The sequence below is a fragment of the Pinus tabuliformis genome, chromosome 3_1 (assembly GCF_031772625.1).
Source record: "Pinus tabuliformis cultivar Carrire ecotype Pingquan chromosome 3_1, CPIR1, whole genome shotgun sequence".
Classification (NCBI taxonomy): Eukaryota; Viridiplantae; Streptophyta; class Pinopsida; order Pinales; family Pinaceae; genus Pinus; species Pinus tabuliformis.
The window spans coordinates 362515975-362588063 of record NC_142301.1 but is presented as its reverse complement, the minus strand read 5'-3'; the positions used below and the strand labels follow the sequence as shown (position 1 = coordinate 362588063).

Below are 72089 nucleotides of genomic sequence, written 5' to 3'. Positions count from 1 at the left end.
CAGACTTAGGCCTGCTAAATTATTTGTTTAGCATAGCTTGGATATCTGTGATCCCCGCATACGGATTGTCATTGGAATGCTTAATGTACCAGGTTAGCGCATGATCTTGCAGAGTGATGACCAACGTTGCCTTCTTTATATTATCATCCGTGACACCCTGTGCTTCCCATACAACTTTTATTATGAAAAAAAACTGGTCCGGATCTTCATTCCCTACTCCCTTGAACACTCGTAGCTTTATCACACTTGCCATACTGCTTCACAGTGGTGGCAGAGGTGGTATGGGTGAAGATGGGGGTGAAGATGGTGAAACAAGTGGTGGTGTGGGCGGGGGTGGTATGTGTGGAATTCTCTGCCTTATTAGATTGATCACACTTCTTGGTGAGACCTTCACAAGCTCTTCTTCACCCCCTTGTGGAGGTGAAATCAAGGGGCTAGTCTCTAGTTCTGTGCTACCTTTGTTTCTGTATATTCTCCCACTTCACGTAGCCCAAAACATCAATTTTAGATTATTCGCATAACCCTCTTTTCACATAGTAGAATTTTAATCCAAGTCTTCAAATATTTAATGTACTTACCTCGCGGTCCCTTGAGGAAGCATCGTTGTGTTTCGCTATAGCTGATTGAAGTATTTACCACGAATTTGGTGATGAATCTTCCTATGATTCTATCAAACTAGTGATCGACAGTGCGCGCGATCTGATCTTTTGATGCTTCCAGTTTGCGCACCCATTCTGGAGTCCACACAATAGGTTTGTTGAGTTTACACCTTCATTGGCTATCTGCTAGCTTCGCGATCCACTCACACAACTCAGTGGGGAATGATGCAAAGAAAATTTTGTGGATCTCCGTGTACAAGTAGCAGCGTAACCACTCTTCCTTTGATAGTCGCGGATTCCTATTTTCCTGTGCCACGAACTTGTGAATCTTTCTATCCAACCAACCTTCAATTCCTTTCTTTGTCAGATTGCAATGATATGACATCAGACATCTCTATGCAGATCCAGGTCCTAGCAACGGAACCATTTGTTGACTTGTTGGGGCCTGACCCAAGTTCAGAGTTAATTAGCCAAACATCTCCTTGTACTACTGGCCCTTTCAGCAAGAGTCCGCGGAGTGCGAACTGAGGTCTCACCCGAAGTAGTATGGGAGGGTGCTAGAACCAGGTTTTCGTACCCTTGAGATGTTTGAGAGGTAAGACTGGTCCTTTGTTTGTTCCTATGCGCAGGTTGCTTCGTGCACTTCCCGTTCCTCGCAGCTTGATACACTGCCTTCGCGCAACCCTAATTGGGGATTGTGCCGCGCTTTGCGCTATTACCTGAAATATTACTTATCTTCCAGTGTTAATTAATTACCTTCACCTACTTGAATGTCTTAAGTTATAATTAGCAATACAAAACATTCATACACTATCGCGTAGTAAATAAACAATATACTTGCAAATTATATCCAATCATATATTAAACCAGGAAAATATACATAGAATTATAGCAAAACTTCTCTTTATTGATTCTCCCAATGGTTACAGACTCAACCTGCCTTGCGCACTTAGCTGTGGAATACTAGGCCTCTGTGCACTCAGCTGTGGACTACAAGGCCTCTGTGCACTCAGCTGCAGAGCCTTCTCCTACTCTATGACCCACAGACACACTTTACAATTCGACTCAATCACTTAGAATTCTCATGCCTTTCTTCTATTCGTTTATTAGTTATCTTTTACACTTAGAGCCTCGCTCTATTTATAAAATCCCATGGTCTGCAGACCATGGGTAGGTCTATCCAGTTGACATTACATTACAAAAACTAGGTTGGACAACCCTGTGACTCTAATATACTTTCGCGCTCCACGCCCACAATTCGCGGAGCTTTTACAAAAGGATTTGGTCAAAACTTGGGATTTAAGCCCCAAAACATGCCTTGGGGGGATTCCATGCCCAACATATTGTAAATTCATCTTGAAAGTAAATTACACTAGATTTTTGTAATAGTTTGATTATATTTTGTTGATCAAGGTGTTAGCGCTTGAAATTTCACCTCAGGCTGAGAAAGGTAAACCTCAAGGCTACATCAAACCGTTTAGCCTCGTAGCTAGCCCTATGGGGCAGGGGAAGGCTCTCTTCGATCTATCTTGGTAAAATCTTCAATAGATGAGATGACCAATAAGGTAACACTGATATTAGGCTAGTAAACTGATCAAAAGGGTTGATTTGGGGTTTTTTGGGTTTTTGGTGGCAATTTGAGGAGAGGGCAATTTTGGGTGTGGGGATTGGACACAGTTTCTGCAGGGGGTTCCTTGGGGCGAGGTAGGAGACAATGTTGATGCCTTTAACTGAAGTGGATGGTCAGGAAAGAAAGAAGGAGAGCTAAAGAGAGCAAACATTGACTTTGAATTCTCTTTAGATAGTAGAAAACATTGAAATTAAACAAATTTAAAAGCAGAGCATGGCAAGCATGAATTCTTACTTTAACACTTCATTTGTTTAATGTGCAGAAATAAAGAAAGGAAATGCATCACATAACAAAGCTTACAAGAACATTGAGAAACACACCATCAACACATGAGTCCACAAGAATCCCAAAGAGGACTGCAAAACCCTGGTCTTCCTTAGCCAAAAATTGCAGAGATATAGTGAATAATACAATGATAGCTTCTCCCTCAAGAGTCCAACCATGAAAATGAGCAAGAAAGTACATAATATAGATGATCTAACCTCTTTCCCTGCCTCCATGGGTCGAGCTCACTATCCTAGGAGCTGTTTCAACAACTTCTAAACTAGACACTAGAAAATAGGCAGTCAAAACAACTTGCCTCTATAAACTTGGAAACCAGTTCATACATTCAATTTTTACCCTTTACATGAATGAATCTTCTAGAAGTGTTAAACAAGAGTAAAAGTATCTAAAAAGTGTCACAATTAAATCCAAGAGGACCATCATTAACCTCAAAAAGTCAAAAAGAGTCAAATCTGCGTTTTCTGGGTTGAACAAGTCAATTCTGGCAAAATCTGCTCAACAGGTCACGCCCCCCTGCTCAACGGGTCGCGCCCCTTTGGAGCACTGTTTGAGGTACTTGCAGGTGGCCAAATTGAGCAAACGTGGGCTTGTTGGAAAGGTCTGTGAGTCTACTTTCCAACCCAACTAGAATTTTTGAATTTGGAGGTCATTTGCCTGGTCAAAACTTAATTCTCCCAAGACTGGTTTCTGCAACTCAAAAAAGGGGCAGAAAATCAAATTTTGCATGTATTTTGACCTTTTGGAGGCCCAAAACTCCATAAGAAACTCAAGTCCATCCATGGGCATATGTAAGTTTGCATAACAAATTAGGAAATGTTGATTTTTTGTGAAAAGGAGTTGCCATGATGAAGGGTCTCACTGGGGGTGAGACCCGTTGAGGAGCCAAAACCTGTAAATTTCCAAAAATTGCCAAAATTACCCAAAATTTTCAGAATTTTTTGGGATTTGAGCTATGGCTAGGCTAATGAGTGCCATGATCCTTGAGTGAAGCCTCAGCCAAGATACAGAGGGGATTTGGCCTCTTTCTCCGTTTTAGAGCCTCGGTCAACCGCCTTTGAAACATCTTCATCTTGGCCTTGCACACATGCATTCTTGCCCAGTAATGGTTTTTCATGTTCCTCAGAAATATCTTCTCTTGGTTGGTCGTAGCCAAAAGCCTCTCCAAGTGTGCGTTCTCCTGGATGAGCATAGACTCTCGGTCAGCAGGCAATGGGTCACCGGGTCTTCTACGGTTCAAGGTTCGGTCACTACGAATCCTCCATAGCTCATCAAGTGCTTTCTCCTCCTCCAACTGTTTGTTGCGCTACTCCAGGTAGGTGATGGTCCATTGGGCACCCTCAAATCTCCTCTGCAAAGCATCATTTTCAGCTCTGAGATGCTGAATGATCTCCTTTGCCTCTCGGCTAGGAGAACTGGCCTCAAGATCAATCACCTCAGTGTCTGGAACTCCTGATGGACCCTCATGAATCATGGGCTGTTTGCCCCTCTGTGGTACCTGTGCTGGTGAAGAAAGCGAGGCCCCTTCCACCTGATGTGGAGATAACACTCGCTGTGCTGATGATGAAGGCGAGACCCCTTCCACCTGCTGTGGAGATAGTACTCGCCTGGCTGCTGCAAATAAGGCCCTCTGGCCTCTCTGATAAGTGAGCTGAGGTGAAGAACTAACATGTCGAGTGACTGGAATATCAGGCTGCTGAGATGGTCCTCCCTCCTCCTGAATGACCTCTGGATGTGGTTGGGGTGGTGCTGTGAAAAACTCGCGGGAAATGAACTCCTCCCATGAGATGCCCTGCTGAGTCAACTGATGCAAGATTATGAGCTGAATCAAACCATAATGACATAAGCTCCTGTAGTGCTGGGCCGGGGTCTTCTTCTACAACATGGGCACCATCCTCTGAATGTTATGAAAGAAGAAGACCGGGATGTTCATCATCCTCACTCGAGTGAAATGCATCAAAAGGCGAATGTGATATGAGTACACCTGTGAAAATCTGCCCTCACAGGTAAAATAGTGCATAATAAGCCTCATGATGGGAGCATACTCGCTCCGGAGAAATCTGAATGGAAAAACACCCGCCAAATGTCTCATGAATGGTGGCCAGACATAGGGCTCAAAGTGAACAAAATCTAGCAACCTGCGCTTAGGCCACACCTCACCCACATTCGGTATCCCTGTAGCATGTGAGATCACCTCGGGTGTCAATGTAAAATCTACCCCTGCTAGGTTGACATGTCCATCATGCAAATGTAAAACAAAGAGGCGAGCCAACTCTCTGTGATGTTGAATCCGAGAGATCCTCTCACAAAACTGATAACAAGACATGTACTGAAAACAAGTGACTGCCATAGGACAGGCCTGTAATTCTGCCAAAGAGGTGGGCTCCTCTCGCTTATGATGTCCACCCTTACCCCCTTTTCGAGGCCTCCTCTGTACCTCAACCTCTGTAGATGATGAATGGTCATCACTTTGCTCATAAGTTTCGGTTTCTGACATGGTTTAGGAGCAAAGTGGACAAACTGAACTACTGTCTCTGCCTGCAAAAAGTGCTGAACTCTCGAACAAATTAGATGATTTGGAGGGCGATTGGGAAATTTCTTTGAAGTTTGCAGCAAGCCGGTTCAACGGGTCGCGCAGGCCGTCCAACGGGTCGCGCGGCTCCCAACGGGTCGCGTACGTTGTTTTTCTGAACTGCGGAAGAGCTTCTGACGGGTCGCGCACCACCCAACAGGTCGAGCACGTCTCTCGACGGGTCGCGCCCCTCTCTGCTGCCCGAAATCGCTGTGCCTTTGCTCCTTTCTCTCAATCAATCTCTCAAACCTCTCTTGCAAGTGTTAGGATGCACAATGAGAGTGAAAGGAGGGAATTTAAACTTTTATAAACTCCATTTGAAAAAATTTCATTCATAAACCCACTTTCTAAAGTTTATTTTTGACACTTTTATAACACTGATTTTTGGTTTCCTTTATCCTGAATTTGACTCATTGAGTGCTTTGACTTGGTTCTTTTTGCAGGTAGATCATCTGAGGGACCTTGGCAAGGGGACCAGGGTTGCATTTTGTCCGCTGAAGATTTTTGAAATTTCATCACTTATTTACAAAAACTGAGAAAATGACCTTGGCTTTAAAAACAGAGTTTTTAAATCCAAGGTGAAAGTTCACTGTACAAGATAAAAAATATCGAAGAAACATGTTTACAATCCTCCCTTTGGCTTGCTGAGTACTCATGGATTTTCAAAGACATGACCTTGCAGAGATAAATGACCAAAACCCTAGACCTAGGACTTTGACCTCAAGACCAAACAAGATAATCTTGAAAAAGCTTAATGACTGATATGAACTAATCCAGTAAAGCCAAGAGGGGTATAAATAGACCAGCTCCTCCATCAGGGTTATGGCATGCCTAACGGGATGCAAAATTTGACACTGATGAGACACCTACGAATGCAAATGCAAAGAGCTTTGATCGCTGATGGAGGGCTTTCAAGACCGACACTAACATTGGCTCCAATGGGGATGGTAGCTCCTTGGAGGTACCAAGAACCTTAGACCTCTGGGAGAGCAGACCAGTGCTTTATTCATTGGGCAATGGAGTCAACTTATTCACATCTTTGACACAAAACTTTGACACATTTATTGAATGAAAACTTGACTGAAAACTGACTGAAACTTAACTGAAGCTTGACTCAAACCGACTCGATGGCAAACTGAAATAACTTGAAAAAACTCACTCAATGGACCAAACACAAATGACTCATGACTGACTTAACTAAAACAAGAGAAGGGCAGCAGTCCATCAAGATGTGAAATCATGATGACAACCACCTGTGTTTCGTACAAGACAATATACATCAAACTATATCAAAATGCCAATGCAACCAATCAAGCAGATGCCTTCTTGATTGATTCTCCCAATCAGATCTCATGATCAACAATAGATACTAGTAACTGGGCATCCAAAAACATAGCTGACCATGATCTCCTTCATCACTGAACACAACAATAATCACTTTCACTGCTGACTGTAAGAGATCTGCCATTGGATCCTGGAAAACATGAAGACTTGACATTGCCACCTCCTGCTGAAAGAACAAGGTGTCTTTTGCTTCAAATTCTGATCTGCCTTCATCATGTGCTTCGGTGAAAGTATGCTCATGGGCTTCAAATAACTCCGAACAAATGGATGAGCAGATCTCTTCTTGGAAAAACATTTCAGCACATGAAACATATGAAGAATCTGAAAGGTAATCCTGTATGCTTTGATCTTCTGTAGTTTGACAATATGGTAGGTCATCTTCATATGGTATGACAGCCGGATTATCATCTTTGTGAAGGAAAACATTATCTGTTTGCTGATCTACAAGACAATCATCTTCTTCAACAGAGGAAGGAGTTTCCCCAACACTTTCCTGACTATGTGTGCATTGCAAATCTGCTGTAGCTTGGGCTGTAACAAGACCTTTCAAAAGCTGATCTATCTCCTCTTCAGACAAAGGAGACAATGCCTTTTGTTTTCTTCTGCTTAAACAATAATTTTCTTCATACGATAAGGCACTCAAACTATCATTTGTTACTGAGCTATTGAAAGGAGATTCATCACTTACCTGCACAAAGATCTCACCTTGCTGTTCATGAACATCTGAATCCAAAACTCTGTCTATGATCTCAACAGTAGAGCTCTCTTTGATGGGCTTCAGCACAAGGTATGCTTGGTCATCACAATCTGAATCTAGTTCTAAAGTAGCTGACTGGGCATTATCACAATCTACAATCAGCACTGGACTTACTTGCATACTGCTGTCTTCTGTGGGCAGATCTGAAATGTCATTCTCCCTTTCATCATTTTCAGCCATATGACCATCTTCAGCTTGCTGATCTTGATTCTGCTGCAAAATGTCCTGATCATCTTGATGGGAATTCTCTAAGTTTTCTTTATGCTGCTGAAATGGATTCTCATATAGAGCCTCCGTGATCTCTTCATCCATGAAATTATCATCTTCATAAAACTTCTCAAGGCTTTCAATAAAACTATAGGCATGCTTGCAACAGTCTTGAACTAAATTCAATGATGGATAAGAGTCCTTATATCTTTCAATGAACATAGCATGAAAATCCTTTAAACAATAAATACAAGCAGGCGGCAAACTTTCATACCATGATTGGGCTTCACCTTCCAGAGTGGCCAAGAATATCTTCATCAAGCAATCTTCAGGAAAATCGACCTTGAATTTGCGAATATGCATGTGAAATCTAACCAGATGTAGAGCAGCGTCCTTCCTACCGTCATCGTTAAATATAGGAAAATTCCTTGACCAATCTACCTTCGGAATTTTATTTGGAAATCCAGGGATGTGTTCTCGGCTCAAGGGAGCATATCTTCTTGCGATCCGATCCATCTTGAAAAGCTCAAAGCTACTGATCTCTCTGCAGTGAAGTCACCATGAAGCATTGATCTCTGGAGTTTTCAGTGAAGGAGTTGCCAGTGAATGATTTCAGCCTTGTCAGTGTCTGATCGTTGTCCACTATCAACAATCAGATCTGAACTTGATACATGTACTGGGGTGAAATGCAATTGAAGTGCTGTATTCACAAGCTCACAGAGATTGACTGAAGCAACGTTTATCTACTTTCGCTTATGCAAAGCAAAAGCGTTTCGAAGGCTACCTGGCGTAACTTCAGGCTCCGTCTAAGACTTATGAAACAAACACCTCAATCCACAAACAAATTTGTTCTCCCCAGTATGGTCGCCAGTATGTTAGCGCTTGAAATTTCACCTCAGGCTGAGAAAGGTAAACCTCAAGGCTACATCAAACCATTTAGCCTCGTAGCTAGCCCTACGGGGCAGGAGAAGGCTCTCTCTGATCTATCTTGGTAAAATCTTCAATAGATGAGATGACCAATAAGGTAACACTGATATTAGGCTAGTAAACTAATCAAAAGGGTTGATTTGGGGTTTTTTGGGTTTTTGGTGGCAATTTGAGGAGAGGGCAATTTTGGGTGCGGGGATTGGACACAGTTTCTGCAGGGGGTTCCTTGGGGTGAGGTAGGAGACAGTGTTGATGCCTTTAACTGAAGTGGATGGTCAGGAAAGAAAGAAGGAGAGCTAAAGAGAGCAAACAATGACTTTGAATTCTTTTCAGACAGTAGAAAACATTGAAATTAAACAAATTTAAAAGCAGAGCATGGCAAGCATGAATTCTTACTTTAACACTTCATTTGTTTAATGTGCAGAAATAAAGAAAGGAAATGCATCACATAACAAAGCTTACAAGAACATTGAGAAACACACCATCAACACATGAGTCCACAAGAATCCCAAAGAGGACTGCAAAACCCTGGTCTTCCTTAGCCAAAAATTGCAGAGATACAGTGAATAATACAATGATAGCTTCTCCCTCAAGAGTCCAACCATGAAAATGAGCAAGAAAGTAAATAATATAGATGATCTAACCTCTTTCCCTGCCTCCATGGGTCGAGCTCACTATCCTAGGAGCTGTTTCAACAACTTCTAAACTAGACACTAGAAAATAGGCAGTCAAAACAACTTGCCTCTATAAACTTGGAAACCAGTTCATACATTCAATTTTTACCCTTTACATGAATGAATCTTCTAGAAGTGTTAAACAAGAGTAAAAGTATCTAAAAAGTGTCACAATTACATCCAAGAGGACCATCATTAACCTCAAAAAGTCAAATCTGCGTTTTCTGGGTTGAACAAGTCAATTCTGGCAAAATCTGCTCAACAGGTCGCGCCCCCCTGCTCAACGGGTCGCGCCCCTCTGGAGCTCTATTTGAGGTACTTTTAGGTGGCCAAATTGAGCAAAAGTGTGCTTGTTGGAAAGGTCTGTGAGTCTACTTTCCAACCCAACTAGAATTTTTGAATTTGGAGGTCATTTTCCCTGTCTAAACTTAATTCTCCCAAGACTGGTTTCTGCAACTCAAAAAAGGGGCAGAAAATCAAATTTTGCATGTATTTTGACCTTTTGGAGGCCCAAAACTCCATAAGAAACTCAAGTCCATCCATGGGCATATGTAACTTTGCATAACAAATCAGGAAATGCTGAGTTTTTGTGAAAAGGAGTTGCCATGATGAAGGGTCTCACCGGGGGTGAGACCCGTTGAGGAGCCAAAACCTGTAAATTTCCAAAAATTGCCAAAATTACCCAAAATTTTCAGAATTTTTTGGGATTTGAGCTGTGGCTAGGCTAATGAGTGCCATGATCCTTGAGTGAAGCCTCAGCCAAGATACGGAGGGGATTTGGCCTCTTTCTCCGTTTTAGAGCCTCGGTCAACCGCCTTTGAAACATCTTCATTTTGGCCTTGCACACATGCATTCTTGCCCAGTAATGGTTTTTCATGTTCCTCAGCAATATCTTCTCTTGGCTGGCCGTAGCCAACAGCCTCTCCAAGTGTGCATTCTCCTGGATGAGCATAGACTCTCGGTCAGCAGGCAATGGGTCACCGGGTCTTCTACGGTTCAAGGTTCGGTCACTACGAATCCTCCATAGATCATCAAGTGCTTTCTCCTCCTCCAACTATTTGTTGCGTTGCTCCAGGTAGGTGATGGTCCATTGGGCACCCTCAAATCTCCTCTGCAAAGCATCATTTTCAGCTCTGAGATGCTGAATGATCTCCTTTGCCTCTCGGCTAGGAGAACTGGCCTCAAGATCAATCACCTCAGTGTCTGGAACTCCTGATGGACCCTCATGAATCATGGGCTGTTTGCCCCTCTGTGGTACCTTTGTTGGTGAAGAAAGAGAGGTCCCTTCCACCTGATGTGGAGATAACACTCGCTGTGCTGATGATGAAGGCGAGACCCCTTCCACCTGCTGTGGAGATAGTACTCACCTGGCTGCTGCAAATAAGGCCCTCTGGCCTCTCTGATAAGTGAGCTGAGGTGAAGAACTAACATGTCAAGTGATCAGAATATCAGGCTGCTGAGATGGTCCTCCCTCCTCCTGAATGACCTCTGGATGTGGTTGGGGTGGTGCTGTGAAAAACTCGAGGGAAATGAACTCCTCCCATGAGATGCCCTGCTGAGTCAACTGATGCAAGACTATGAGCTGAATCAAACCATAATGACATAAGCTCCTGTAGTGTTGGGCCGGGGTCTTCTTCTGCAACATGGGCACCATCCTCTGAATGTTATGAAAGAAGAAGACCGGGATGTTCATCATCCTCACTCGGGTGAAATGCATCAAAAGGCGAATGTGATATGAGTACACCTGTGAAAATCTGCCCTCACAGGTAAAATAATGCATAATAAGCCTCATTATGGGAGCATACTCGCTCCGGAGAAATCTGAATGGAAAAACACCCACCAAATGTCTCATGAATGGTGGCTGGACATAGGGCTCACAGTGAACAAAATCTAGCAACCTGTGCTTAGGCCACACCTCACCCACATTCGGTATCCCTGTAGCATGTGAGATCACCTCGGGTGTCAATGTAAAATCTACCCCTGCTAGGTTGACATGTCCATCATGCAAATGTAAAACAAAGAGGCGAGCCAATTCTCTGTGATGTTGAATCCGAGAGATCCTCTCACAAAATTGATAACAAGACAAGTACTGAAAACAAGTGACTGCCATAGGACAGGCCTATAATTTTGCCAAAGAGGTGGGCTCCTCTCGCTTATGATGTCCACCCTTACCCCCTTTTCGAGGCCTCCTCTGTACCTCAACCTCTGTAGATGATGAATGGTCATCACTTTTCTCATAAGTTTCGGTTTCTGACATGGTTTAGGAGCAAAGTGGACAAACTGAACTGCTGTCTCTGCCTGCAAAAAGTGTTGAACTCTCGAACAAATTAGATGATTTGGAGGGAGATTGGGAAATTTCTTTGAAGTTTGCAGCAAGCCGGTTCAACAGGTCGCGCAGGCTGCCCAACGGGTCGCGCACGTTGTTTTTCTGAACTGCGGAAGAGCTTCTGACGGGTCGCGCACCACCCAACAGGTCGCGCACATCTCTCGACGGGTCGCACCCCTCTCTGCTGCCCGAAATCGCTGTGCCTTTGCTCCTTTCTCTCAATCACTCTCTCAAACCTCTCTTGCAAGCGTTAGGGTGCACAATGAGAGTGAAAGGAGGGAATTTAAACTTTTATAAACTCCATTTGAAAAAATTTCATTCATAAACCCACTTTCTAAAGTTTATTTTTGACACTTTTATAACACTGATTTTTGGTTTCCTTTATCCTGAATTTGACTCATTGAGTGCTTTGACTTGGTTCTTTTTGCAGGTAGATCATCTGAGGGACCTTGGTAAGGGGACCAGGGTTGCATTTTGTCCGCTGAAGATTTTTGAAATTTCATCACTTATTTACAAAAACTGAGAAAATGACCTTGGCTTTAAAAACAGAGTTTTTAAATCCAAGGTGAAAGTTCACTGTACAAGATAAAAAATATCGAAGAAACATGTTTACAATCCTCCCTCTGGCTTGCTGAGTACTCATGGATTTTCAGAGACATGACCTTGCAGAGATAAATGACCAAAACCCTAGACCTAGGACTTTGACCTCAAGACCAAACAAGACAATCTTGAAAAAGCTTAATGACTGATATGACCTGATCCAGCAAAGCCAAGAGGGGTATAAATAGACCAGCTCCTCCATCAGGGTTATGGCATGCCTAACGGGATGCAAAATTTGACACTGATGAGACACCTACGAATGCAAATGCAAAGAGCTTTGATCGCTGATGGAGGGCTTTCAAGACCGACACTAACACAAGGAAACATTGTTTTCTTGATTTATGCTTATAAATGATTAAATACCCAGTTTTAATATCAAATCAGTTATATCTCTACACATTCTTCTTATCCATCCACCTAAAATCAAAACAACCATGTGTATGTAAAGAACAACCTTTTATTTTATTAATAATATTTCTAAGTTTAAAGCACCTATTTATAAACAATTCATTAGTCATCCAAATCATTAAAATCAACAAAAATTATAGATTCTTTGGCATGACCAATTGACCTTTGGTTATCTCAAAGGACAACATAATATTGGCGCTGTTGCCGAGGATCAAAGAATTGAAAGCTAAATTTTCCCTGGGCAATGATTCTCCCTTTCCTTTAAGGTGAATAAAGGATAAGGATATAGGTCAAAATATTTCACATGGCAATTCCACTGGTCAAAGCTGGATCCTTTTAAGCACACCAGATCACGTTTTTCTTCTAAGATTGTTAGACCTCTACCAGACTTAGAAAGACTTATTAGGGGAGCCTCTTCAAGGAGAAGACGTAGAACACCTTCTTCTTCTTTAGCTTTACACCCTGAAGACATCTCATATGTAGATCCTTTTTCATCTGTACCATCCCATCCTGATTGGACTGAACTACCTCCTAGGGTTTCTAAACTCCATTCTAGAGGAGTAGATATTCAATCAACCTTTTTAATACAGTCACTTGAGTCATATCAAGTCCCATCCATTCTTATCAAATCACCTTCATCTGAGGAAGAATTGGGTTTAAATTTACCTGAATTCAAGCCTCAAGATTTCATTACTCCAACTCCTTATTCTATACCATCAACCTCTACTAATCTTGAAGAGACATTTTCTATCTATTCAAATCCTTTGTTTGATAATAAGGAAGACTTTCCACTAGGAGTTCAGAAGTTGGTTATTAAAATCCCTTTGAGATCCTTAAAGAGGTCTCCTCCCTCTTTCTCTCCTCCACATACTAATATCTGTTGGGTCCCTATAATACTAGTGATTACCCCATTACTATTGTAGTTATACCCCTTATTTATATTGTTGTGCCCCCATTTCCCCCATATTGTTATTAATGTGCCCATAGAATCCCTCTATTGTTATTTTTGTGGCTTTATATTATTATTGTTAGGTCGGCTGGATTATATTGTGACTCCTTAGACTCCTATATATAGAAAGGAGGTTTTGTCATTTGAATCATCCAAGAACTATTCATTTATGTAATGCAAAGGAGGTTGACCCCTCGAAGAGGCTGAATTCTAAGGCGTTGATCTATCTTTTCTATCTTTTCTTGAGCTGGTTTCATAACATTTGGTATCAGAGCTTTGGATTCTAGGGTTTCGCTGCTCCAAACAAGTCATCGTGGCATTTTCACTATAAATTTTTTTCTGTGACGTTTCAGAAGTCGCAAAAAAAAACCCATTTGAGAAGAAATCTCGCTGAACCTTGGGTCCAAATTTCAGAGCTTTTCGCGCGATATTTTCGGAGATATGATCTGAGGAAGTTGGTCTTTTTCCAGACTCCTGAATTACACTCAAAACAGGTGACCTGGGGAAAATCGTCATAACTTTCTTTCTGAGCATCGGATTGAAATTTCGTAAGAAGGTACAGAAAGAGGACGGACTTTAGTTTTCTTTTATATATTTTTCAGAGTCAAAGGTTGAAACAGTGACACGTGGCACTTCATACAAGTTCGCTCTACTGAACTAGTCTATAATCAGGTCACTGCGGGAGATTGTGCATAACTCTTTCTTGGAGAATCCAATTTGGATCAGACTAGTGGCATTGGAAAGAGGACATAGAAGGCTACTACAGATCACAATTTCAGAATTGGATGATTCAAAATTACAGAGATACATCAGATTCAATATCAGGCTTCTACAAAGTAAAAAAAGGTGTGTAGTTTTTTTTTAAATTTTTGCATAAGCTTGGTTTGAAGGAATTCAAAGGGCATAGTAAAGCATTATTATCGGTAACTGATGCCCCGAGGAAAGAAAATGCAAACACCTAGTAAGGAACCTGAAAGCTCTAGCATGACTCATGAAGAAGAGGAAGAAATGCTACATGATATATCAAAATTACAAGAACAAGTGCAACAAATGTCACGCTCACAAAAGCTAACAGATGCTAAGATAAATGGCGTGGAATCTAAGATAAAGGGCATGGAAGCTAAGATGGATGATCTGAAGGCAGATTTGAGGACAGATTTGAAGACAGACATGGCAGATTTGAAGACAGATTTGACAAATTTTCTACAAGAAATACTTACTAATGGTGAAAAGGTTGTAAAGGAAACTCATGATGTGAACAAAAGAAATGTTAATCATGATTCCATAGACTCTAATGTTGGATCGAAGACCCACCATATTCCAAAAATCGATATGAGGAAGTTTGATGGCAAGGATCCCGCCACATGGATATTACAGATGGAGCAATTCTTCGATCTCAATAATGTGCAAAACACACAAAAGGTACGTATGGCAACTTTATATTTGGAACCAAATCAGTTTGTATGGTATCAATGGCTTTGCTCTCGTAAACAATTTATCACTTGGGCAATTTTTACGGAAGAATTGATAGCACATTATGAGGATACAAAAAGCAACACTTTTTTTAGCCAATTGATAAGTCTCAAACAAAAGGGTTCAATAATGGAGCACATTGAGGAGTTCCAAAAATTGAACATAAGGGTAAAAGATATTCCAGAGGAGCATAGGATTGATGTGTTCATAGGGTCTTTAAAGGATAATATCCAACATGATGTTCGCCTTTGGGAACCTGATTCATTAGAGAAGGCATTCAGGTTAGCAAGAAAAATGGAAAGCAAAATTATGGCAACCAGGAAGCATACCACTCACAACTATAAAGACGGAAGTGTTGTTGCCCCTAGTCTTCCACAACCTATAAGGTTGACACCACAACAATTGGAAGAAAAAAGAGCAAAAGGGCTTTGTTACAGTTGTGATAGCAAATACACTAAAGGTCATAAGTGTGCTGAGAAGAAATTATTCTACATAGATTGTGAAGAGGAAGAAGAAAAGGAGCAAGAAAGGTCAAAAGAAGAGGATATACTCCAGGAACAAAGCCTAGATGAAGAACAAATAAATCCGACCATATCTTGTAATGCATTGGCGGGAATTACCACTCCTCAAACCATCAAGATAGAAGGACAAATCAAGAAGAAAAAGGTAATAGTGTTGATTGATTCAGGAAGCACCCACAATTTTATTCATTGTAGGGTAGCAAAAGAATTGAATTGCTTCCTATATCCAGCACCAGAGTGTCAAGTGATGATTGCAAATGGAGGAACAATAAATTGCTCTGGAAAGTGCCATAATATCAAGCTATCCATGGGAGAATATGTATTGACTAGCCCAATGCTTTCCATTCCAATGGGAGGTGCTGATGTTGTACTAGGAGTCCAATGGCTACAATCCTTGGGTACAATAGCTTTTAATTTTCAAGAACTTTTCATCAAATTTTCTACGGAAGGAAAGGAAGTTGAATTAAGGGGTATTGCAGGGAAACCAGGAAAGATAATCAGCTCTAATGGTATGACAAAGCTTCTAAAAAAGGAGCAAAGAGGTGTAATTGCACAATTATGTTCGCTAGATGTTTCCACATTGGAATCATCTATTTCTCCAGATCTCCAAAAAGTCCTGGACAATCATTCCAAGGTATTTGAGACTCCCAAAGGTCTCCCACCTATGCGTGATCATGATCATGCTATTCATCTGATTCCAGGAAGTGTTCCTCCAAACATCAGGCCGTACAGATATCCCTATGTCCAAAAAAGTGAAATTGAACGTATGGTTGCAGAAATGCTAGAGGCTGGTATAATTCAACCGAGTCAAAGTTCTTTCTCTGCTCCAGTAGTATTGGTGCACAAGAAGGATGGATCATGGCGCATGTGTCCGGATTATAGGGAGCTCAACAAGCTCACTATTAAAGATAAGTTCCCCATTCCTGTCATTGATGAATTACTGGATGAATTGCATGGATCAATTTACTTCACCAAGTTGGATCTTCGTTCAGGATATCATCAAATCAGAATGAAGATTGAAGACATTCCGAAAACGGCATTTAGAACTCATGAGGGTCATTATGAATTTTTGGTCATGCCTTTTGGCCTTACCAATGCACCTTCAACATTTCAAGGTTTGATGAATTCAATTTTCAAACCATTCCTTAGAAAATTTGTGTTAGTATTTTTTGATGATATACTAATCTACAACAAGTCTTGGAAGGATCATGTTGAACATGTTGACAGGGTGCTACAACTATTGGAGGAGAAACAATTATATGCAAAAAGATCCAAATGTTTCTTTGGAGTCCAGGAGGTGGAATATTTGGGTCATATTGTATCTCATGAAGGAGTTAAGGTAGACCCTAGCAAAATTAAAGCCATTAAGGAATGGAAAATCCCCACATCCATAAAGCATCTGCGAGGATTTCTTGGGTTGACAGGGTATTATCGCAAGTTTGTTAAGAATTATGGGAGAATAGCAGCACCTCTAACAACATTATTGAAGAAAGATGCATTTTCATGGACTCCGGAAGCAACAAAGGCCTTTGAACATCTTAAAGAGGCAATGTGCCAAGCACCGGTCTTAGCTACACCGGACTTCACAAAAACCTTTATTGTGGAATGTGATGCTTCAGGAAATGGAATTGGTGCTGTTCTAATGCAAGATGAAAGACCCATTGCTTTTGAAAGTCGTCCAATCAAGGGAAAGTTTTTAAGCAAAGCTATTTATGAGAAGGAAATGTTGGCAATACTCCATGCACTTAAGAAATGGCGACCCTACCTAATGGGAAGACACTTCAAGGTAAAAACGGATCATGATAGCCTTAAATACTTTTTAGAACAAAGATTATCCTCTGAAGAGCAACAAAAGTGGGTCACAAAGATGTTGGGTTATGACTTTGAAATCATCTACAAAAAAGGGAAGCAAAATGTGGTGGCAGATGCACTCTCAAGAAAGGATGAGGATGTGGAAGCATTGTTGTGCGCCATTTCTATTATCCAACCAGATTGGATAAACGAAGCAAGGGAGGAATGGAAGAATGACGAAGAAGTGTGGGCACTTATTCGAAAGCTACAACAAGATTCCAGTACGTCTGATACATTTAGCTGGAAAAATGATTCGTTATGGTACAAAGATCGCTTATACCTCTGTAAGAATTCCCAGCTAAAACAAAAGATTCTTATGGAATTGCACACTTCTCCCTTAGGAGGGCACTCAGGATTTTTAAAAACTTACCACAGGGTTAAGAAGGAATTTTTTTGGGATGGCCTTAAATCAGATATTCAAAAGTTTGTGGCGGAATGTTTGGTTTGCCAACAAAATAAAGTTGAAACAATTAAGACACCGGGTCTATTACAACCTTTATCCATTCCAAGCCAACGTTGGGAGGAGGTTTCAATGGATTTTATCACAGGTTTACCCAAGTCTGAGGGAAAGAGTGTCATCATGGTGGTAGTTGACAGACTTACCAAGTATGCACACTTTTGTGCATTATCACATCCATTTAAAGCCAGTACAGTTTCTACTGCATTTATGGAAACAATTCAAAAGCTACATGGAAACCCAAAGATTATTGTAAGTGACAGAGATCCCATTTTCACTGGAAATTTTTGGACAGAATTATTTTCTTGTCTTGGTACTCAGTTAGCTCATAGCTCATCTTATCATCCTCAATCTGATGGGCAAACTGAGATAGTAAACAAATGTTTGGAAGGATATCTTCGTTGCTTTGTATCTGATAAACAGACACAATGGGTCAAATGGTTGCCTCTGGCTGAATGGTGGTATAACACTTCCTTCCATACAGCAACAAAAATGACCCCATTTATGGCACTTTATGGGTATCAACCACCATCCATCACATCATATTTAAGAGAAAATTCTAAGGTTCAGGCAGTGGAACATCACATCGAACATCAACAACAAGTCCTCCAACTCTTAAAGGATAACCTCGTGTTGGCACAGAATAGAATGAAACAACAGGCAGATCAACATCGCAGTGAAAGAAGTTTTGATGTAGGTGATTGGGTATTCCTACGGCTACAACCATATAAGCAAATGTCCCTCAAGCAAGCTAAGAAGGATAATAAATTATCACCAAAGTATTATGGTCCGTACAAGGTGTTGCAAAAGATTGGTACTATGGCATACAAATTGGAGCTTCCTGCAGCTTCTCGATTGCACCCAGTTTTCCATGTTTCATGTTTAAAGAAGGTTATAGGCGACAAGCTCCCAGTTCAAACAATATTGCCAGAACTTGACGAGGAAGGAAAAATTATATTGGAACCGGAAGCAGTCACAGAAACAAGAACTCGACAGCTACGAAATCGATCAATTTCAGAGTATCTTATCAAGTGGAAGAACTTATCCGCTGAAGATTCCACATGGGAGGATGAGAATTTTATGCAGAAGTATCCAGAACTACTCAAGCGTTGAGGACAACACTTTTTTGAAGGAGAGGGGCATGTTGGGTCCCTATAATACTAGTGATTACCCCATTACTATTGTAGTTATACCCCTTATTTATATTGTTGTGCCCCCATTGCCCCCATATTGTTATTAATGTGCCCATAGAATCCCTCTATTGTTATTTTTGTGGCTTTATATTATTATTGTTAGGTCGGCTGGATTATATTGTGACTCCTTAGACTCCTATATATAGAAAGGAGGTTTTGTCATTTGAATCATCCAAGAATTGTTCATTTATGTAATGTAAAGGAGGTTGCCCCCTCGAAGAGGCTGAATTCTAAGGCATTGATCTATCTTTTCTATCTTTTCTTGAGCTGGTTTCATAACAATATCCCTATGGATTCATCTTCATATCCTTCATCTTCATCTTCATCATCCTCTTCTTCCTCATCATAATCCACTTAGTCACCCCATACTCCACTTGTTGTTATGGATTTTCGACCCATTGTGCAAGAAAGGCATGCTACTCTAGTTCTCCCTGCAAACTTAGGAAATTTTCCTGATGGATATATAAAACATCTGCCTAGATTTAATGGAGAAACATGTCCCTCAACAGAAGATCATGTATCAACTTTCCTAGATTTTGTTGACAATATGAACATAGAAGAGGAAAATGTTTATATGAGATTATTTGTACAATCTTTAGAAGGAAATGTTAGGATCTGGTTTAGGCAACTTAGAGCTAACTCTATCAGGACATGGAATGAGCTCATAACTATATTTAAAAACCAATGGGGAGTAAAGAAAGTTCCTGTCTACTTTCTCACTGAATTTGAAGAATTGAAGAGAAACCCGTTGAACTAGTTGCTAAATTCATCAAAAGATTTAACAAACTCTATCATAAAATGCCTGCTGATTATAAACCACCAATAGCAGCTGCAAAGGTCAGATTTTCCAAAGAATTTGATGATGAATTTGCAGTCATGCTAAGGGAAAAGGTTTCTAATACACTAGAGGACATGCATACAAATGCTATAGAGGTAGAAGCCAATAGGTCAGCTTCTAGCAAACTCAAAGCTAAAGCAGGGAAAGAAGAAAGAAAACTAAAAGCTAGGGTTGATGACTCATCCTCTTCCAAATCTAAACTTGAATATCAGAAAATTGATGAAATTACATCTTTACTCAGAAACCTTTCTAATAGGATTTCTTAAATTGAAACACAACCTCGAACTGTTCAGCAAACTTGATGGTGAGGGTGCAAGCGTTAGAGACAATCTCCCTAATCTGCCAGCAAGCTCTTCAATGTCTTGATCAACTTCCCTTTCTTCTACTCTGGTCGCATCAGTCATTGAACTAATGTTTCCTTTCTTAAAGAACCCATTATCATGCTTATTTAGCAAACAGTGACTCTTCAGGGAATTCTTAAAAGAAACATACAATTGGTGGACTTACGCACACAATATATATATATCCATGTTATATACGCCCACGGTATGTTCTCCCTTCTTCTTTCACATTGGCGAAGGTTATAGGTTGGCCGTTATCATGTACAAAGGCTCAGATCTTACAGACTGATGGCTATATATATCCGCCTCTATGTTGGTTTCAATTGATATATATATATAAGTCGACAATTGCACAACCAACGAGCTTCTTACGGACCTGCAATATGTATAACCCACAGTTTATATCGTTCGGCTTCTAAGTTCAGACCTCGGCCCCTGTTACGCTATGGCTCCCTTTAAACCGAAAGACCTTGGATGCCTATCACACAACTAACCGTTCCAAGGTTCTCCGACGCTGATATGGTCCCCAACCGATATGGGTAAAACTTCCAGGTATAAAAGTTCAAATCGTTACAGCCAATTAATGAAAAAAATTCAAGAGTTCTTAGGAAAGCAGAGGCATAAGCGTGACTGTAAATCAAGCCTGTATAAAGGAAAACAGAGACATGTGCGTAGCCTGTATAAACATCAAACGAAAGGGAAATTGATTCAATCATTAATACACAGTCATTGCGCATGAGGAAATAAGAGCCATTTAACACCGTCCGCCCTGTTCCCTCATCTATGCATGTACATTACAAAGGCATTAATAAAAGGATGCCGAGAGAATAGTTTCTTGCTTTAAAGTAATGCTAAGGCGCTCGCTCTCTCCTCTCTCCCCTTGAGAGCTTTTCCGCCTTTTTATTTTTATCTAAGGATAGGCCCTCTCAGTCCTTATCCGATACAAAGAAAAGAATGCTTTACAAAATGATTTAAAGCTTGAAGGCTTTATTACAATAGCATGATTTATTGCTAGAATTTATTCTATTTTAAACTAAGAAAACATAGAAATTGCAGGCTAAAGGATCCCACTCCCTTGCCTGTAGATATTTTTTTATTATTTTTGGAATAATTTGGAATATTTTTCCCTCTGAGTCACATGCTCCCGCATCAGACTCCTAAGGACAAAATTCTTCATGGGCTCCTGTCCATGAGCTCATCTACAAATTTGCCCAATTTCTGTAGAATGTCTTCTGTAACCCAAGTAGCTTCAGCGATCGACTGTCCCTTCCATTTCATTAGATATTGGAAATATTCTCGTCCCCTTGTCTTTTTATACACTTTCTTATCCAGAATTCTTTCTGGCTGTAAATCCTTGGCTGTGGGTAACTGTTTTACCCAGTCAATCTCTGGAGTCTTTTGATCCTGTGCTGTATCATCTACAGCTTCATTCTCATACTTGTACAAGTCTGCAACATTAAAAATTGGTGATATTCCCACACCAAGTGGTAATTCAATCTCATAAGCATTTGCAGAGAATTTCCTTAGCACCCTGCATGGTCCAATTTTCTTGGATTTTAACTTATTATACTTTCCCTTTGGAAATCTCTCCTTTCTGAGGTGTGCTAAAACCAAGTCTCCAACTTCAAAGTTCATTTCTCTTCTCCTCATGTCTGCTATGGTTTTATATTGAATGTTGTTGTCTTGTAGTTGTTGTTTCACCTGTTCATGTATCGCCTGCATTCTTGAAGCAAAGTCTTCACCTTCTGCACTTCTCATTTATTCCTTTCCCAAATTCCTTAATTCAGAGATTCCCCTTGGGTGCATTCCATACACAATATGGAATGGGCTCTGTCCTGTGCTCCTGTTTGGTGAGTCATTATATGCATATTCAACTTGTGGTAACACTTGATCCCATTGCTTTGGATGTTCTGCAATAAAGCTCCTCAAAAGATTGCCTAAACTTCTGTTCACAACTTCAGTCTGTTCATCAGTTTGTGGATGATAGGCAGAACTGAAACTTAATTTAGTTCCCAGCTTCTTCCATAGTGTTCTCCAAAAATGTCCAACGAACTTTGAATCCCTGTCTGAAACAATGCTTTTGGGCAATCCATGTAATCTTACAATTTCTTTAAAAAACAAGTTAGCAATATGAGAAGCATCACTAGTTTTATAACATGGAATAAAGTGTGCCATTTTTGAAAATCTGTCCACTACAACAAAAATTGAATCATAGCCTCTTTGAGTCTTTGGCAATCCTAGCACAAAAATCTATACTTACCATATCCCAAGGCCTGTCTGGAATTGACAATGGAATATACAACCCTGTGTTCTGGCTCCTTCCTTTTGCATACTGGCAGACTTTACGATTTCTTACATACTTCTCTACTTCAGATTTCATTTTCGGCCAGAAGTAAAATCTGTTGAGCTGTTCAAAGGTCTTCTCTCTACCAAAATGTCCTGCAAGTCCTCCACTATGCTTCTCTTTGATTAAATTTTCTCTCATTGAACAGTTTGGTATGCACAATTGTTTTTTCTTAAATAACAGTCCATCTTGTATAAAATAATCCAGCCACTTACTCCTGTCCATCAAAACAGGATTTTTACAAGCCTCAAATGCCTCCTTAAAATCTGAATCGGTCTCATATAATTCCTTAAGAAAATCAAACCCCAGCACGTGGATTTGACTTTCTTGCAGCAATACACTTCTCCTACTTAAGGCATCTACGACTTTGTTTGATTGTCTAGTTATATGCTTTAACACAAAATGAAAGCCTTGAAGATATTCTACCCATTTAGCATGTCTCTGGCTGAGTTTTGGCTGCTACATTATAAACTGAAATGCATGGTTATCTGAATAAAGAATAAATCCTTTCGACATTAAATAATGCCTCCACTTCTTTAGTGCCTGCACAATTGCGTAAAACTCCTTATCATAAGAAGAATACTTCCTTTTTGCATCATTTAGCTTTTCATTGAAATAAGCTATTGGTCTATCTTCTTGGCTTAAAACTCCTCCAATTGTTTCTGCGCTGGCATCATACTTAGCTTGAAAAGTTTTGTTAAAATCAGGAAGAACCAAAACAGGCTTTTCAGTTATTTTCCTCTTTAACAGCTGAAAATTTCTCTCTGCTTCAACAGTCCACTTAAATGGCTATTTATCTTTCTTTATGGTCTCAAGAATAGGTGCATTAATCTTACTAAAATTCTTAATGAATTTTCTGTAAAAACTAGCAAGACCATGAAAACTCCTTACCTCAAAAAGACTTTTGGGTGAAGGCCACTCCACAATTGCTTTGATCTTGTCTGGATCCATCTTCAATCCTTCAGCTGAGATAACAAATCCCAAGTACACCAGCTCCTCTTTCATAAATAAACACTTCTTTAGATTCAACAATAATTTTTCTTGCTACAGCTTCTGTAAAACATAATTTAAATGACTCAAGTGTTCCTCCTTGGATCTGCTATAGACTAATATGTCGTCCAGATATACTATTACAAATTTACCAATGAATTCTTTAAGAACTTCATTCATCAGCCTCATGAATGTACTTGGTGCATTGGACAACCCAAAAGGCATCACTCTTGTTGTTGGGAAAAGTATCCAATACGGAATGACCCTATCCCACTCTAAGGGTGATAGTACCTCAGCAACAACCGAATGCAAAGCTATTCAAGATTACTTCTTTATGAGATGTAAGAGAGGGGAGAAAGAGATCCACTAACCGTTGTCTTCCGCTAATGTTTGACCCAATCTTCTCTCCTTGCTGCTTGCTCCCAGCTCCTTGCTCTTTCACTGGCCCAGCTACACAAAGATCCTGCAAAAGCACAAGAAAGGGAAACTACAAGAAGCATACATCCATAATTGATTCAAGGATTAGAATAAATCAAATATACAAGCATCAATACGCCACAAAGAGACATGCATATAGAAGAACCTCAAATGCTTTATTAATGGAAGAAGTAAAGTTCTGAGAGTGTTACAACCATAATAGGCCCAATCCAGCAACACCTCCCAGCAGAAAGAAATCTCCTCTTCACCTCCTTCAAAGCAATCACCCAATAGTTCTATACTCAAACCAACATCACTTCCTTACATTCAAAAGATTCCAGCCTCCTTAGACCTCATGAGAGAGCTCTATATATAGGAGATTTGGAGAAAGGATGAGTCAGCTTGAGTTTGGCATGAAGCTGACTAGTGTCCTCTCCCACTTCAGTTATACTTCAGTTCTTGAGTCCACTTGGAGTTTCTTGCTTCCACTTGGAGATCTAGATCCTCTTACTCATCACAAGGCGAATTCCCTGATCCAAGTGTCATTTTGGAAGCTTCCTGGGCATTTGACACCTTGCAGAATGACTGTGCCACTTGGCCAATCTCGCCCAGCGCAGGTAGCCTTCATTAGAGTTGACATTCAGCGCAGGTACAGAGTGGAGCAGTTGACATTCAGCACAGATGCTCAGTGGAGCAGTTGACATGATCCAGAATTAGCTTGTTTTTGAGTGTTTTCAGGTGGAGAACTGATTTTCAGTGCTGTGGTTTGCTGACCTTGTTCCTCTAGGGGTAGGAACAACATGTTTAGGGACTTTGGATCCCTTAGATTATCGACATTTCATGCTTCATGCTGTAAGGCACAAAAATGTCTATAACAACTCTCCACTCATATAATCCTTCATTGGTCTTAAAAGCGGTTTTCCATTCATCCCCCTCTCTTATTCTTATTTGATGATAGCCACTTTTAAGATCTAACTTTGAAAAATATTTTGTGCCAGACAAGCAATCATTAAATCTTCAATTCTGGGTAATGGAAATTTGTACCTGATTGTAATCTTATTGATGGCTCTTGAATCTGTACACATCCTCCAACCTCCATCTTTCTTCGGGCTCAACACTGTTGGCACTGCACAAGGACTCAAGCTTTCTTTGATCAACCCCTTGTCAAGCAATTCTTGCACCTGTTTCTTAACTTCTTCATTTTCTGTAGAAGTCATTCTATATGCTTCTTTGTTAGGTAGGCTTGCTCTAGGAATCAAGTCTATATGATGACTGATTTTTCAAATTGGCAGTAATTCATTAGGCAAGTCATCAACAATAATATCATAATAATTCTCCAGCATTTCTTGAATTTCAATGGGTAATTCAGAAATTTTAGTAGAAGTCAATATTACCTTGGGCTTGCAAATCACAGCAAAATTTACCTCATTTTCTTCAATCTGCTTCAAGTATTCCTTCCCTCCAAGTAACAGAGTTTTTGGACCAGTCTTCTGTCCCGATACATCTTCTTCTTGCAGAGGCAACAATGTATGATTAACACCATATTTTCCAAACTTGTAGGTGTTTCTCTTCCCGTCATGTATGGCTCCTCTGTCATATTGCCAAGGCCTTCCAAGCAATATGTGACACACGTCCATAGGCATCACATCGCAAACAATTTTATCTTTGTACTTGCCCACTTGAAATTCCACCTCACACTGTTCACTTACCAACAGTTGATGTCCCTTTTGTAACCATGAAACGTTATAAGGTGTTGGATGCTTCATTGTCTTCAGCTTCAATTTCTCCACTACTTCTGTAGAGACCAAATTATCAGTGCTGCCACTATCAATGATCATCTGGCAACATTTCCTTTGGACTTTGCACACTGTCCTGAATAAAGTTTTCCTTTGTGGCGGTTCAGCCACCTCTTTTACTGGTTTAAGTAAGACTTTATTAACCACCAGAGATTCTCCTCTTTCTGGTGTATTTTCTTCTTCTGCTACTGCTGCCGTTGGTGCTTCTTCTTCAGCTGGAGCAACAATTGCATTCCTCTGCTTTATGTCTACATTCTCTAGGAACTCAAAAGCTCTGTGTCCCGGCTTGTTACATCTGTAACATCTTATTTCTCTGCCTCTTCCTCTGCCTCCTCTTCCTCTGGAAAAACTCCCTTTGCCTCTTGCATCACATTCTCTGGTTGCATGCTGGGTTGAGCTATTGCTAGCTCCATCTCTAGGTGCTGTAGTTCTTCCTCTATCACCTTGACTTCCTTTTCCTCTGAAAGTCCCTCTCCCTTTGGCAGACTGCTTCCTTATGAGTTTTTCCTCAGCTTTCAGCGCTATCTGATAAGCTTCCTCTATTGTTTTTGGAGACAACAGACTTATCTCATCCTGAATGTCCATCCTGAGGCCATTCATATATCTAGCCACCTTCTCATCTGTGTCTTGAGCTTCTCCTACTCTTATGCTTACTTTATAAAACTCTTATGTATATTCTTTTACTGTTAAAGCTCTCTGTCTAAGATTTTGCATTTGTCTAAACAATGTTTGCTGATAATTACTTGGCAAGAAGTTACCTCTTAACTTTGCTACCATTCGGCTCCAGTTCTTGATTGGCTGCTTACCAAGTCTCTTCCTTTCCGCCTGCACACCATCCCACGAGAGTGCTGCGTGGCCTTTTAACTTGGTGACAACAAACTTTACTTTCTTCTCATCTTCTGTTTCTTCGTAATCGAAGAATTTCTCCATGCTGTTAATCCAGTTGATCAATTCTTCTGGATTCAGTCCTCCTTGATATACCGGTACTATTTGGTTCCATGGCCTGGCTGTAGATTTTAACACTGACTGAAAGAAACTCATCTCAGGAGTAACCTGTACAGCTTCCTCCTCTTCAGCAGCTTCAATTTCGGGCTCACTGACATCTCCATCATCTATATTTCTATCCGAAGTTAATGCATCCACTCTAGCTCACAGCTCTTCTACGGTTGCCATTAGTTCAGCATTTGCAGTAGGTCGTCCTCTTCCACCACGTCCTCGTCCTCTTCCAACTCTGAAAGCCATCCTTCTTCTGCTCCTGAGATTCAATTCAATGTCAGTTGATGGCTCTGATACCACTAATGATGGTGAGGGTGCAAGCGTTAGAGATAATCTCCCTAATCTGCCAACAAGCTCTTCAATGTCTTGATCAACTTCCCTTTCTTCTACTCTGGTCGCATCAGTCATTGCACTGATATTTCCTTTCTTAAGGAACCCATTATCATGCTTATTAACAAACAATGACTCTTCAGGGAATTCTTAAAAGAAACATACAATTGGTGGACTTACGCACACAATATATATATATCCATGTTATATATGCCCACGATATGTTCTCCCTTCTTCTTTCACATCGGCGACGGTTATAGGTTGGCCGTTATCATGTACAAAGGCTCAGATCTTACGGACTGATGGCTATATATATCCGCCTCTATGCTGGTTTCAATTGATATATATATAAGTCGGCAATTGCACAACCAACAAGCTTCTTACAGACCTGCAATATGTATAAACCACAGTTTATATCGTTCGGCTTCTAAGTTCAGACGTCGACCCCTGTTACACTATGGCTCCCTTTAAACCAAAAGACCTTGGACGCCTATCACACAACTAACCGCTCCAAGGTTCTCCGACACTGATATGGTCCCCAACCGATATGGGTAAAACTTCCAGGTATAAAAGTTCAAATCGTTACAGCCAATTAATGAAAAAAATTCAAGAGTTCTTAGGAAAGCAAAGACATAAGCGTGACTATAAAATCAAGCCTGTATAAAGGAAAACATAGACATGTGCGTAGCTGTAAAATCAAGCCTGTATAAACATCAAATGGAAGGGAAATTGATTCAATGATTAATACACAGTAATTGTGCATGAGGAAATAAGAGCCATTTAACACCGTCCACCCTATTCCATCATCTATGCATGTACATTACAAAGGCATTAATAAAAGGACGCTGAGAGAATAGTTTCTTGCTTTAAAGTAATGCTAAGGCGCTCGCTCTCTCCTCTCTCCCCTTGAGAGCTTTTCCGCCTTTTTATTTTTATCTAAGGATAGGCCCTCTCGATCCTTATCCGATACAAAGAAAAGCATGCTTTACAGAATGATTTAAAGCTTGAAGGCTTTATTACAATAGCATGATTTATTGCTAGAATTTATTCTATTTTAAACTAAGAAAGCATAGAAATTGCAGGCTAAAGGATCCCACTCCCTTGCCTGTAGATTTTTTTTTTGATTTTTGGAATAATTTGGAAGATTTTTCCCTCTAAGTCACATGCTCCCGCATCAAAACTGCTATCAGACCTCAAGCTCAAACTCAATTTCGAAGAACTCCTCAAATGCAGATTCTTCAGAGACCAGGTTTTGATCAAAACATTCAACCACCTTTGTTGATTGATGATCAACAGCCACAGGATACAGGCCCTTTAATCATTGAAGATATCAATAATATTGATTCTTCATTAGTACAAATGGAAATAGTTCCTTCACCTCAGTCTTTTGAACAAGAACCAAGAGATGCTCAACTTTCAAAATACTTAGCATTATCTGAATTTTTAATTGCAGAACTAAATAAAGGGCATGATCTAAGGCCTAGATTAGGCTCTGGTAGACCTCCACAATCTACCACCATAATTGAACCTGCAATGAAAACCATTCAAGCACAAACTCCATCACCTCAGACTACAGAGCCATCCACTGAAACCCTTTCATCTGACAAGACTATTTTGACAACTTTTAATATTGAAAAGGAATTGGAAAGGGTCAAGATTCCTATACCTTTAGTTGAACTTTCCAAAAACCCTGGTTATAAAAATCAAGTGTCTAAATGGATATAGTATTCTAGTGTAGACGCTGAGGGATATGTTATTAGTTTGCAGGATGAAAAACCCTCGGTTGTATTTGGCCCTATTTCTAATATGATTGATGAAATTGTTCCACAATTTTATGTAACTTTAAAGGCTCATGACTTTCTTTTGTATAACTGCATGCTGGATTCCAAAGCTTCTCATAACCTTATGCCAAGCTACCTGTTCTTATCATGACCTTTACACCTTTGATTTAAATAAAGTACCATGCCTAGGATTGATCAAATACCTAGTTGTCACCTTAGCTCAAATACCTATCAAGAGTATAGTTTTAGACATAGTTGCAACTGATATTCCTGCCAAGTTTGGCATGCTTTTATCTAGATCATGCTCTACTAAACTTGGAGGATCACTTCAGATGGACATGTATTTTGCTACTATTCTAGTCTATGGAGGTGAACATTTAAGGTTATATAGGGAAGTCATATTCCTTCATACTGTTTGTAGGTCTAATCAAGCAAAAAACCACCCTATCTATGCAGTAGATCAAGATTTTGGTTGCTTTTAGTTATTAAATAATGAATCCATACAGGTGAGGATAGTTTTAAATAGAGGAGGAATGACCTGTTATAGAGTTTTATGAACCCTCACAAAATGCATCAAACACTCAACTTTCCATTGAGAATATAGTTTCCAAGCCTAAAGTTGTAGAATCAGATATCTAGAAACTTTATTTTGATGGATCTTGCTCAAAAGAAGGAGCAAGAGCAGGAGCAAGAATTGTTTTAATCTCACCAAATAAAGAAAACATAACTCAATCATGTAAACTTGAATTTGAGGTCACCAATAATGTGGCTGAGTATGAGGCTTTTATTCTTGGTCTTGAGCTAGCTAGGAGTTTAAATGTTCAAAACTTGAGTGTCTTTTTGGATTCTGAGCTTATATTGAACCAGGCTAGAAATCTTTTCCGAACGAAACACCCAAGGCTTAGGTCCTATAGAAATGAAGCTTGGGACATGATTGAAAATTTATTTCAAGGATTTAACATAACTTCTATTCCCAGAGATGAAAATATGCATGTTGACTCACTAGCTGTATCAGCAAGCTCTTTCAAAATCCCTTAGCTAGTATTGTTAGAATACCAAATTCAAGTCAAGTATAGACCATCAATTCCTAATAACCTTAAACACTGGTAGATTTTTGAAGATGATGAACAATTAAAATCTTTTCTTCAAGTCATTGATGAATTCTCAAATATGCAAATTGAAGGAGATCAAAATGATATTCAAGAATTAAATCAACAAAATCCAGAAACTTCATTCAGTCCTAAAATTCTTGATCATGATATCATCCAATTATCTAATAATTTTATTCCTAAAGGATTGGTTCCGTTGGAAAAACTATTTGATAATAATGATGTCTCTAAAAATCCCTTGTTTAACCCACCTAAAGAAGAAATCGAAGAATGCAATATTGGGACTTTGGATGATGTGAGAAATATTAAATTGTCATCAACCTTACCTTCAAATGTAAAAATCAAATACTTGAATCTTCTTAAAAATTATAAAGATGTTTTTTCCTGGTCTTATAATGAGTTAAAAACTTATGATACATATTTGATTGAGCATAAGATTCCTTTGAAACTAGAAGCAAAACCCTTTCAGCAAAAACTAAGAAGAATCAATCCCATACTACTTCCAACCATTGAGAAAGAACTTAAAAATCTACTTGATGCTCATATCATTGTTCCTTTAAGGTATTCTAATTGGGTAGCCAACCTAGTTCCCGTCAGAAAGAAAAATGGTGAGATTAGTCTATGTGTAGACTTCCGAAATCTGAACAAATAATCTTTAAAGGATAATTATCCATTGCCTAAAATGGATCATCTACTTCAGAAAGTTTTAGGTGCAAATAGGATTTCTATGCTAGATGGATTTTCTGGTTACAACCAGATCATGGTAAGTCAAGCTGACCAAGACAAAATTGTTTTAACCACACCTTGGGGTACATTTATGTATGCTAGAATGCCATTTGGGTTAACTAATTCTGGAAACACTTTCCAGAGAGTCACGGATCTAGAATTTGTAGGTAAAAAATCTGAATTTACTATCATTTATTTAGATGATTTAACTATTTTCTCTGATTCTGATGAAAATCATTTAAAACACTTGAGCAAGGTTTTTGATAGGTGCAGGAAATTTGGCATATCCATCAATCCGAAGAAATCTTTATTTGCTGTAAAGGAGGGAAAATTACTAGGGAATATAATCTCCAAGGAGGGACTTACAATTGACCCAAAGAGAGTTTCAACTATTCAGATCCTATCTCTACCAAGGAATAATAAAGAGATACAAACCTTCCTTGGAAAGATCAATTTTCTCAGAAGGTTCATCCCAAATTATGGTTAGACAGTTAAAGATATAACGGATATGCTGAAGAAAAAACAATGAAGTGAAATGTACAGTTCCTGCTAGATATGATTTTGATCAGATAAAAAAGGCTATATCTGAGGCCCCTACATTAGCTAGCCCTGATTATTCTTCACCTTTTAGCATATTTTATTTTGCATTTGAGACAACCTTAGATGTTGTACTTTTACAAAAGAACACAAATGGCGATGACCAGCCTATAGCCTTCTTTTCCAAAGTTATGAGGGATGCTAAACTTAGGTATGATATCATTGAAAAACAAGCTTATGCCTTAATTCAAGCCCTGAAAGCCTTTAGAAACTATGTCCTACGTTCACACATTACAACTTACATCCCTAATCATGCTGTTAAAACTCTTTTGACCCAGCCCGATACTGATGGAAGAAGAGGGAGGTGGATTGCTAAAATCCTTGAATTCGACCTTGAAATTAAGACCACAAAACTAGTAAAAGGCTAAGGCTTGGCCAAATTTTCGGCTAAATCCAATTGTAAAGTATTGGGAATAAATATGGTTCCTGAAATTTCATCAGGGGAGAATCCACAAGAACCTTCCTTGATATCAAGGGAGAATCCACAAGAACCTTCCTTAACATTAGGGGAGAATCCACAAGAACCTTCCTTGATATCTGAGGAGAATCCACAAGAACCTCCTCCTCTTAGAGAAGGGGAGAATCCACAAGAACCTCTTTCTTCAGATCCAGCTATTCTTGTTCACATAGATCAGAAGTATCTACTCTTTGATTGGTACTCTGATATTGTGTAGTTTCTTAAGGATTTTCAATGTCCAGCTGATCTTAAATTGAATTAGTGCAAAGCCCTAAAGCTTAAAGCAATGAAATATTGCATTATCAATGCTAATCTATACTGGAAAGACCCTCTTAATACCCTTCTTATTTGTTTAACTGAAAATGAAACAAAGGGAATTATAGATTAGTTCCATGTAGGGTTTTGTGGTGGACACTATGCCTAGAGAGAAACAACCTACAAAATTTTAAAAAAGGGTTTCTATTGGCCCACACTTTTCAAAGAAGTTGGAGCAAGAGTAAGAAGTTGCAAACCATGCCAATTATTTGTAGGAAAATAGAAACTATCAGCACTTCCTTTGGTCCTAGTATCCATCCATGCTCCTTTTCTACAATGGGGATTGGACTTTATAGGGGAAATTCATCCATAATCAAGTAATCAACACAGATGGATTTTAACTACTACAGACTATTTCACCAAGTGGGTAGAAGCCATACCTGTTAAAAATGAAATTGATACTCTTGTGATTAAATTTATTGAAGAAAACATCCTATCAATATTTGGATGTCCTCAACAAATTGTTACAGATAATGTAGCAACTTTCAGCAGTGTTAAAATGATTGAGTTCTGTCAAAAATATTCAATCCTATTACACCATTCTACACCATACTATCCATAGGGTAATGGCCTATCAAAGTCTTCCAACAAGAGCTTAGTTAAGGTCATTAAGAAGAACCTTGAAGACCATAAAAAGAGTTGGGACAACCATCTAAACCATGCAATTTGGGAAAACATAGTTTCTCCTAAGAGATCAACAAGCAAGTCTCCTTTCCAGTTAGTTTATGGCAAGGACACAATTTTTCCTGCTCATTTAGATTTACATGTTATGATATTCCTTCAGGAATCCTATGAAGAAAAAGATGATTTCTCAAGAAGGATTAATCAAATTATTGAGTTGAATGAAGACAGGGATGAAATTTAGTATAAGTTAAGGAAATACCAAAACAAGATGATAGAATTGTTTGACAAAAAATCTAGAGAAAGAAATTTCAAGAAAGGTGACCTAGTGATTAGATGGGATAGGAAAGCATGCAAAATTTGACAAACTTTGGTTTGGTTCATTCAGTATTTCAGAAGTCAAAGGGAACAATACATTCTTCCTACAGAATCTGGAAGGAGAGTATTCCTCATTGCCAATCAACGGGAGATACTTGAAACCCTACATTCAGTATTGTTTTTTCATTCATTCATCATCTGTAAATATTCAGAGAACTTATTTTACCTTTGAAAAATTTGCAAGTGAGTATCTGTCTCAGCAAAGACTCCATAGCCCGAGGAGAAGGCACTTGGATCTGCTTGTTCTCTGCATCCCACAGGGGGCGCAGTGCCCAACTAGAGCTGATGTTGTAACATTATTTGGTTTTGATAAGTTAGTATATTAGTAAAAATAATTTTAAAATTTTAAGTTAGGATATGGATGAAAAAGAAAGAAAAGTTAAAATTTTAGGCCATTTAATGTTTTATAGGCATCCATATCAAAAAAATCTTAGGTGTTAGCTGCCCTAAATAAAGAAGGCAAAAGGAAAATAAAATGCTAAGGAAGCAAAAAGAAAAGAAAGGCTTCATTTCATGTTTTCATAAATGCACAGGCTACTAGTCAAAATGCGCCACAAATCAATTATCAAATAATGTTTTCAAGTGCAAAAGAAAAAGACAGAGGAGTAAAGGTTTTCTCTAAGGTTTATATATGAATTATTTTGGTATTAATCCTATCCCTAAGTTTTAAATCCGAGTATTACCCCTCCACTCACATTTCCCTCCACCCACTTATCCCTAAGTTTTAGCACCCCTCATATATTGCACATATTCCTTACACATTAAGTATTTAACTCCCTCTGGTCCCCCCCGGCAAACCATCATGTCATGAGTTAACCCTTCGCTACCTCTCACTTCATATTTGCCCATCTCCCAAGATCCGACGACCCATATGAATTTTCGGCCCTCCCTCACCATCCCAACTTTATTGTTGTGGGGAGGGGGTGGTCCGAAATGGGTGGTATACGAAATCATGCCCTAACCTGCGTGTCAACACCAGAGCTTTTCGGACCCCCCTCGGGTGAAACCACTATCCACTCTCCCCCCCTCCAAAAATTTATTTTCTTTCACTTCTGATACGCCTTTCCTATCCATTGCACTCCTGCCATTCACCTTCCACCACGTCATTCGCCCGTTAACTCCATCAAATCATCTCCGTTCCCTCTAGAATTAACCCATTAAACAATTAATTGTTTATCCGTTAATTCAATGGACACATGCCATCTTCAACGGAAAAACTAAATCTGCTATATAAACCTCCCTTTCACAGGTTAATAGGTTACTGAATTCATGCACTATTACTATTATTGATTTGACTACAGGTTGCTAGATTAAAACTTCGACTGTTTCTACCTACCAGTGATATTGTTCCCTCATTCATTTCAGCTTATTGCCTCCGTTCTTGCCTCCAAAACATGAATCCTCTCTTCGTATTCAAACTCCCAATCTAGTTTTCTTTCATGTTCTTAGCCTTAGCCAAGATGCCTTCAAAGGACAAAGGTCCAGAGGAACCTATCAATCCTCTGATCTATCCTCCCAATCTAGTTTTCATTCATGTTCTTAGCCTTAGCCAAGATGCCTCCAAAGGACAAAGGACCAGAGGAACCTATCAATCCTTTGATCTATCCTCCCATAGATCTTCATCATGTCCCTTTCGCTGATAGAGACTATAAAATCCATGAGACTCTCTGTGAATTCGACCTTTTTGAGATGTATTTTTGGCTTGAGGACAAGTATATAGACAAGTCAGATGATATCCAACTATGGGAGTCTAATTTACCTCACTACATTTTCAATCGCAACCACAACACTCCAGATTTTATTAGAAAGTGTCATGCATCATATTTTCCAAGACAAAGGGCCATCATTACCCCCACTGGATAAATTCTATTTACCATTACTCCTCAAGCCATAGACTAGATGATGCAGGCCCCCATAGTAGAGAATGCTACTCCATTTTCCTACGAAACACTAATTGAACTATACCAGAAATTGAACTTTGCCAAGAGGGCCAAAACCTTGGAACTTTTCTTGATAGAAGATGCTTCACTGCCAAAGAAAAATCCTCCCTACCCCTCCTCTATTTTTCCTAAGAGAGCCAGGAAGATTATCACAGTTGTTTCCTAACTCCTTGGCTACTACTATGATCAGTTGGTAGATGAGGCCATCATAGGATTTATGTCCATTTTCTCTCCTAATTCTAAGCCCTCCATTGTGTTTAACTTTAGCCAATTTCTTGCAGAGTCAATTCATCAGTAGCTTATCAAATTTCGAATTGAGGAGGTATTCAAGGATGCCTCTATGTTAGTTTACATGTTCTTATACTTTCAGGGGGACAACATTAAACTTTCCTTGCAAAAGATGGACGAAAAAGGAAACCCGTATTCAGTCATCTTTTGGACTACTCTAGTCATGAAGGAACAAAAGGAGTACACATATAAGTAGTTTACAAAGATGTTTGTTCATCCAACAATCCTTCTTCTAAGTAGTAGGGTAGAACCAAGGATTAGTGAGGAAATAAGAAAGGTGTTGCAGCTATCAAACCAAGTTCAGATAGGGGATTGGTACCTCTACGAGAACTATACATAATTAAGAATATTTGGATGTGAGCTTGCACCTTACAAGCTACCCAAATTCCTCCCAATGAGAACTTTGCTATGGAGTACATAAGGCAGATGATCAAGATGGATGAAATCCACTTTGTTACTGCCAAGAAGAGGTCCCAGTTTAAAATCAAAACACATATTGGCCCTTTCATTTTCAACAAAAGGGAAGCAGGGGAAGAAGCAGATAAGCTCTTAAAGGAAATGTAGTTCAGCCTTAGCTTTACCTGGTCATATGATCCATTAGGGATCATTTCTAAATTAAGAGTAGAAACCAAGTCTACTCCTTACTTTCACACATCCAGGCCAGAGATAGAGAAATACAAAAATTAGCTAGAATGGGTTGAGAATACCCTACAAGAGGCAGAAGAACAACATGTATCATCATCTACAGTGCAAACTCCTACCATGCAGGAGAAAACAACCAAGAGAAGAAGAGAGGAAGAGTCCCCTTTAGGGACTGACATTTTCAGTGAAGGATTTAAGATAATGTATAGAAAGAAGACCAAGCTTAGTTCCAAACTAAGCCTCAACAAGGATTCAAAGCAACAGACCATTATCACTACTAATGAGCCACTTGTTTCCTCATTAGTGGGTGACTAAACCACACAGTCTCCTACCACCTCTACGACTTCACAAGAGCAACCACAAATTATGCAGACCAAAACATCTACTTCATGGGAAACAAAGAAGAGTATAATGGACATCTTTAAAGAGAAAAAAGTCAGGAATGAAGCCTTGAAGATTAACACCTACAACCAGTTCTAGAAGTAGAATTCTGGTGCTCAAAGCAGGCTGATATCAACCTTTGATTAAGAAAAAGGAAGAATGCAAATGGAATTCCTCCAAGCACAAGTTCCCCAGCCCAAGGCAGCATCAGACTACAAGAAGACCACCTTTGTGTTTGATGCAAAATATATACATCCCATTGACCAAATGGAGATGCATAAGCAGACTAGGGAAATGATATTTTCAACTGTCACTAACACTGCTATGACTTTATCAAAACTACAGGTTACCTTAGCAAATGTCCAATCACAACTGAAGATGGAGAAGGTCTTTGCGCTTGCCAAAGACACTAGGATTAAAACCCTAGAGGACTTGGTAATCAAATTGGGTTATGACCCTTCAAACATCAATGTTGTAGAGGAACTTGTGAAGAAAAATAATTTAGACATAGCAACATTAAGGAAATAGTTAAAACTGCCAGCTACAGAAGATCCTCTAACCAAGCATATTGAAGAGACAGAGACACAAAAGGCAGATATGATGAAGCTCATCATGGAGCAAAGTGCACAGATGAAGCAAATGGAGACAAAGATGGAGAAATTGATTAAAGAAAAGGAGAAAGTTTCTAAAAAGATTGTTGTCCATTTGGAAGCACTTCCTATCACAACCATTCCTACAACCATATCTGCTACAACAAGTACAGGAGATGTTGCATATCAGTTGGCCAATGCAGTACAAAACATGTCTCTCCAGACTGAAGAGATTAAAAAACTGCAAGATCAAGTGAAACTTCTAGAGGATCATCAAAAGAAAATTGAGATTTTTCATGCATCAAAGCTTCAGAGAGCTCAAAATCAGATAGAGGCATGGAAGAAGTCAGCAGCTGAGTCTTCTATTGGCTCTACACTGGGTCATGTTAAAGAAATCATTTGGAATAATATCATTGAAGAAATAGATGAAATCTGGCCATGTATCTAGATTATTTTTGAGCAAAAGGAACTCATGGAGAAAGAAAAGCAGACCATTACCACTATCAATGCTCAACTGGGAGAAATGCTTGCTACAACCAACAACATCATAAATTTCCTTAATTCAAAAAACAGATATGAGCTGGATGATATAGGAGTGGATGACAGAACAGAAACCATCCTAGAGGTGAAGAAAGTTCTAACAAAGAAGAACTTGGTTGTACAGCTGACAAAGAAGTGTCACACTCTAGAGGTAGCAATCAATAGGTTTTTCACAAGGATTGATGCATTGAACAAGAAGTGTTTGCCTTCACTGTTTGTAATCAATGAAAAAATAATGACCAGGGAATTCTACATGAGGAAGCTTCAAGACATTGCCAAGGATACAACTAAGTCCTCCAACATCAAAGGTTCTATGACAGGCAGAGCATTTTATGAAGCCATCAACAACATTTGTTTTATTCAACATGAGATAAAATATATTTTTACTGTAAAACCCACTTTTGCTTGGTATACTGAGGTAGATGAAATCTACCGCAAGGTAACCAAGATAGCTATTCCAGATGAAGAATGGTGGGAAAAGTTGTGTGAATTTCAGGACTAAAGGACAGGTCAACTTCACTAGTGCAACACCCGAATAGTGGCCACTCAACAACTGCTCTCCTTCATAATAGGGCTAGATGTTTACATTCATTCCTTTTGATCGAATTACTTCTTTTTCTATTAATTCTAAGTTAATAATAGAATTTCATGTCACTCAGGAATTTATTGTAATATTTTTGTAATTTTGTTTAAATACTTCATTCTGTCAAAGTATTCAGGGTTGAACCCTTGAACCAATTATCACACAGATTTGTACTAAGCTGGAGCATTTTTGAGATAATAAAAGATTCTGGATTTTCCTCATATGGTTTGTCTCTCAGTGAGTTGTTTTCATCTTAGTTTTTCATTATGTCTTCTTCATATAAATTAATTCTTTTACAGTTATCTGATTTAAAATTTAATTGAATATCAGTTTCATTTTGAATCTGCTGTGAAGTTGTAATTTAAATAAGAGATTAATTTGCAGAACTATCTGTTATTGTAAATTCCTCTTTGAAAATAAATTACACTAGATTTCTGTAATAGTTTGATTATTTTCTGTTGATCAAGGAAACACTTGTTTCTTGATTTCTTCTTATAAATGATTAAATACTCAGTTTGAATATTAAATCAGTTATATCTCTACACATTCTTCTTGTCCATCCACCTAAAATCAAAATAACCATGTGTATGTAAAGAACAACATTTTATTTTATTAAGAATCTTTCTAATTTTAAAGCACCTGTTTATAAATAGTTCACTGGTCATCCAAATCATTAAAATCAACAAAAAATTATAGATGCTCTGGCATAACCAATTGACCTTTGGTTATCTGAAACGACAACATCAGTCACCTACATCCGAAAGCAAAAAACAATGCATCATGGTAGACTAGGAGATTTATGGATTTGATGTCGTCTCATCATGAGTGATTGCAGATATAGGTACATGGATGAGACATGGCATGATGACGAACAAGATGAAAAAGGAGCGCATGCAAGGAGACTTGTTCACGAATGGACGAACACATGGAGCATACTAAAGTACAAGCGAAGGAGAGACATGCACGTGAAACATCAAGCGAACACCAAAACCATCAAAGACTCCACACACCTTGTGATGTGGAGGTGAAGCAATGATACACCAAGAGCACATCGATCACTCAACAACACTACAACTCGACATGTACACTAGCAGTAGCATGAACATACCATATTTGTCATGTCTAGTAATGTCATGAGTCATCTCGGCCACATCACTACTGTGGGCCAAACTGTTGTAATAAATGTATGTAATGTGGAACTCTAAGAGACCCACATGTAAATATGAAGAGTCATGTAAGTCAAACAGTCATGAGGGAAGTCGAACAGTCACAAGGGCTAGTTTTACCCTTGGCTATAAATACCCCTCATTTGTACATGCAAAAGACTTTTCACCTTGGCTCCTCCCACATAGCCTTGAGAGTCTGTAATATTTTCTTTGAGGAGTGAGCAGTGGCTCCAATGCCCCACTATCGAGGTTAGTTACGTAATGGTGTATGGATGTCTTGGAACTTTTGCTTAATTTAGAATCCTTTTAATAGGTCATCACATTTTCACACATGTATTGTATTAATTTGTAAGACTATTCTTTGGATGCTTGTAATGCATGTTGCTTTGGCCTGTATTAAGACAATTAAACTATTTCAGTTGTTTTAGTACATATGCTATTGGAAATGTGTTGTATCAGTTGTTAATGTTGTCTCACCCATGTGGGCTATCCTATTGGACACTCTATAGATTCATTCTTGTAAACTTGTTATAACACCTATCGCACTCATGTGGACTATTCTGTTGGGTGTTGTCCATGCTCTTTGTTCAAATTATGTTTGAGACTTCCGCATCTGTGTGGACTAATTCATTGGAAGTTGCACATGTCTTGTTATGTTGTGTGTCTCTAGTAGAGTTGGGAATATTCCCTTTCAACTTGAGACTCACTTCCACCCTCTCTCTCTACAATGAAAGAACTTCGAGACAAGCGACACTAAGCACTCACCAGGCATGCGGATGTTGTTGTTCCAAGACAAAGAAATCCACTCTCATGTGCTAACAAGTAATAGCTAAGGCATATCTTTAAGATAATGGAAACCAGGCCATCGTAACAGATGGGACTCCTACACCATGGTAAATTTTTGGGGCGAATTTGAGCACAAGGGATAAATTTAAGGGGTTTTACATTTTAGAGGGGAATTTTTTTTATAAAACACCCATTTTATATAGTTAGCCCAACATTTATTTAAAAAATATATTTTTTTTCATTTTACCCAAAAAAAAAGGGGCGATAAACCATGCAAAGAATGATTTGGCTTGATTTTCCTGGTTTGGGAGGTTATATTAGCTTGCAATCACCTAATTTTCTGCTTTGTAAGGTTAGATGCATTTGCAATCACCCATTTTCTAGTTTTTCTGGTTTGGGAGGTTGAATTTGATCCCAATCACCCTAATTTATTGGTTTTCAAATTGAGGGCAAGGGTGATTCGGTGAACGAATCCCTGATTTCTTGGTTTTCAAATCGATGGAAAGGGTGAATGAATTGGTGACTCGTTGCAAGTAGCGACATGGTATATGAATCATAATCCTCCATTTCTGAATTGGTGACTCGTTGCAAGCAGCGGGAGGGTTTAAATTTTGTGGATCCTTCAATTTTGAGTTGGTGACTCATTGCAAGCTGCGCCAGGGTATAAATTTTATAGTTGGCAGGATGGAGCCAGTGAAGGAAAAGCCCACATCCCTTTCTATTCCTTATAAAGTTTCATCTCCCTAGCCATATCTAATCAGAGATCGAGTCTAACCTTGAATAACATCAGAATAAAAGCCAGCATTCGAACCATTTCCAGCCCATGGAAAACCAATAGCCTCAACAACAGATCGGGGTGGAAAACTTGTGAATGAATTGCAAGCAGATGACTGTATAAATTTTATAGTCACAACTCATTCCTCAGTTTGTGAATCTCCATTCCCGAATCCTCAGTTGGTGACTCGTTGCAGTTGACTGTTGATGTAGTCATAGAGGCAGAGGCTCAGTGGGTGACTCGTTGCAATCAATTCATGACTCATTGCAGTTGATTGTTGATGTAGTTGCAGAGGCAAAGGCATTGTCAGTAGTCGTAGAGGTAGAGGCTTCACCAATAGTGGGGCTATTACCATTTGTGTAGGTCGTGATTTATTTATGAGTCTTTGTTGTAGCACCAATAGATATTATCTACGATTCATTAATTAATATATTGTAGTCGCAGAGGCAGAGGCTTCACCAATAGCACCACGGTATTGCGTTAGGTGGGATCGATCATTGGGGCTGGTGCATTGCAGTTAGTTGTCACTCTTCTTTGCTTACTGAATAACTAATTGAAATGGCTTCATAGAAGATAAGCTTACTACTTTGAGCAAACAAGCTTTAGTCTTTTGATTTATAGATAAAGGTGGACCTTAAGAAATATATATGTGATTTTACCATTTTCCATACTGTTAGTTCAGCAACCTAGTTATATAACCCAGGTCTTCAACAAATCCTAGCACACATCATTTATCTGAGCAGGTATGCTCAAATCAGATTAACCTGTCATCAAATATAGACCCTGAGATATATTGGTTGCTCAACAGATTCTGAATCTCAATAGTATATTTTATTCAAGGTTCAATATTCTAGGTGAAGGTATTGTACTCCTGGAAAACTGAAGCCCATACATCATCAAGATGTACCCTGACTATCATACATAATCATACTAATAGTAACAGATTCTGACTTCCCAGAATATCAAAGAAACTGCTTTAATATTCTATACAGATGTAGACATATGGAAAATACTTTGAAAACCTTGGTATCTTTTCTTAAGCTATCAAGAAAGCCTTTGAACTTCTGATCAACAAGTCTTCCATCTTTCATCTTTTTCCACATGCATCTTTCCATATGAGTTATCAACACTTTAAATCAACTATACAGAATTTTGACAAATCTTGCTCAAAGTCAAATCCTAGGCAGCACCAAGAACATTGACTCTCAACCTTGATGTGCATTATACTACCCTGCAATCATTATTTCAGAACTATGTATTCAGTGGTATTGACTCATGTATAGTGATTCTGATATATCTCAAATGATTTTGGCTCTTTTTCCTTATGAAACACAAATGTTATTTAGTCTAGTAAAGAAAAGAAAAATGCAAAACAAACCAGGAAATTGAAGTTTTAGAGTTCTATGATATTGGTAGAGATATTCACAAGCACACTTTAATGTTTATAATCGAGGAAAAGACCCAAAACTTCACAAAAGATATAGTAGTGTAATGCAATAATTTCAATTTAGAGTATGAAACAAAAGGAAAGGCCCTATAACTCACAACTAGATCTAAAGACACTTGCCATAGGTACTACCTAGGTCATTATTCACTAGGTACCAAGCTCAAACAAGCTTGAATCACAAAAATACACTCAAAGAATGAAAACCTCATATTCACTTAAAACACCAAAATAACAAATGAGAGGCTTATCTAGGTGTCAAATCATAATCTATAAATCATAGACAATCTCCCAAATGAAATCCAAGAACAAATATGAAGAGAAAAGATGCAAAAATACCCAAAATTCCACCTATTAAATGTGTTCATTCCTTGTAGGATCATCAACATGCAACTAGAAAGTTACAATCACACCTTGATAGTGCATCAATTGGTTACTAATCACCCTATCTCTTAAAAAGAGGGTGAAATCATGCTCTAAAAGTGAGATTTTTTCTTAAATTTGAGCTATATCTGAGACATATTAGGAATATAACCACCAAGATAGTAAATAAAAAACAAAAACACTACAACACACTCACAAAAATTGAAAGGGACAAGGTAATTTCCAAATCTAAGTAAGAATCACTAGATCCTTCCTCAATAGAGTCATAGATTCTATTATGGAGAAATTCCCCCTGTGAATAGGTGAGTGCACCCTTAAATTTGTTGTTGATCCAAGATAGACTATGGGATAAACTATAATATGGATCTCCTCTAGATCTATTCTAATTGATCCTAACATAAGCTATGATAAACAAGAACATGGCCCATACCTTTCACCTGATGGTTTTCCATGTATAATCCTAGTTGATGTAGCTCTAGAGATTCAACTCCAACTACTAGCACCTACTTCCTACACATAATAAGACAACAAGACCAACCTGAAACCTTCTTAAGCAAGAGGAATGTCAAATACCCCTAGATCTAACCTAATCTACTCAAGGAAGAACATATCTACCATTGAATTGCATACAATACTAAGCACAAATGATAATGGAGGGGGAAATAATATAGATCTATATTCATAAATGAGAAACATTACAACCACCAAGATTTTACCTTGAGTTCCTAGTTGAAGGTTCCTCTTAATCCCTTGCTCCAACTCCTCCTTGACTCTCACACAAGCATGAACACTTTGATCGATGAAGGCTAGTGTAGAAGAGCTTCTTTCAATTGTAGAAAACATAAGTTTATCATAAAAATTTCCTCATTTCTCCCTCGGGATGCCAAACATAAGTTTATCTTAAAATTTTCCTCCTTTCTCCCTTGGTATGCCTTCCTTATATAGATTGATAGAGGAGGCTAGGGCATGTCTCTATACACCTACAACTTAGTGGAATTTAAGTCTAATACAAGTTTCCAAGTTCATGATGTGGAGTATCCAACACACAATATTGATATCCTCAAAAATGGTTGACTCTAAAAGGATCTAGGGGTAGTCACATGCTACAACCGATGTAGTAAGAAATTGATAACACCTTATTAATGGCGCAACATGAAACCAATCACACCTTGATAGTGGTGCAAAGAGATACTATCGTCAACAATTGAGAATCCAAAGGAGAAAGGCCTACACTCAACACATTTTCATTTTCTAAGATTATTTTAATGTTTCCAATATTGTTTCTATATTCAGCAAAGGGGGTTTGAAGGGGTCCCCAGACTTTGCCATCCCTTACAATACCACCTTAAATTGTGAGGGTCTCTTTGGGAATCCCCTAAAACCTATTTCGTTGTCCCTTATCTGACCATCCTTTGACTGTTGTGAAACATAATTGCACATAGAAAACCTCCAAACAAAATTTCTAACAGACAAAATTGTGCTTAAAAAATTATGAGATGTGGAACTAGGTAATGACTTGTACCTCAAATCAATTTCTGAAATCTAGATATCCTAGAAGGTGAAGTTGATATTATAATATAGTTCACAGTCTGTTGATGAGTACCAACCATATATAATCATGATATAGGCTTCACTCTGACTTCTCCTTATCAGATTTGGAGGTTTGAGGGGCTTAGGAAAATATGACAGCAAGATGTGGGGTGGCCTCCATCCAAACTACTAGTTCATATCCTTCCACCTACTTCTTTGAAAGGATGTAAAATCAATTACCCTAACCTTAATATGAAATGTGCAAGCAATACGATAATTTTTTCATGCATATTGATTTACACCAACTTCATACTGGTGAGTCGGTGACTGATATGTTTGATGTTGCATTGTTATGAAATTAGCAACTACAATAATTAAGGTTTTTCTTATGGCTGTTATATGTCTAGAATCTAGATTTTCTTTTGTACTCTTGGGAGATGAACTTTTCAACTTTGTACTCCCAAATGGTGCACCCAACCTTTCTCCCATAGTGGTAACTAGATATCCACTTCACCTTATCTCAAGAATTTCCTCAAGATCCAAACCTAGTTAGGATTCCCAGTTATGAACAAATTTGTGGTTGTTTAACAACATTCATTAAAATTCTAATGCAAACTATAGATGGAATTACAAATGCTCACATAGAATTCCCATTTAACACATGCAAATTTCATTGATTCACCCACTTCTTAGCATGATAGATGGCTACACAAATGTAAAACAACAAGGTAATTCTACAACAAATCCACAAGAAATTTACTCATTTAACAATGGATTTCATGATATATCATGCCTATATTCAAATACATGAGGATTAATATTGTATTTTCGGCACATAATTCAAAGAGTCACTAATATTTCTAATAGAATTTGTTCAAAAAACTGACAGCATGGAATGGGAATGATTCAAAGCCCATCCATAGATATCTAGCATGGATATCGACCCAAGCCAAACTAGTTAACCAAAAGTACTAAGATAGACGTGCAAGGATGATGTTGTTTCAATGTTATACAAATGAATTATTATCTTTTATGTCTTAGAAGTTAATAATTTCCCATTATCATTGTTAAATAATTTTTGTGAAATTCCATTTTGCCTCAAAATTCAATTTCTGATATATGTTCTTTCAATGTTGACTCAACAATTCTTTTGCAAAGTACAATTCTATTTTCTATGAACAAGTGAATTTATATGAAGCATATCTCAAATTTTGGAAATTGTTGATGTAGGTTTGTAGATCGATTTGAAATTTTACTTGTGGAATATTCAGTGAGATGTCAAAAGATAGTCATGGAAAGAAACCATCAAGGAAAATGGTGCTGAAAATAACAACAAGAAATGATAAAAATAGAATCCGGAATATTCCAATTTTAATTTGTCCTTGAATTAAAATCAAATTTAGTCTCATAAGCTACTTGGAAATAATTAATTAATACATTATGGATTAATTAGCTGGAGAAATTCAAGATAGAAGTCTTCTGAAGTCATGCAAGAGTTATCCCTTAAATTAAGGACATATCCCTTAATTAAGGAGATAAGATTGAGTTATATTTGAGTTGTAATTAGTTAGCTCAGTTTATTGAGTTAAGACAAGTTAAATTAGTTCCAAACTGTTTGAGGAACTAATTGTAAGTTATCAGTTAGGTGATGCATGTATGTAATCAACCAGTGTACTCTAGATAACTGAGATTCCCTCATCAGAAACTCATGCATGTCTATTCTAAGAAAGACCCAGTTGAGCTAAATGTCAAGGACAATGTACTATCAGTTGCATGTGTTTTCCTATAAAGGCAACTCATGCATGCAGTCAAGGAAAGGTTCCTTGAGGATTGCATAGTTCATACAGGGTGTGAGATTAGTTTTCCACTTGGTTGGAGAAGATCATCCAGAGGAACAACGCAAGGAAATAGGAGCGTGGAGGTCAGAGGAGAAGGCTTGTGAGAAGCTTTGATTCCCTGTGAGCATCCAGGAGGATTGTACTGAGAGCTGGCTAGTTGTGAGAGCTACGGCTTTGTATAATTATGATGTATTTCCACCTTGTATGATAATACAAGTAGTGGGGTTTTTAGCTCAGGCTTTCCCCAAAGTATTTTCTTGTGTATTGTGCATTGATTCTTCTACTTCTGGTTATTTGTGTTCAGCTCTGATTCATCTCGATCTTTAAGCTTCCGTAAAGAAAATTGATAGTAGAATTAGGTTATAGTATATTTCTTTGGTATGTTGCATTATCGGGTTAATCTATAGTCAGATTTTCTACATAGGCCTCAGAGCGAGATTTGTAGAGAATTTGCAGAATTTATACATGGTATCAGAGCCAAGTTTATTGGAGCTATGAACAGTATACAAAGATTAGAATTCGAAGTTTGAAGTTGGGGGTTTCAAGTGAAAATCGAATTCATATCATACTTCAATTGAGATGGGACATTATGCGACCAATTGCCCATCGAAGAATTCTAAGGAGGGATCCTCGGAAGAATCGGAAGGTAAGGCATTAGCCTCTCATTCAAAATGGACTTTACCCTCATCGCATGCATGGTGTCATCGATGATGGGTTGTGTCTGGTATATTGATAGTGGAGCCTCATTCCACATGACCGGTGATAAAAGTTTATTTAGTAGCTTGGAGGAGAAAGAACTCAAGATGCACATAGAGATGGGTGACAACGGAAAGTATAATGTTTCAGGAGTGGGCACGATTGCTTTTCAGAGGGAGCATGGAGCTCCTATCACCTTGACATATGTGAAATATGTGCCTAGACTAAAGAAGAACTTGGTATTGGTTGTGATGTTGGATGACAAAGCCTACGATGTTGTCTTCAGTAAAGGAAAGGTGTTTCTTAGACACATCACCATGAGACAGGTGAAACAGATCAGTTCATGAGTTAAGAACCTGTATGCTCTTGAGGTTAAATATGCATGAAAAGCCTTGAGGAGCAAGGCAAATGTTAGAGACTTGGTGGTTGAGAGGGAGAGTAAATTACCTCTCAACATGCAGCCCCAGAGGAAGCCTCAGACAATTTTGGAGGAGCCACAATTGGAGAAGCAGAGAGGAGACCGAGTGAAGAGATCCACTCATGCAGATACCTCCATTAGGGGGGGAATTTTGATCCAAGTGGGCAAAGGGATCACATGCAACCATACCTCCAGGTGTGAGATGGGGCGATGTGAAGTGATCGTCCTAAGAAGGCTGAAATTGGGCAGGGTCCATTGAGAGGTTTTATCTCATGGATCGTACCTTGCTACGGGAGACCAAAGTACATAATAGTGGGAGGAATCAGTGGGATTGATGCAGTCAAAGATCATAGTGACAGAGGCTAGAGAAGTCAAATACTGAAGTGCACAGAGAAGGATTGACAACAATGCAGAAAGGTAGAGTCAGCCGAAGCGCAAAGTTTTCAATTGATAGAGGCAATAGAAATTAGAGACTTTGATGACAGATGCATCATACTGATTCAGGTTGGATGTTCTTTTTTGTTTCCAGAGTTGCGGGAGTAACAACACTAGAGAGAAGTGTTGCATGCATAACATTCCAAAGGTTCAAGATCAGGATCAAGTTGAATTCCTTTCTTGTTGAGAGGAGTGTTGAAAATAACAAGAAGAAATGATAAAAATAGAATCCAAAACATTCCAATTTTAATGTCCTTGAATTAAAATTGTGAATTAAAATCGAATTTAGTCTCACTAGCTGCTTGGAAATAATTAATTAATTCATTATGGATTAATTAGTTGGAGAAATTCAAGATAGAAATCTTTCTGAAGTCGTGCAAGAGTTATCCCTTAAATTAAGGAGATATTCCTTAATTAAGGAGATAAGATTGAGTTATATTTGAGTTGTAATTAGTTAGCTCAGTTTACTGAGTTAAGACTGGTTAAATTAGTTCCAAACTGTTTGAGGAACTAATTGTGAGTTATCAGTTAGTTGATGCATGCATGCAGTCAACTAGTGTACTCCAGATAACTAAAGATTCCCTCATCAGAAACTCATGCATGTATATTTTGAGAAAGACCCAGTTGAGCTAAATGTCAAGGATAGTGTACTATCAGTTGCATGTGTTTTCCTATAAAGGAGACTCATGTATGCAGTCAAGGAAAGGTTCCTTGAGGATTGCACAGTTCACACAGGGTGTGAGATTAGTGTGTGAGATCGTTTTTCCACTTTGTTGGAGAAGATCATCCCAGAGGAACAACGCAAGGAAATAAGAGCTTAGAGGGTAGAGGAAAAGGCTTGTGAGAAGCTTTGATTGCTTTTGAGCATCCAGGAGGATTGTACTGAGAGCTGGCTAGCTATGAGAGCTAAGGTTTTGTATAATTCTGATGTATTTCAACCTTGTACGATAACACAGATAGTGGGGTTTTTAGTTGAGGCTTTCCCTAAAGTATTTGCATGTGTATTGTGCATTGATTCTTCTACTTATGGTTGTATGTGTTCAACTATGATTCAACTCGATATTTAAGCTTCCACAAAGCAAATTGATAGTATAAGTAGGTTATAGTATTTTGCTTTGGTATATTGCATTATCGGGTTAATCTACAGTCAGATTTTCTACATAGGCCTCAGAGCAAGATTTGTAGATAATTTGCATAATTTCTACAAATGGATGTATTGTCATACTTTTAAAAGGCTCCATCCAAAAATACACATTCTCTTCATGATTCAAGCTCCTTTAAATAATTGTTACTGAGAGAGAGGTTAACTCTTGTGGAAATGCATTTGATATCCATATGATGAATGAAATAATAGGTTCCTCAAGTGATCAAGGTGAGATAAATGTAGTTTCAATAGAAATTGGTGATGAAAATGTTAAAGATTTTTCCTTGGAAGGTGACACAATCCATTCAAGGAAAAGGAAAAATGGCCAGTGGACCATAGGGAGACAATTCCAAGAAAATTGGGTCTCAAGTTTTCCATTTATTGAAGAAATACCTCCTACAAATGAGAACGAGGTTTTTCGACAAGTTAGATGTAATGCATGTAGTTGGAAAACTCGAAAGGTAGTGAAATTTCAGATGAAGCTAGATACAGTACAAAAGCATGTAGGAAAGGTGTATGAAAATAAAATTGTAAATGCTAAAGAAAAATCTATTGTTAGATGGAAATATTTTGAAGAATGTTGACATATCGAATATGCAGAAGAATATAAAAAATATTTAATAAGTAAGAGGAAACTTGAGGCAAGAAGAGGAACCATCATATCTCTATTTGAAAAGATGAGGGAAAGAAATTCTGCTATCCAAGATGATACAATTGAACACTGTATTTCACATCTTATCTAAAGGTCGTCCTATGACAGATTATCTAGATCACATGAAATTTCTATATTTTCTTCAAGTGTAAAAATTGCATCTTCTCATTGGTCTGTAACTAGTGGTTAGGAATGGGCAAGATATCTATCTCAAGTAGAAGATGATGCTTTGAAAGAAAAGATTGCAAATGCTAGGTTTTTGGCATTGTCTTTGGATGAGGTTATGACTATAGATAATACTTCATAGATTTTCATGAGAATTTATATGGTTAATGACCATATCAGGCATTCCCATCTACTTGGGATTAAAAAGATGAGAGAGACTTCTACAACTGAAAATATTTATGAACTTGTTCTTAATCGTTTGAAGGAAAGTGTTATGGATCATTTAATGGTTGCAAAAAAGTTGGTATGTGTTGGAGCAAATGGAGCATTGGTAATGCAAGGACAAAGGAATGACCTTTGTGTTAGGCTACAACTATCAACTTCAACATATATGCTTAATATTCATTGTATGGCTCATAAGATGAAACTTGAATTTAAAATAGTAAGCAAGTTTCCATCAGTTTCAAAAGTTAAAGATCTTGTACGTGAGACTCATGCATACTTTTCTCGTAGTCCCAAATGATATTTAGAGTTTAAACAATTTGCAAATGATGTTATGGATGGAAAAGAACTACTGAAATATGTTGATACAAGATGGAACTCATTAAATGGACTAGCTCAAAGACTATTTAGTGAGTTCAAATCTTTGGTAGGGTTGATGTATGAAAATCGCTACAATGTAGACAAAGCTCAAGATCTTCTTTCTCGACTAACTAATATAGAGACATTATTGACATTGGCTGGAATTCTTCATATGCTACATGAAATGAATGTCCTCGTGAAAAAGTCTCAGAATCGCACAATGTATATTGCGGAATACACAAATGCGAGAAATTCAACATGTCTTGCATTGGATAATTTGTATATGATGCCAGATTCTTTCACTGGTCCAAAGTTTAAAAGTTGGACTAAGATCATCAATATAGAAAATACTGATTTTTTTATGTTTGATGAAAAAGGGATACTATGTATCGTAATGTGTGGGTATTTTGTTCCCTTTCATTATATTAGTAAGACGGGACAAATCACTAAAGATTGCCCTGTGTCAAGGGACCAATTTGATAATATTGTGATTTTAGTGAGATGAAATTTGATAGAAATTGCAAGATCACTATCATTAGAGATAAGAGAATGATTTCCTCAAGATGAATTATTGGAGGCCATGTGTGTGGTATACCCTCAATACTGGAACAATTGTCAATGTCCAAGAACTTTAAAAGCCAATTTTCAAAAAAGATTAAAATGTTTAGTAGACCATTTTTGCAAGAAAGTCTCGATACATGGAGAAAAAATTGAAGGTATTTTAGATTCATCAAAATTGTATCAACAAGGTGTATGTTTTGCTGAAACAACATGGAAGCAATATCCCTTTTTGGAGAATCCTAATGAAAATGGTGCTATAACAAGATTATGGACTACTTTAAGTGCTAGCCAATACCTGCAAGAAAACATATCAGGATATTTCAAATTAGCAGATTTGTGTCAAACCATGATTTTGGGATTAGTGGAGGATGAGAGACTTAGTGCATTATCATTCTTGAAGTCGAAGTTGAGGAACAGGCTTGATAAACATGTGGATACATGTTTCAGATTATATGTAACAAAGTATGACATTAACAATTTTCCATATGAAAGAGTGCTAACTCTTTGGAGATTAGATTGTGATAGAAGGGGAGAAAACAATATAACAAATTTCTCTAATTAACTTGATATAACACAATGTTTTCGAGGTTCATAATGACAATTAATTTAGAGAAGATCATGTTCACAATTTAGAAAATGAGGACCAAGATGAGAACTAGGAAATTGAAATACCCTAGGACTCTTATTTTGGTATACATGTTCCATTGATCATGCAAGATTACTATATGTCAAATTCATGTAAAAATAGGTTCTATATTTTTATTTTTCATTGTAACATTACAACGACATTTCTTTGATGCGTGTTATTTTAAGATTGATGTTTCATATTTAATCATTACATTGTTTGTTTCTTATTTGTGACAGGAAATAAAGTTGGATTTGATGAGGTTGGGACCTATTTCTTTTCACATAGATAGTGTCCAACTATTATTAAATGATAAATAACTAATTTAACAAGACTAACACAAAGCATCAATGGGCTCATTCAAATACATGAAACTACCTTGATGTCTAACTCTGATATCTTGGAAAATTTTAATGGTTTATATGTTGCTTGTGTTTGGGGCATTTTATTGAGTTTTGAGTTTTGTTTTGGTCAAAGATTATGTTAGTCCCTTAAATTATTTTAGTTCTTACTTCATGCTTAGATTCATAGATCTAGTTTTATAATTATTATTGTTTTCTTTATATATTTTGTGGTTTGAAGAAAGTTGTTTTTATTTCCTTTCACTTTGTGGCATGACTTTGTAGACTACTATGCTTATTTTATATTTTCTTGGAAAATAATTATTGATATTTGGAAAGGGAAATGAGCCATGGGTAGCTAAGCGAAGAGAAAAATGGTTTATGTATTAGGTTTCTATGCATTCATTGTAGGAGGCCTATTGAAATGAGACCGACATCCTTTTGTATAGTCGTGTCAGTCATTTGTTAGCCCTACTTTCAAGTCTTTAAGGTACTAAGTTTTTCAGGTCTGCACATGTCCTTAGGACCATTAAGGGATGATATAACATGAGTTATTCCAACTCATGCACCGAATCTACTTTTTACCTATTGATGTAAATATTTTGTTACAACTTATCACCAACAAAATCTACCATAACATAACCCAACTTGAAGACAACACTTCTCATCTTCTTTTTACATAAATTATCTATGGATCTCCCTACTATACTTTCCCAAGACCAACATCCCTTCTTGGTAGGTCTCTCCACCATACCACTAATCGTACAATAGAAACACACTAGTAAATACCACATTCTATAAATCTCTCTAGTATCAGTTATTGGTGTCCTTGTCACACTTGACCAATACAATTTTGCAGGTCTATTTTTTATCATATCTTTATTTTTTGTTATTTTGTGTCTTTAACTTTAGCACCATCCTAGAGTTAGCATCCTTTGGATTTGATCTTTGATTGGAAATGAAGTCGGATTTAATGAAGCTGGGACCTATTCCTTTTCGCATGTATAATGTCCTAGTATTAAATGATAAATAACTAATTTAATAAGTATAACACTAAGCAACAATGGGCTTATTCAAGTACATGAAATTGCGTTGATGTCTAGCTCTGATATCTTAGAAAATTTTAGCGGTTTGTTTGCTGCTTGTTTAGAGGATTTTGTCAAGTTTGAAAATTTTGGTTTGTTTTGGTAAGATATTTTTAGTCCTTTGAATGCTTATAGTTCTCATTTCATGCATAGATCGATAGATCTAGTTTTATTTTTATAATTATTATTGTTTTCTTTATATATTTGGTGGTTTGAGGAAAGATATTTGATTTCCTTTCACTTTGTGGCATGATTTTAGCATCTTCACCTTTTAGAATATAGTAAAATATTATTCTTATTTTATAATTTCTTGGGAAATAATTATTGATATTTGGAAAGGGAAATAGTTCCTAGGTAGCTAAGAGAAGAGAAAAATGGTCTATGTAATAGGTTCCTGCACATTCATTGTAGGAGACCAATTGGCATGAGACCAACATTCCTTTTATGTAATTACACTTTTGATGCCAAGGCAGATCTAAGTTCGCTGAACTGGGAAGAACAGTGGCAGTTGATCATAATGCTAAGGATATTAGAATGTTGGTTTCAAAAGCAGGATTGTGAAAAGTGTTTGAACTAGTTCTTATTTTGGTCATATTTACTACCAAATTTATGTCTTACTGATTTTTTACATTTGTAATGACCTTGTGTAGAGTTGGTTTGAAGAGCTCGATGTTAGAGTTTGAAGGCTCTCTACAAACCACAAGGACTACATTGTCTCAGATGACAAATGCTTGGAGGGCACTCGATGTTCTTGGTGTTGTTGAGTCTCTTCGCTTGAAGCATCAACAGATATAATGGTATGGCCATAACATCACTTAATTTGATCCTCTTTACTAATCTCCTCATAGCTTGAAGGAGAGAAATGATCAGCTGAGCATGTACCATTATGATCAGCTGAGAGAAAGGTGAGCAAGTAGATCCTTAAAATAATGCTGAGAGAGGCCCTCCTCTTACTAGTAACAAACAACTTGAAACCACATGCTTATCACCTTAACAACCATAGGTCTTTATTTGTAAATTCCATGGTGTAGTTGGTTGTAAGTCTTAGGAGAAAAATTGGTTCCTATGAGAAACTAAGACATGTCAATCATCCATTTCTTCATTAGGATCAAACAGAAAAACTACCATTTTTGTAGCAACTTTCTATTGCATGGCTGAACTACCTCATTAAACTTCCTTATATCAGTAAGTATTGCTAGAAAGGTTTTCCTTTTCCAAGGCCTCATGTATGTTAAGCACTGTAGGGAGTACAAATTCTTGAAAGTGTCCATTACAACTCATTAAAATTGGTTCTTTTCCCACAACAACATATTTCATATCAACACTTCCTTTGAAGACATATTTGATTTCACACCTACCATACCATTCTTAGAACACAATTGGTGGGGTGTTGGTTTAAAGTTGAAGTCACTTGAAGAGCATTGATATTGGACACCATTGTGTATTTATGTTTGTATAGGTCTGATACCTTTTCTTATGAATCATTCAACATTACTAATATTCCCTCTATGTCTACTCCAAGCATTATTATTTTATGTTTGGAACCAGAATTTTGTTGTGCTTGTTGAAGACCAAATTTCTAAGGAAGTTGTGAACCACATTTCTAATGAGCCATCTTACATGACATATGATCTAATCTCTTCATTTCCAATTGATCCACTTGACTTTATGGGTACCACTAGCTCTAAGTTTTGTAATAGGAATTGATTAGTGTTTTACAAAGGAAGCTTGTACTTGCATTTCCTCCCAATGGAGAGAAAGGGGCAGTAAAGATAGCTTGTTGCACTAAACCATTGACTTGTGGTTTATCTGATCTTGATGGCTCTATACTTTTGGGTTCTCCATAACAATGAGTGAATTCATCCTACAATGAATTGTAATGAACGTAACCCTTATTTGAAAATTTAGCCATATTTCTAGGAACTTGATCATTTAAAGAGATTTTCTATGATCTAGAAGGGTTCATAGGTTGTATGCTAAAAATATTCCCATGTTTCCCTTTGTCATCTATACTTGAGACCATTTTCTATCAATTTTGATTGATTCCTTTCCTGCCTTTAGATTTGATCATTAGAACATACTTAAATGTTGAGAAGCATTGTTGATATGGTGACTCTTGTAAACTAGAGTCTGGATAGGTTGATTAAATATCCAACCAATGATGTTACAATCTCCAACATGGATTGGTAGTTGCACTTGCTACCTCTATCAGGTTTTATGCCAGGAATAACCTTGTTAGTTGCTGACTTTGAATCCTTTTTTCATTTTGTGTAATTTAGTCCTCTACCATGGAAATCAACTTTGTTTGACTGAAGAGATGCATCTTGCTTCACATGTTTCATAGCTCCTGGGAGCAGAGGTGGCGTTCTCATACTTATAGTTACTGCTCTAAATGCATAAGCATTATTTTTTGAAGTTATTACAAACATTGTTTCAATCTTTCTCTTCTAGAAAATCTCACATGTTCAAATTTTTTATATTGTGAACAAAATTGCCACTCTAGTTGTGAAGATGACCTAGGATAAAATTAAATGTCATCAAGAAGGATTGCACTGTCAACAATAATATGTTCTGTCAAAACTATTGCATTGTTCTTTGCAAAAGGTTGAATTTCTTATACTTCATATCACTAGAAAAATAAAGGAAAAATTGACTATTGTGTTAAATTTCACTAATGTATTAGGACATAAAAGAGTGTCTCTGCAGGAAAGTTGAAAACCTAGGGTAGAATTACCTTAGCCCACTACAAATGTTCATTTTTGGAGTAGTTTCTGACAACTTGAACTGGGTAAGTTGCAAAATATATTTTTCAGATCTTCTATGATATCCCCTAAAGAAAAATGCACATGAGTTTTACCACAAGAAATATATGGTGGGAGTGAACTAATTCAAAATTTCAAACCAATATAAATTGGATTGGTGACTATCTCTAGTTGTCTACAAGAGGTGGAAAATAAAGGCAACAATTTTATTTGAGGAGATTGCTTGATTTATTAATCTAGATAGTTCCTCCTTTGTGGTTAACTTCAGTTTATCTGCATAATAGACTAAATTCCATCTGTTGTCCACCTTCAGTGGCCACATAAAGGAGATAATTTGGGTACCATACACCATTTCTCCATGCATTAAGTTGGAGATCAAGTTGAATCTGAATATCTAAGAAGCATAGATGGACTAAATTGGGTTGAGTACTTAGGAATAATCATATCCCAATTCCAAACAAGGTAATGAGTTTGCCAATAATCACTAAACACACATGCAATATAGGTTCTGTACTATGTAATAAGAATTCAAAAAATATATCTGATCTAATTACAAACAAGGAGAATCACCCACTCCTAACCACAATTGTAATCATCATTCAGTCTAGTGTAAATGCCCAATATTCACCCCAATATATGTCAGTTTGTTTGGTGCAGACATCTCAAGCCACAGTGAGAATGTGGGTACCTAATAAGCATGAAATAGTGTTTGATCTCAAAAAAAAAATCACTTTTCACAAATAAAATATCTCTGATGGGCCATATTTGTTTAGTGTGTTGAGAAGAAAATTCCATGTAAAAAAAATAACCATCTCAAATTCAAGGAGTTGAATGAAATGTACTAGGGAGGAAGGCCCAAATTCTGAAATCAGGCTAGGGTTTCAAACTTGACAATCAAATTACCAGTAAAGGATCATGTTGAGAACCAGCCAAGAATATATATAATAGCATATGCAAATAATCTTCACAATATTTTTTTTTTTTATATCTTAGAATTGGTAAAGCTCAGGGCTCAAATGAAAACCCATGAGGAACATATTTCTCAATGTGTGTCTTGGGAGGTTAGTACCTCTAAAACTCTTACAATACTAATAAATGAATATTTTTATTACAGAATTGCAAGGCCCTTCCTGCCAATATCAAAACCCCAATGGTTAGCATGATCGATATGAGGCAATAGCCAAAGACAAGATTTTCACATGCAGTGGGCTGAATAATATGATTAAATGGAGCATCAATTAGCACAGAGCTCAATTTCACCTGATGTTCCTTTGAGTATTACATGCTTATCTAAGTGAAACTTCAGTAGTACATATCTATTCCTTTTCACAATTATATCATGAAGCACCATATTAATGATGCCCCACAAACCTTCACCTTCAGGGAGGTTGTGTCTTCTTCCCATGATGCCCATAATTTTGTGTAGAGTGCAATAGATTCTAGAATAACTGTGCCATATATTCAATGTGTATATATATATATATATATATATATATATATATATATATATATATATATATATAGATATATATACATGCATGTATTCATGTTGGCCCAAACTATTTTTAATATTTGCAATATATGGAATTAACTTGGCTGCAAGCTTCCTTTTTTGGAATTTAAATGAAACTCTTAAGAGTTTTGAACATGTTTATTAGGGATTTAAGCATTCATGGGGTATGAAACACCCCTGCTTTACCATTGAACCAAGAGAAGTCACCTTGTAATCCAAATTGTCCACTTGTAACTGTAAAGTATCTATGCATAAGAGAATCTCCTATTGGGACTCACTTATTTCTAGCATGACTTTACCCATGGTAGTTTTGATTTGCCAATAGAGATATTATGTTGTTTACATATATTGGGTGTGCCTTGATCTAGTATTACCCAGGTCTGGATTCCACTATCCTATATTTTCTTCAACCTCTGTATGTGATAGAAATATTATTCCCACTCTTGATTCATTTTCAATAATTTCAATTACTCTCTAGCTATCCCAGGGGTATGCTCCAAATAATATACTACAAAGGCTTTTATGTCATCTTGTGCTCTCACGTGCAAGGATACTCCTTGACCTTGACTTATGTGATGGCTAGGGGAAGAACCAGGATGAGACATGGATTTTGATAAAACAAGGTATGGGGGGAGTGGGATAAGGGATGTAAGGAAAAGATCATGTGGGAGAGACCAACAAAATAGTGTCCACTAGCCTAAAAGATAAAGCAGAGCTACTTGGAACCATAATATCAACATAGGGCTTGAATTTGGGCACCAACTTATTAACTAACCATGACCTTCTCCATCTTCACAAGGCGAGGTTCATGAACATGGCCATAATTACAATCATGTGTTTCCATAACCATATTTGAATACCTCTGTTTGAGATGATGGACATTATTTCCCTTCATTCCATCCCTTTTATGTAGGTGTTCGTGAACTTACTAGTTTATTGGATGATGATATTACTATCCAAAATCTACACCTATTACAGATACCTTTCATCTCTGTGACGAACTTAATCTGATTTTTTTTAAGTTTCTGAAGAAAAGGTTCATGAGAAAATTTGGGGACACTAGATCCTTCTCTCATTGTACATGAAGGAAAATACGAAACTATTTTACCTTATCAGAAGTGCTTTATAGAATTGAAAGCTTTTCTAAAGCGATATGATGAGCCAGATCAAGAGTTTCTCAAAAGTAAGCTTGCAAATATTTTACTGCCTTGATTGTTGATGATACAGTTAGTGTATGGAGCTTAGAAATATTTTACTGCCTTGATTGTTGATGATACAATTAGTGTATGGATATTCTACTTTACTATTGATGATATACTTTATTGCATTAAATTTTTGTCTCTTTGTAAACAAGATGGTTTGACATTTTATTCTATTGTCTTTGTAATGCCAACTCTTTGATATTTATCTGCTACTGCTCGAAGTGAACATGCAATGGAGCTAGAAAACATAGCCATTATGATTTCGTTGGAAGAAGGTACATTTACATTGTTGCATCTAGATAGATGTTAATGTTTGATTCAATTTCATTCATAAATTCATATTGTATTCATAATATATTGAGGACATATGAGTTTGAACTAGTAAACTGAGGCCTAAGTTCCTAGAAAACTTGGCTTAGAAGTATTATTTAGCTCTCTCCATTTAAGTGTATGCATCTTCTAGTCTTTTAGATATTGTGGTTGGGCATTGAACATAATGTATAGTAAATATTTTATTTTTATCCTAGGAGACTTACCGTCTTTTTTTCTATGCAGTTAAAGAGATAAGGCAGATGAAAATGCTGAATGTTTTTGCAAAGAATCCAGACAGCAGGATAGCAGATGAAGCAGGTACAACTAAACATGTTTCCCACCATTGTCTCTACAAAGGCACATATAATGTCCAACCCATAATGTGTCTACTATTGGGAGATTCAGAACAAAATTTGGCATGTCACATAGTTGGAAGGGTAATAATTGGTGGTTGTCACCTTATTGCGGGCATGGTGTCAACCTGCAATGCATCTTTTATAAGTGGATGCAAAACAAATGCTTCCATACATGACAGTAAAAAGGTTTCCATACATGAAAACTCTATTAACAACCTCTCATTTGCAGCCAGAAGCCAAATAATTAGCAAATACTGAATATTTGGCATTCATTGTGCTTGTATAATCTCATAAGAGAGATTTTGTGCTTGGCACCCAAGTTGGGTGACATGTAATATTTTCATCTTGGCATGTTTCATAGATTGATATAAAACTGAAAATGTGTAGAACTATCCCCATTTCTAGCTTTTGGTTGATTTTTTATTGTTTTTTACACAAGCAAAAGGGGTTTTATCAGAAAGCTGATATCTGAGATTCTAAGAGGCATTTCTCTTTTTGGCATTCAATATTGTCAAATTTGTTATCTTTTCAGCCTGCAATATTAACACTGCAAATCAATAATTGATTTGTTAGTTGGGTATGTGTGGTTTTTCTACTACAGATGTATTTGAATATTAATGGCTTGTTCGATATGACTGTAAGGATTTTGTTGTAAGCTAGTTTTTTATTTGTGTTTTTGGGCATTTTGTATTGTGTTTTCCTGATATAAATGATGCCATTTTAAATACTGTAGCTGAAAAAATTAAATGCCTTTGCCTTGTTTTGAGTTCTATCTACATGACTTCAAACTATGTTACATAAGCTTAAGGCTTTGAAAATGCCTCTTAAATCAGAGCATGTTGCATGCATAGCAGGAGATGGTGTGGCTCCAGGAAGACTGCATGTGGCTCATGCAATGGTAGAGGCAAGATATGTAGATAGTGTAAAGAAGGCATTCAGTAAATATCTATATGATGGAGGACCTGCTTATGCCACGTATGCAACACTTAATTCATCTTAGATTTTGGTGTTATATGTGACGCTTGTCTATCAAAATTGAACTGCATAATGTGGATCTTAGTCTTGCTAAAAGTTGGATTGAATGCCATTCTCTTGCAGGGGTGCTGAAATCCTTGCTGAAGAGGCTATACAATTGATATGCCAGACAGGAGGAGTAGCTATCTTGGCTCATCCATGGGGATTAAAGAACCCCGTTTCAGTTGTTAGAAAGCTTAAAGCAGTTGGCCTTCATGGAATCGAAGTATATAGAAGTGATGGAAAAGTAGCTGGTAAGGTCTTTGATGTGCAGATGTTTTGACTGTTCTGATTATTTATTTAGGAGCGAGCTTTGAGAATGGTCACTGCATTTTCTTATGTCTTTGTAGTTTAAATTCGATTTAATCAAAGTTAAAACCCCTTCTCCTATAAGTAATTGTAGTTATGATTGCTGCAACATCAGAGAAAATTCATTGTTTGGTTTGGATGTATTATGTCTCTACCTTTCAATCATTTTTCTTACCTATTTTCTTACTATGGTATATCGTATGAAATAGGATTTCATGAATTAGGTAATGACTACCAATTGAGGCTCTGATTTTCATGGAAGAGGTGGCCTTGATGAAACTGATTTAGGAAAAATAAATATTCCAAATTCAAAAATGCATGAATTTATCAAGGTAGCTTAGCTTATTCGGTATGAATCTATTAGGAATATCTTACTCAACTTTGTAGAAGAGAGCAAGGGAATTGGCTTTGATTCCTTTGACAAGTACAAATGTTTAAAAGGTGACATGCATCTCAGAAATAACGCCCTGGGTGACAAGGAAGAGATTGTAGCTTTGCATCTATCTTCTTGGTTGACCAAAGAAGAAAGGTTAACCATTGAAGAGGAAGCCGTCAAACTAAAAATTTCATACACTGTTATTTGCGATAAGGGGAAAGAGACTTTTGTTGTTAGTAGATAGCCTCCAATGCTATTCTATGATAATTTTATGAATGTTGCTGCATGGGTCCACATTTGATCTCCATTCACTTGTTGAAGCCCTGCATCAGGGCTAGTAAGATGTTCACTAGTTTACAAATGTTAGACATCATTTCAATACATCAAATTGTTCTGTTTTCATGGAATTTAGAGATACATTAGTGTTGTGGCCACCAAAACCCCCCCTCCTTATTTAGTATTAGCAATAACACTATATAAGTGGGGACCCTTAGTCAAAATTTAAAAAAAAAATCAATTAGTGCTTACATTTCCTTTTGGATAAAACTTACCATCATGGACTTAAGAAAATACTTTTGAAAAATCTAAAAAGCTTAAGTTTCATGATAAAGAAAATAATGTCACTCCTTAAGAAATATCGCATGGCGCAAAGAATGATAAGGCATCTTCTTATGAGTCAAAATGATAAAATGCGAGATTGCGACGCGAAACTCCATCGCATCGCATGCATTAATAAGCACTCACGTTGGAAAACCTTAAAATCACCGATATGCGATATGCGATATCGCATATTGTAAAATCACATAAAATACACATAACAATTAAACGATTAAGCGATCTGCAACCTTGCGATATTGCGATCAAGCAACCTTGCGATAAAATAGCATGATGATATTGCGGTAATGCGATACAACGATATGCGATACTACGATGCAAATCGCAGAAACATTCCATCGTAGATTTTCCTGGCTCAATGTTCAAGAATTTTTTTTTCCATAAACCAAAAACCGGTTACACGCTTTAATGATAATTAATGAGTTACATGCCAGTTGTTCATAAAATATGGTTTTGTGTTTTCCGAAGAGCTAGTTCACGTAAGGTGGCGTGTCTTTGCATATCCTTGGCATTTAAAACTTTCCTGTCATTATTTATTATCATTACTCTCACCTCACTTGTGAACTGCAAGAACAAAGAACAAAAGTTACACAAAGCAATGTGCAGGAAGCTATGGGGAAAAAGGGTAAGGCTCCAATGTCCAAAGATAGAGAAATGGCACCCTTATAAACAGACACTGCATGCAACAGAGCCGTAGATTCACAAAATTCTGCTAAGCCATCCATTACAGATCTTTCATATACAACCATGGTTAAATGGGTACTAAACGATGTTGATATTAGAGATAGACAGTTTAATGCTCAGGGTCAAGAGCTCATGAAATCATTATTTTTACAAATTTTGAGCTTTATACCCAATAAGAGAAAGAGGCGCAAAAGGTGAAAAATGCATCAGAGAAGCCGGATCAAAGAATAGAGGCAATTTCCGATGCATGATTAGTTCCTAATCGCGCATCGCTAAGAAAATTGCACGAGAAGGAAAGCTTCTAATTGCTCAGTCACCTGTAAGACCGAAAATTGCAAGAAAGCAATGATAAAAACAAACTGGAAACAGAAAGCGAAAGAAAAGGCAGAAGCAATCCAAAGGGTTAACCAAGTTGAACTGGGATTATTACTGGGCATACACGGTAAAGCCACATAGTCAGTGGATGACTCTCAAGTATATCATCGATTTTGTTGAGAAGATGGTGCCAGCTCTTGCCAATTTTATTTGCTTAACTCAACTAAAAGCGGAAGGAAGTCAGCGGACTCTACTCAAGCAAATACTGAATGCTTGCAACATTAAAGAGCAAATGCAGAAATAGTTAGATATTAGATTTAATTTTAGAAATAGTTTTGTTTTATTTTTACTTAGAAAAAGGACGGTCATTTAAACCGTATCCTGAATATTTGTAAATAAGTTATTTTTAGATTTAGTTAGTAGTATTTAAACCCTTCTCATGCATTTAGAGAAGGGTCCAGAAATTTATGAAAAACTTGTCCTCAGAACATGCACTTTTGCACCCTCCGAGGAGGTTTTGATGAATGAATGGAACAGGATTTGTTGATGTTTGTGTTTAATATCTGCTACTGATGTTGCACTTTTGTACTCTTAGTGGATGTTAGATCAAGGAGAGATAAATCATTGTCACTTGAAGCTCATGAGTAGGACTAGTTATAAATGGTACTTTTATCTCTTAACCATTTCTGCTTATGTGTTAAAGTGATATACAGTTTTTAATTGTTTATGTATTATTGCATGAATTCCTAAGTTATCATTTGGCACTTTTGTACGGTGATAGCTATTTATTTATGCTTAATGTATGAATAGCTCATTATGCGATACATTTTTCACAACTGTTTCGTCTAACTTTTTATACGAAGTGGTTCATGCTTATTAATTTCTTTTCTCATAATAGCTGAATGATCTTTATTACCAGTTGTTATTTGAAATCTTTTTAGATCGCATAATAGAAGAATTACATCCCGGGTTAGTATAGACTTAGATGTTGCTGCTTATTAGAATACAATAGCATAGCATTAGATTAAAGTTAAAAATAGAATATCTTAATTAGGAACTTGTTGAAGCCCCGAAAATCGGGTCGACAACAAGGGGGATACCCACCTGGTCCGGACCTTGGTTGGCAGCTCCTTATCCGTTTGGTATAGCGGGTCCGACTGGGGATAATGGGACCAGTTTCCCAATTTAAGGGTGTGTGTGTGTGCAGAGTTGGATGATGCTGATCTAAGAGTACTTAAAGCTAATTTAATTCAAACTTTTAAACTAACTCTATGCTATTGTAATCTAGTGAGAAACAACACATCTAATCTACGCTAACCCGGGGTGTATTTCTTCTATAATGCGATCTAAAGAGATTTCAAACAATAACTGGTAATAAAGATCATTTAGCTATCATAAGAATAGAAATCAATTAAGATAAACCACTTTGCATAAAAAGTTAGGCAAAACAGTTGTGAACAGCATATCGCATAATAAGTTATTCATATATAAAACATAAATGAATGACTCCACCATACAAAAGTGCCAAATGGTAACTCACACATTCATGCAATAACATATAAACAATTGAAAACTGTATATCACTTTAAGAATATAAACAGAAACGGTCAATAGATAAAAGTACCATGTATGACTGGTTCCACTCATAAGCTTCAAGCAACAATGATTTATCTCTCCTTGCTCTAACATCTACTAAGAGTACAGAAGTGCAACATCAGTAGCAGATATCAAATGCAAACATTAATAAATCTTGATCCATCCATTCATCAAAACCCCCTCCGAGGGTGCAAAAGTGCATGTTTTGAGGACAAGTTTTTTGACAAATTTCTGGACCCTTCTCCTAATGCCTAAGAAGGGTTTAAATACTGCTAACTAATTAACTTAATTACATAAATTTAGGATACGGTTTTAAATGACTGCCCTTCTGCTAAAGCAAAACTATTTCTAAAAATTGAATCTAATTCCTAACCATTTATGTATTTGCTCCTTAGTGCTGCAAGCATGCAACATTCGCTTAGGAAGAGTCGGTTGGTCGCCTTCTGCTTTCGTTTGAGCTATGAAAATAGAAATAACAAGTGCTGGCACCACTTTCTGGTAAACTAGAAGATATTTTCGAGAATCTTCCTCTGGCTGGGTGTATTCACTGCGTGTACACTTGGTAATAACCCAAATTTCTCTCAAACTGATTCTGCTTTTGCTATTTCGGTTTCCGGCCTTGCGAATGACTGAATAAGTTAGGGACTTTGCTCTTTGAACAATTTTTTGCATCGAAAACTACCTCCGTTCTTTGTTCCGGGCTTTTTTCTTTTTGCTTTACCGGGCATAAGCTTCAGGATCTTTTGTAAACATGCTGCTTTTGTGCGCTTATGATTATGAGCTTTTGGTGGCCTATTGACATCAGCATCTGTTGAGTGATACTATGGAATCTGTGGTCCCATTGCATGCGACATCCGTTTATGAAGGCATCTCTTCTCTGTTCTCCGAGCATTGATGCTTTCCCCTTTTCCTTAGATGTTTCCTGCACATTGCTTTATGTTATTTCCTGTCTTACAGTTTATGCAAAGGAAAAGAGTAATGATAATAAAGATTGACATGAAAGCTTTAAGCTCTTATGAATGCATAATCATGACACCCATAACGAACTGACTCTTCAAAAAACACAAAAATGTCCTTCTTGAATACTTTGGCGTACATTCATTAATTTCTTTTAAGGCGCGTGCCCAATTTTGGTTTACGGACAACTTTCCTTGAATACTGCGCCAAGGAAAATTTGCGATGGGTCATTTCTGCGACTTGCATCGTAGCATCATGGATCACGTTGTCAAGATGTGTCATCGCAGAAATTCATGATCGCATTTATCGCAAATCGCATTCATCGCAGATCGCAGATCGCGCTTAGTCATTCAATCATTGTGTGCTGCTTACGCGATGTTGCGATATGCGACGTCGCATATTGGCCGTCGGATATTTCTTAAGATTTTTCATTTAAGGGCACTTCATAATGTATGCGATGCGATGAATTTCGCGTCGCTTCTTCGCAGTTTATTATGCTCATAGGAAAACATTTCATTTTCTTCTCGCGATGTGATACAGCTTTAAGGAGTTGAATACACAAATTTTCATAAAATGTTTTTTTGGATTTTTATTAAGGGTCCCCATTTACTTGGTGTTATTGCTAATACCAAAGAAAGAGGGGGGTTGTTGGTGGCCACAACAATGGTGATTCACTGGGAAGAACCTATTATCTCTGCTTTTCTATTGAATTTTAACTTCCAAAGCAGAAAAATTTTCGTAAGTCTAAATTTTGTTATGGACAGATAGAGTACATTATGCCTTATCCTATCAATGATATTTTGTTTCAACCTTTTCCTATTCCAATTATTTACTTCCTCAGGCTTAGTCCTTGCATTTACATCAGACATTACTTGGTCTTTTAAAGATAAAATAAGGTCTTCTCTGTGTGCCGGCTTTTAAAATATGCTCATTTGTTGTAGGTAGAGCCTCTGCTGCCAGCAGGCGTCCATAGCCTCGACAGGGTTACCTATTACCCAGCAATGATCCTTTATCCTGCTTAAGGCTATTTACAACTTTTCAGAGAGAAACCCATTTTGACACTTTTTCCTTTTTTATTCTCTAAAGAACAATGTCTTGGTTTGGTGGCCAAATTATGACACAGTCATTCACTTGATTTACACTTTTTCTGAACAAGCTGGCTCGTGATGAGACCCCTTGTCTTTTGATTGCAACAATCTTGAGTCGTTGCCCTGTTTTGGTGGACAGTATTGGCAAAGTCAGCAAGTTATAATATCTGTGATCATGATAAGCTGGCTCGTGATGAGACCTCTTACTCTTTGAGATATAGTGTTTTCTCGGATTGTTCCTCTGAATGCTGCGATTTTCTTTAGCAGGGAGGAAATCATTGTTTTTTCCTTAAGAAAGCTCTGGACGACAATAATAGAGTTTGAAAACAGCAATTTTATAGAGAATATTTATTTTGTTATTGATACCTTTCATTGTGCTGATATAAAACAATTTCTTCGCTAAAGGTTGCTTTCATCAAACTTTTAAAATTGAAACTAGTATCATATCTAGGCTAAAGTTAACTCTATCTGTCAATAATAAAGATCAAATTTTTCGAAAAATTTTACTATTTGTACAAGCGAAAAAAAAATCAAAATCTGATAGAGAATTGGTGTCTTTTTCGTGAATACTTGTAGTAACCATCTACAACTGGTTTTATTATGAAAAAAGAAAAAAAAAAAAAAAAAAAAACTAAAACTATCCTATAGAATAGAAGAGTAATCTTCTATGGAAAATATATTTTAAGGATTTGTCCATTAACAGGCAAAGAATCCCTTCTACCTGCTAAATCCTGCAACACAAACGTTAATGGGCCTATGACTTCTACAATTTGAAAAGGACCAAGCCACATCTTCTGAAATTTTGTATGTTTGCCCTTTTCTTCATGAGCCTTATCCCATTTCAAAACTAAATCTCCCATCTGAAAATTTTTTCTGGTCATTATGCTCGAGTCAAAAGAGGATTTTATTAGCACTTGGTGATGAGCATGGGTTTTCTTAGCTTGTTCTCGTTGCTCTTCTAATTTAATTATTTCCATTTGTCTTAGTTGTATGGAGGAAGTAGATACTTCATCGATGTATTGTACTAAAGACAAAGAGGGGATGACTAAGTGAGTTGGAAGAACCACTTCTTTCCCATAAACTAAATTAAAGGGAGAAGTGCTGATTGAAGCTTTCTTCGTTATTCTATCTGCCCATAAAGCATTTACCAAAGCTTTGTGCCAATTCTTTTGGTTCTGGTCAACTGTTCTTTTAATAATCCTGATTAGGTTTTTATTTGTTGACTCAGCCAATCCATTACCTTGCGGATAGTAGTTGGCCGAATATTTCAGTTTGAACCCTCTTTTAAGTGCAAACTCAGTCATTGCATTCCCAGAAAAGTATGAGGCATTATCAAACATTAAAGCCGTTGGCAATCCAAACCTAGTGATTATAAATTGATCTATGAATTCAATGATGTTTTCAGAATTAGCTGTCTTGAGAGGAACTGCTTCTACCCATTTAGTAAAATAATTTGTTGCCGTGAGGATGTATCTATGCTGCTTAGAAGAGTGAGGAACGATCTCACCTATTATGTCCAAGCCCCACTGACTGAATGGTTGCTCGATGTTTACCGGCTGTAGTGGCATGGATGGTTTCTTTTGTCTCCCTGCAGTAGTTTGGCAGACTTGGCATTTCCTCACGTAACTGTGTGACTCTTTGAACAGTGTGGGCCAATAATATCCTGCACGTAATATTTTATGTGCAGTAGCATCTCCAGCATAGTGTCCGCCTGCTGGTCCATCGTGGAGTTCCTGCAAAACCTTTTCGGCTTCAGTTTTCTCAAGACACCTAAGAAGAACAGAATCGTAATTCTTTTTAAACAGAACATCATTTATGAGCTGATATTGTTTAGCTTTCAATCTCAGAGCTCTTTTCTTGGTGTGATCCAGGTGTGATGGAGCATACCCGTTCTTAAGATAATAAATGGTGTCAGCATATAATGATTCTGCATCGTTTAGGCTTACCTCATACATTTGTACCTCTTCAGATGAATTTTCAGGAATTTGCGATGCTCCAGCCAACATTTTGCAGAAGCCTTGACCTCTTACAATGCTTGCTGGTTTGATCTCAAGGTCGTATTCTTGTAAAGCAGTGATCCAATTTGCTCTTTTTTCACCCACATCCTTCTGTACTAGAAGATTTCTTACCGCTGGAAACGGTACTATGACCTTAGTATGGGTTTTAAGTAAGAAAGGTTTGAAATATTTGACCGCTTTGAAAACAACATATGCCTGTTTCTCCACGTCTGAATAGTTGAGTTCAGCACCTTGTAAATTCGAGCTAAAAAATGCGATTGGAGCTTCCGCTTTCTCTTGATTTTCTTGAGTTAGAATCGCGGCATATGATTTCTCTGAGGAAAATGTGTATAAGATAAAAGATTCTGAAAAATTCGGGGTTGCTAAAGATGGAGCATTAATGATAGCTTGTTTGATCAGGTTGAATGCTTCATGCTCATCTTGAACCCATTTAAAATTTGAATTCTTTTTAATCATGGTTTGCAAAGGAGAAACAATTCGTGAAAAATCTGGGACAAATCTCTTCACAAAATTGATTTGACCAAGGAAAGATTGCATGGCTTTTTGTTATGAGGTAGGGATATTTCAGAAATTTCTTTGATTCTGTCAGGCTCAATGTGAATACCAGATTTCGACACTATGAATCCTAGAAGTTTTCCTTCACTTAATGCGAAAAAAGATTTCTTTGGGTTAAGTGAAATCCCATACCTTAAACATCGTTGAAAGATTTGTTTCAAGTCTTTGAGATGGTCGCTTCGCTTCTTGGAGTACACTGTTATATCATCCAAATAAATTACTACGGATTTATTGACTAAACCCTTGAATGCGATGTCCATGGCTCTCTGAAATGTAGCGCCGGCATTGATCAAACCAAATGGCATCTTCCGATATGCGTATGTGCCCCATTTAGTTCGGAATGTAGTTTTTAACTAATCATTGGGATGTACCAGCACTTGATTGTATCCTAAAAATCCATCCAAAAAAAGACATTAGTTCTGAGCCTGCGACTGCCTGTAATATCTGCTCCATAAGTGGGAGGGGAAAATTGTCTTTTTGACAGGCTTTGTTGAGATTCCGAAAATTGATGCAGATTCTAATATCTCCATTTTTCTTTTTAATGGGTACCATATTGGAGACCCATTTGGAATGTCTGATGGGGAAAATTATTCTGGCTTTTAATAACTTATTTAGCTCAATTTTTATCTGATTTTCTAAATTGGGGTGGATTTTTCTGAGTTTTTGTTGGACAGGTTTTTCGTTGTCAATCATAGGGATAGTATGTTGAATGATAGAAGTGTCGTATGTCTTCAGCTCATCGTAATTCCAGGCAAAAACATTTTTGTATTGTCTCAAAAGACGAATATACGCTAGTTTTTCTTCAGGGGCTAGGCCATGGCCTAGATTGACGTTTTGTGGTTTATCATCGGTTCCTAGGTTTACTAATTCGTAGTTCAGAGTTGAAATGTAGAGCTTAGAATTGTTAGACCTTTTAAACCGACTTTTCAAATCGTATAAGTCTTCTAACTTAACCACCAATTTAGGTATATCACTATTAGTGCTATCTTGTTGTATTTGTCGATCGTGATGGTCTTCATCAATTATCTGATTGGAGTAGGATCCTTCAGAAGTGAGGAAATTTACAATATCAGGATCGTCATTGAATACTCTCCAGTTTGTAATGTTGTCAGGGATGGACGGTCTAAAGATTAATTCTATTGAGAATCTATCTGGACTAAAATCTTCGGAGGGAATAAGTCTAGAGGCTACGTTAGCTAAAAGGTCTGCGCTCGCGTTTTGGAGTCTTGGGATTGACGAAATATTGAATGCTATGAAATGCTCAGTCAGATCTTGTACTAAAGATTGATAGTGTTTCAAATGACCTGATAGGCAATGTATGGTGTTACGTACCTGTTTGACGACAATATCAGAGTCTCCGAAGACTTGAAGATACTTGATGTTCAGCCCGATCGCTTTGTATAGGCCTTGCACCAAGGCTTCATATTCCGCTGTATTGTTTGTGCAATCGAATTCAAGTCTGCACGTAAGCATGGTCTTATTTCCTTCTGGACTAATCAGAACGCATCCTGCTCCTGCTCCTTCGTTAGATTTAGAGCCATCAGAATATAATTTCCAAAACAAAGATGTATTTACAGGTTTGTCTACAAAATTAACACACTTTGAATTATCAGTTTGGGAAAAAATTTCGACTTGGGACAAAATTGAATTTTCTAAGTAAGGTGATGTATGAGCATTGAAATTGTCGAGGAAAGAATCTACTGAGTAATTGCCTATGATACTGCTGTTATATGCTATTGCTTCATTTTCTCCCTCCAATTTCGTTACTATGTACTTCTGGTGTAACTCTCGTTCAACCTTTATTTGATTCGATTTACCATTGTAGGGTAACCACATGTGCGATCAGTCGGTTGAGAAGTATCCATGGAGTTTTTCGGACCAATCCCTGCTAAGAATCAAGCCATAGAATTTTGGGATATCAGCTACTAGAATGTCAATAACCTGACATACTTCGACTTGAGATCGATCAAGTTGAACTATGCGCACTGCGGATTTTTGTGGTTGAACATTCAACTTGGAACATATTGATCTGGGTAAAATATTCGTTGAAGCACCAAAATCTACCAAACAATTGTGCACATTTTTATTGAAAATTTCATAAGTGAGAAGAAAAGGGGGAGTGTGAGACCTTGATCTTCCTCCAATCAAGGCGATGTCATTTGGATCAATCTTATTGATCGTGTTGGTTGGAGGTCTTCCCATGTTGTGGGAAGCTACAGCTGTAGGCAAAGATGTAGTAGGCACGGCATGTAATTCTTTCATCATTATCTTCTATTGATGTTTCAATTTGCTCAATTCATAAAGAGTTATATTAGCCCTAGTCTTTTTCATGTCATCAATAATATTGTATTCCATTTCATCCAACATTATCAGTGTTCTTGATGGAGGTGTTTGATCTAGTTGGACTGGGCTAGATTGAGTCGCTTTAGCGGTCATTTTCTTTGTTGCGACTTTATCTTTTGCTGCAGGGCTTGCGCCCTTCTGCTTAGGGGTAGTTTGGGGAGGATCAAATTGATTTTTGCTTCGTGTGCTAACCTGAAATGCTTCTTGATCTTCTTCTTGTGGGAGGATGAAATCCCACATTCCTTGTAGTTCCACAACTTCTTCGTCATCGGTCTGCCCTTCAGTGCTACTCTCTTATTCTTCCTCTTCTTCGGATTCGACATTTGAGATAGAGTTGGGTGGTTTCACATCCATTGAAGGGCCTCTTAAAAGCTTTGTAGGGATTTTTTGAAGAAGTTTCTGCTACTTGTTTTTTTATGTCAATCATCTCATTGGACATAGTCTTTAATACTTTTTGCAATCCTTCCAAATCGAAAGGATCTTTCGTTTGTTTCTTCTTGGAGTCTTCCTTGAAGGTGACTTTCTTAGATTTGCGTTCCTCTATCGCAGATCTCTTTTCCAGGGCTACTACGTGTTTCTCTGCTGCTAGCGCTTCTGTCAGGTTTTCAACTAAGGTTGTTTTATTTGCCCTATCCATGAAGATTACTAAGTTTGATGGTAAGGCCATAATATACCATTCACATCGTACTTCTTCGCTGGGTTGGGAAGCAGTGGGAATTTTGTTGAGGATTTTATTGAACCGTAAATTGAAATCTTTGATGGGTTCTCTAGCCTCGGCTTTAAGATTGGATAGGTCATTGATTAACGTTGCCGTTGATCTATCATCACCAAACTTGGTAAGGAATTGACTTTGAAAAATGTCCCAACTTGTGATAGACCCGGAAGGTAATGAAAAGTACCATGACCCGGCTGTTCCTTGCATTGTATAGGGAAAAAGCCGGACAACAACATCTTCGTTGGTAACTCCGTTGAGATTGACAGAAAGCATGAAATTGTTAATGTGCTCTTCAGCTAGCATGCCTGCTTCTGGATTGAATTTGGGTAGCCATTTCTCAGGATGGGCCGGTATTTGGCTCAGGGATGGAGGCATTAAAACTGCCCCAGGATTGTTCCATGGAGACTGGGCCATCGTTGAGCTGCTAGTAAATGAAAGTGCAGAGGATGATCCCTGAGGCTGGAAGATGAAGATATTATGATCTTAGATGATTGAAGAAGAGGGGTTGTGGAAGATGGATGAGTGGTTTGGAATGAAGAAGTGGGTGGCTGACTTCACGGTGAGGGAGTTTAAATGGACGATGTAGATGAAAGAGTCTCACTGTCAGACTCTTGTGGTGTTTTCCTTGCTCTTTTCCTGGTGGGGAGAGGGAATTCAGTTGACTGGATGCCAAATTTTTCACTCTTTAATCTGGTCAGGGGATGAGCAGGATTGTACTGCGAAGTCATGCTGCTTTGAGATTTATCAGACCTCTGTGTAAAAATAGAAAATCCCTGGAGTTTGCGAATCGGAGTTTGAACTTCAGGGGGTTCAATGGTAGATTGGTCTAAAATATTAGGGTATGTAGCAGTGGTTAATACCCGAGCGACTTCTGACTCTGGATTTAAACGTACTGGGGAAGTCGGGGGAGTTGATGAGGGCAATTTACTCTCAGAATGGTATTTAGATTTTGATTTAGGTGC

At 37.6% G+C, this 72089-nt stretch overlaps 1 pseudogene; it reads left to right on the top strand.

Moving 5' to 3' along the window:
• Window positions 1-36654: 36654 nt before the first annotated feature.
• LOC149187194 (uncharacterized) lies at window positions 36655-60485 on the top strand (annotated as a pseudogene).
• Window positions 60486-72089: the final 11604 nt, after the last annotated feature.